Source organism: Ursus arctos, unplaced genomic scaffold (assembly GCF_023065955.2).
Source record: "Ursus arctos isolate Adak ecotype North America unplaced genomic scaffold, UrsArc2.0 scaffold_4, whole genome shotgun sequence".
Classification (NCBI taxonomy): Eukaryota; Metazoa; Chordata; class Mammalia; order Carnivora; family Ursidae; genus Ursus; species Ursus arctos.
This window is the reverse complement of record NW_026623056.1, coordinates 92,843,375-92,911,614: the sequence shown is the minus strand read 5'-3', so window position 1 is coordinate 92,911,614 and position 68,240 is coordinate 92,843,375. Positions and strand designations below refer to the sequence as shown.

The 68,240-nt window shown below is 57.1% G+C and overlaps 3 protein-coding genes across 5 annotated transcripts in view; 2 read left to right on the top strand and 1 right to left on the bottom strand.

Moving 5' to 3' along the window:
* The window catches only part of AIRE (autoimmune regulator), a 10,056-nt gene extending 8,941 nt beyond the window's left edge, over positions 1 to 1,115 (bottom strand). Inside the window, exons 1-3 of the mRNA XM_026500636.3 lie at positions 966 to 1,115; positions 385 to 559; positions 26 to 181 (exon numbers count right to left, since the gene is read on the bottom strand). Of these exons, the coding sequence (XP_026356421.1) occupies positions 26 to 181; positions 385 to 559; positions 966 to 1,115 (481 nt within the window). The remainder of the gene's footprint in view (positions 1 to 25; positions 182 to 384; positions 560 to 965) is intronic.
* A 15,374-nt stretch (positions 1,116 to 16,489) lies between these two features.
* On the top strand, positions 16,490 to 43,473 carry DNMT3L (DNA methyltransferase 3 like). The gene is made up of 17 exons (XM_044384776.3): positions 16,490 to 16,581; positions 16,665 to 16,786; positions 17,019 to 17,158; positions 20,935 to 21,074; positions 22,085 to 22,247; positions 24,621 to 24,764; positions 26,234 to 26,411; positions 26,633 to 26,674; positions 27,575 to 27,654; positions 27,734 to 27,846; positions 28,683 to 28,854; positions 32,141 to 32,228; positions 33,320 to 33,408; positions 35,798 to 35,873; positions 36,482 to 36,621; positions 40,652 to 40,737; positions 42,994 to 43,473. Exons 1-17 carry the CDS (start codon positions 16,490 to 16,492, stop codon positions 43,157 to 43,159), a joined length of 2,031 nt encoding a protein of 676 aa, XP_044240711.2. The 3' UTR covers positions 43,160 to 43,473.
* A 5,177-nt stretch (positions 43,474 to 48,650) lies between these two features.
* ICOSLG (inducible T cell costimulator ligand) lies at positions 48,651 to 58,934 on the top strand. Of its 3 annotated transcripts, none has more exons than XM_057306764.1 (7): positions 48,651 to 49,083; positions 51,184 to 51,224; positions 52,161 to 52,517; positions 53,062 to 53,436; positions 55,281 to 55,443; positions 56,223 to 56,257; positions 57,190 to 58,934. In XM_057306764.1, the coding sequence occupies exons 1-7, from the start codon at positions 49,070 to 49,072 to the stop codon at positions 57,198 to 57,200; spliced, it is 996 nt and encodes a 331-aa protein (XP_057162747.1). In that variant the 5' UTR covers positions 48,651 to 49,069; the 3' UTR covers positions 57,201 to 58,934. The 3 variants fall into 3 exon arrangements, with proteins under 3 accessions (XP_057162747.1, XP_057162746.1, XP_026350595.1); XM_057306763.1 differs by having other exon boundaries at positions 52,158 to 52,517; XM_026494810.4 differs by having other exon boundaries at positions 48,652 to 49,083; positions 52,158 to 52,517; positions 53,062 to 53,355.
* Positions 58,935 to 68,240: the final 9,306 nt, after the last annotated feature.

Sequence of the window (68,240 nt, the reverse complement as noted above, 5' to 3'; positions counted from 1 at the left end):
CCAGCTAGCTCCTCAAACTAGGTACCTGGGCTGGAGGTGGCCCGTGGAGACAGTGCGGCCGGCGGGGTGGCCCTTGGCTCCTCCAGGGCCTTCCTCTTGGTGGGGGGTCTGGGCAGCAGCACGGGGGCCTTGGGGCCCGTCGGGGGCTTCCTCCCCTTCCGGGGCTGGCTGAGGTCCATATCTGCAGGGTGCAAGTGGGCGCCAAGCCTCAGGACCCTGGCAAGATGGGCAAGACCTCGGCCCTCTGGACTCCGAAGCCAGGATGGTCCTAGCGATGTCCAGGGGCTCCCTGACCACACCGCAACGTCCCTCTTCTGTCCAGCTGGGCTGAGCCCTGTGGGACCCCAGGCCCCCCCCCGCCCCCCACCGCAGTGCCCGCCCCACCTTTGGGGAAGCCATCTAGGATGGGCTGCAGCCGGGCGTATCTCTCCAGGTTGTAGTCCTTAAAGAGAACCCTCCAGAAGTCCAGGATGGCAGCTGCGTCTTGGGTCAGGAGCCAGGAGAGGAGCGCGTGGAAGGCCTGCGGGCAGCCTTCCCTCTCCTTCAGACGCAGAGTCTCCTGAAGCAAGAGTGGGGAGTGGAAGCCCTGCCTCCTGCCTCCCCAGTACCCCCACTTCTTGCCACCCCCACAAAGGGTGCTGCAGGAAACCTGGGCACCGTGTCCACGCCCTTGGGTTGAGGTGGGTCTGGGGGTGCCGGGGGTGCTGGGGGTGAGGGAGGCCTACCTGGAGCTCATCTTAGGGGACCGCACCCCTGGCTTGCAGGGCAGCTTCAGGAGGGCTGGGAGGGGGCGTTGGGGAGGCACAGGAACTTGTCCCGGACCCCAGGCCCCCATCCAGCCCTCCTGACCCCCACTTGTGGGGGGGCAGAGTCCATCAGGAGCTCGTCTTCCCAGACATGGCCCCTGACTCGATGGCAGGGCTTGGGGAAGGCTGGGGGGCATCAGGAGCCTGGTCGGGGCCCACCTGGAACTTGTCCTCGGGGACCACGTCATGGTCAGCCAGCGCATGCAGCAGCGGGAAGGCGCTGTCCACAGCCATGGCGATCTCCGTGCGGTACATCCTCAGGAGGCGGCGCAGAACCGCGTCCCCAGCTGCCCGGGCCTCGCCCGCCATCGCGGGGGCTGGGGGCACAGGGCTGGGGGCCCCCTCTCCCCGCCTGGGGTCCCGCGGCCTTGGGGTGCCACTGGACTTGTGGAGCGTCTGGGCCATCTCTGCCTCCTGGCCCTTGCGCAGCCCCTGCCCTGCCGGGCACCTGGGCGGGGGCACACCTGGCCGGCGCACCTGGGCGGGCACCTCCACGGACTGAGCCCAGCCAGTGCCCAGTCTCTATTATAGCCGACTCCCCCCCCACCGAAAGAGCAAAGGCTGTGCTTCCCCAGAGCCAATCAGGGCCGGAGGGAGGGGCAGGGATGGAATCGTCCCTGTAATCCAGTAAAGACAAGGCCCCAGCCACCCCACTTCCACACCTGCCAGGAGGCTGTTGGAAGCTTCTGGACCAGGGCCCGACCCCTCTGTGAGGGGGCTAGGGGGGGCCTCTCAATTCCTGAACTGTGGTTCTGTTCAGATGGGCAACAGCCAACGCAGGTGCCCTTGACCTCCCCTGAGGCCCACGGGGCTGCCCAGGGGCTCCGGCACTCAGGCAGGGACCGTCGGGCCGATTGGGGCAGGGTCCCTGGTGGGGAGTGCGCAGGGCCCTGGGCCTGGGCTGCAGAAGGGTCCAAGGGAGGAGTGCCTGTCTGATGGAGGACAGTGTGTGCCCGTGGCACAGCACGGGGCATTGCCTGGAAGCTGTGTGATGCTGGGCCAGTCGCTTTCCCTCTCAGAGACTCAACCCCCTCATCTTTCACATGAGCACATCCCCCTGGGGGACCCAGCCGCAATCTACCCTCCCTTTCCTCCAGCTCGGAGAAGGCAGCTGACCCTGGGACTGATGCACCTGAGTATGGCCCCAGGAGCCCCTGCTCACAGCCCCGGGGGGGGGGGGCGCCCCCAGAGCCTTCCTAGGGCTGGTGACAGAGGCTGGAGGATGATGTGGGGAAGCCGGCCCAGGGGAGTTGCAGCAGAGGGGGGCTCCGCATCCCAGGCTATGGTGGGCGAGTGCAGGGGACCCATAGTGGCCCATCGTGGCCTGGGGCAGAGGGACAAGGGCCACAGAGGAGACACCTGCCCAGGCGGCCAAGCTTCAGAGCCACGGGAGGCTTTTTGGAAGAAGAACCTAGTCAGGGCTGGAGGTGAGGGCAGGGGCCAGGAAGCCTGGGGTCAGAGCAGTGCTGGGCTGGGAGGGGTCATCTGGGCAAGGGGGGGCAGACAAATGCCATGGTGTCACCAAGATTTCTCATGAGATTAGGTCGCTCTGTTCTCTACGGAGGTGGGAGTTCTGGGGGGCTGTGGAGAGCAGTGAGGGTCAGAACGGACAGGTGTGGCTGTGGAATGTTCTGGGCCGCTGACCTGGGAGCAGAGCCCTCGTGCTGCCCACCTCTGGGGCTCCGAGCCCACCAGCTGCAGTGCTGTGGGTGGTAGCCATGGAGGTATGGGACTTGGGGCAGTGCCAACCTGTCCCGCCCTGTGCCATCCACAGACGCCCAGAGGGAACACGCCCTCGGCCCCCACCAACGCCATACCGGGCTGCCCTCTCAGAGAAGCACGTCCTCGCCCCAGCCCGGGCCTGGCAGCCACCTCCTGGCCTTTCCCGCCCCCTCTGTGCGTGTGTATCCACTGTGGCATCTGAAAGAGAGCAGAAGTCAAAGTCATTCCTGAACCTAGCGTCCACCGGAGTCCCCCGAGTCCCCCCACTCATGTGCGTCGGGGCTCATGGAGCGGAGCCACTTTGTGTCACATCTAAGGGCACTTGCTGGGCCAGCAAGCTGCAGGCTCCAGGAGTGTTGGGGAACCATGCTCGTGGCGTTAGGGTGACCAGCAGCCACCTCTCCAGCAGCTCAGGGTTCCTCTCCTTTGGGCCAAGCTGTCTTCCAACACCCTCTACACTTGGCAGAGTTTTCCCCAGTGGCCAACTCATCAAGGGACACTTCAACCACAAGACAACTGTCCAGGGGATTAAAAATAGCCAAAGAGAGCATGTCTTCACTCGACTTTTCTCAAGCTACAAAAGCCTTGTGGGGGCACCTGGGTCAGCATCCGGGCCTGGTCTGCAGGTGCCCCCCAGCTTCTCGCTTAGAGATCAGCAACGAGGCTCCTTGGAGAATTTTGGACTTTCCACCACATGGGGGGTTTCCCTGGCAGCCCCTTCCTGCAGGTGACCCAGGCAGCCAGGGACGGTGCGGGAGGCATGTAAGACCTGGAGAGGATCCAGGGCCAGCGGCCCAGCCCTGCCTTCAGCCGCCCACTGCCTTGGTAGGGCTAAGCCTTACTCAGTTCCTCCTCGAGGCACCAGGCACAGCGACAAGCCTGCTGCTTGGTCGGCCATCTCCAAGTCTCTGTCCTCACCTGCAAGGGATCTCTTCCTCCAGCATGGTTATTTTATGTATCGGACACATCTAGCCCACCACGCACCAGGCTCTGTTCTGAGTACTTTGCAATTACACTCAATCTCAGAACTGCCCCACTAGGTCAGCATTATTACTATCCCATTCTACAGATGAGGAGACTGAGGCACAGCGAGGCTAAGGAACATGACCAAAGTCACACTGCGAGTCAATGGCCTTGGATGGATAGTGTCTGGGTCCACTCTCTCAGCACACGGACACTGCTCACGTGCCCAGGCCATGTCAGGTACAAAAAGGGGAGAATGCTTCCTATGTGATGTGCCCAGAAATTGGGGCAGGGTAGGGCAGGGACCGGAGAGGTCCTGCTCCTTGGCTGCTTGGCCTTGGCTCCCTCAAACAGGCCTGGACTCTGCGATCTTCTGCCCTGCCACAGATGGAGGCTTCAGAATGTGTGGCTTCCGGAGAGGGCTAGGCTCCCAACAGTAAGGAGGTAAGGAGCGCTTCAGGGGACTTGGAATGCCAGCCCAGGCCTCAGCTCGGGGACCAGGGCAGGAAGGGCTGGGCCCTGCCCCCTGGGGCCTTCCCAGCTGGTAGAGCACCAGGGGAGGCTTGGTCTCCTGGTAACGCTTTAGCGCCCTATTGGCCACCAGCTAGCTCAGTGACCCTTTCCGAGCCTCAGTTTGCCCTTGAAAGATGCTCAGCATCACTGATTATTAGAGAAATGCAAATTAAAGCCAAATGAGGGGCGCCTGGGTGGCACAGCGGTTAAGCGTCTGTCTTCGGCTCAGGGCGTGATCCCGGCGTTATGGGATCGAGCCCCACATCGGGCTCCTCCGCTGGGAGCCTGCTTCTTCCTCTCCCACTCCCCCTGCTTGTGTTCCCTCTCTCGCTGGCTGTCTCTGTCGAATAAATAAATAAAATCTTTAAAAAAAAAAAAATAAAGCCAAATGAAATTCCACCTCGCACTCACCAGGATGCCTATTATAAAAAAATAGAAAGTAACGTGTTGGCGAAGTTACGGAGAAACCAGAACACTCATACATTGTTGGGGGAATGCAAAATGGCGCACCCACTGAGGAAAATGTTTGGTGACTCCTCAGTAAGTTCCTTCTTAAGTTAAAGTCTTTTTTTTTTTTTTAAGATTTTATCTTTAAGTAGTCTCCATACCCAACATGGGGCTCGAACCCACAAACCCGAGATCAAGTTACATGCCCCACCAGCTGAGTCAGCCAGGTACCCCAATATGCTGAATTCTTCAATAAGAATTACCATATTACCCAGCCATTCCACTCCCAGGTACACCCCCAAAAGAACAGAAGAGAGCTGTTCAAACAAACACTTGTCCACAAATGTTCATAGCAGCACTCTTCAGCAACAGCTAAAGGGTGGAAACAACCCAAATGTTCATCTGCAGAAGAACGGATAAATCAAATGTGGCCTATCCACACAACAGAATTACTCAGCCATGAGCAAAGATGAAATACGGACACTCACTATGACGTGGATACACCTCAAAAACACGATGATAACTGAAATAAGCCAGAAGTAAAAGGCCACCTATTGTCCAGTGAAATACGCCGAAGAGGCGAATCTGTAGAGACAGAAAGCAGATTAGTGGTTTGCAGGAGCTGGGGAAGGGGAGAGGGGGTGACTGCTAATGGGTATGGTGTGTCCATCTGGGGTGATGAGAAAGTTCTGGAAATTGACAGATTTCAGATGGTGGCACATTACGATGTACCAATTACTACTGCATTTTGAGCTTTCAAATGGTAAAAATTGTAAATTTTATGATATGTGTATCTTACTGCAAATAAAAATCCGTTCTAAAAACCAGGTGGGCATATTTGTGTGGCTCTATTTGTGGGCTGTCTATTCTGTTCCATTGATCTGTGTGTCTGTCCATTGACCAGTGCCGCAAAGTCTTGACTACTGTAACTATATAGTAAATCTTGAGATCTGGTAGACCACCTCCTCCCATTTTATTCTTCTTTTTCAAAATTGTTTCTGTTACTCTAGTTCCTTTGATTTTCCATATAAGTTTTAGAATAATTCTATTTATAAAAAATCTTGCCAGGATTTTGATAGGAATTACATTAAACCTATATATCAATTTGAGGGAAATTAACCTCTTTATTATGTTGAGTATTGTAATCCATGAACATGGTATATTTCTCCGTTTATTTAGAGCTTCACTGATTTCTTTCATCAGTGTTTTGTAGTTTTCAGCATACGAGTCCCATACATGTTTTGTCAGACTTACACCTAAGCAGTTAATTTTTGGAGAAAGTGTAAATAGTTTTATGATTCTACCTTTGATGTCCACGTGTTTGTGCTTTGTTGGTATATAGAAATACAAATGACTTTGCATGTTCATAGAATCTTTGGGATTTTCTACAGGCACAATCGTATCATCTGTAAATAGAAACAGTTTGATCTCTTCCTTCCCAATCTATATGCCTGTTAATTTCCTCATCTTGCCTATTGCACTGCCTAGAACTTCCAGCAATAGAAGTAATGAGAGTGGACATCCTTGCCTTGTTCCTGATCTCAGGGGGAAAGCATCCATCTCGCACATGAAGTATAATGTTAGCTGCAGGTTTTTTGTAAGTTTTCTTTATCAATTTTAGAAAGCCCCTTTCTATTCCTATATCAATGAGAGTTTTTATTATGAACATGTGTTGAATTTTGTCCGATGCTTTTTCTGCTTTAATTAATATGATCGTGTGATTTTTCTTCTTTAGTCTGTTAACATGGTAGATTACATAGATTGATTTTTGAGTAGCGAACCAGTCTTGCATCCCTCAAATAAACTCTGCTTGGTCACGGTATATAATTACTTACATATATTGTTGAATTTGATTTGTTAATATTTTTTAAAGAGTTTTTATTTATTTGATGTAGATAGAGACAGCCAGCGAGAGAGGGAACACAAGCAGGGGGAGTGGGAGAGGAAGAAGCAGGCTTCCAGCGGAGGAGCCTGATGTGGGGCTCGATCCCAGAACACTGGGATCACGCCCTGAGCCGAAGGCAGACGCTTAACCGCTGTGCCACCCAGGCGCCCCTGATTTGTTAATATTTTCTTAATGTTTTCTTAATTTTCTTAATTTTCTTAATTTTCTCATGATGTACATTGGCCTATAGTTTTTCACTGGTTTGTTTGGTTTTGTTTTTATGCGTTTTGTATGGTTTTGGTATCAGTATTATATTAGCTTCATAAAATGAAGGCATAGCCTCTCCTCTTTTATTTTCTGGAAGAGATTGTGTGGAAATAACGTTAATTCTTCTTTAAACGTTTGATAGAATTCCCCAGTGAAACCATCTGAGCCAGGAGAATTCCTTTTGGGGAGTTTAAAAATTAAGAATTCAATTTCCTTGGGGCCTTGGGTGGCACAGTCTGTTAAGCATCCGACTCTTGGTTTCAGCTCAGGTCATGACCTTAGGATCTTGAGATCAAGCCCCACATTGGGCTCTGAGCTTAGCAAGGAGTCTGCTAAAGTTCCTCTCTCCCTCTCCCTTCCCCCACCCCACTCTCTTTCTTTCTCTGCCTCTCTCTTTTTCAAATAAATAAATAAACCTTTTAATAAAATAAAATAAAATTAAGAATTCAATTCCTTAAATAGTCATAGGCTATTCATATTACCTATTTTATAGATTATGGCATTTTGTGGTTTTCAAGGAATTGATCCATTTCAACTAAATTGTCAAATTTATGAGTGTAGAGTTGTTCATAGCATTCCCTTATTATCCTTTTGATGTCTTCAACCTGTAGTGATGTCCACTGTATCAGTTTCAATATTGGTACTTTGTCTCCTCTCTTTTTCTTTGTCAGTCTTCCTAGATATGTATTGATTTTTCTTTTTCTTTTCTTTTTTTTTTGAAGATTTATTTATTTAATTTGAGAGTGAAAGAGAGCTGGAGCAGGGGCAGAGGGAGAGGGAGAGAGAATCTCAGCAGACTCCCCACTGAGCAGAGAGCGTGGAGCCCGCCTTGGGGCTCAATCTCAGGACGCTGGGATCATGACCTGAGCCAAAACCAAGAGTTGGATATTCACCCAGCTGCGCTAACCAGGTGCCCCAATATGTGTTAATTTTTTTAAAAAATTCTTTAAGAACCAGCTCTGTTTCATTGATGTTCTGTATTATTTTTCTGTTTTCACTTACGTTAATTTTTGCTCTTATTTTTATTATTTCTTTTCTTCTGCTTGCTTTGGGCTTATTTTGTTCTTTTTCTTCTAGTTTCTTTTTTTAAATTAAATTTAATTTAATTTAAATTTAGTGAATTAACATATAGTGTATTATTGGCCTCAGGGGTAAAGGTCAGTGATTCATCAGTTGCATACAACACCCAGTGCTCATGCCATCACGTGCCCTCCTTAATGCCCATCACCCAGTTACCCCTTCCCCCCGCCCTCTCCCCTCTAGCAACCCTCAGTTTATTTCCCGTGATTAAGAGTGTCTTATGTTTGTCTCCCTCTCTGATTTCATCTTGGTTTATTTTTCCTTCCCTTCCTCTATGCTCCTTTGTTTTGCTTCTTAAATTTCACATACGAGTGAAATCATATGGTATCTGTCTTTCTCTGATTGACTTATTTTGCTTAACATAATATCCTCCAGTTCCATCCATGTCATTGCAAACGGCAAGATTTCGTTCTTTCTGATGACCGAGTAATATTCCATTGTGTATATGAACCACATCTTCTTTATCCATTCATCTGTTGGACAGCTGGGCTCTTTCCATAGTTTGGCTACTGTGGACATTGCTGCTATAAACATTGGGGTACAGGTGCCCCTTCGGATCACTAGGTTTGTATCTTTGGAGTAAATACCCAGTAGTGCAATTGCTGGGTCATAGGGTAGCTCTGTTTTCAAGTTTTTAGGAACCTTCACACTGTTTTCCAGAGTGGCTGCACCAGCTGGCGTTCCTACCAGCAGTATAGAAGGTTCGCCTTTCTCCGCATCCTTGCTAACATCTGTTGTTTCCTGACTTGTTTATTTAAGCCATTCTGACTGGTGTGAGGTGGTATGTCATTGTGGTTTTGATTTGTATTTCCCTGATGACAAGTGATGTTGAGCATTTTTCATGTGTCTGTTAGCCATTTGTACATCTTCTTTAGAGAAATGTCTGTTCATGTTTTCTGCCCATTTCTTGACTGGATTATTTGTTCTTTGGGTGTTGAGTTTGATAAGTTCTTTATAGATTTGGGGTACTAAGCATTTATCTGATAAAACATTTGAAAATATCTTCTCCCATTCTGTAGGTTGTCTTTTGGTTTTGTCGACTGTTTCCTTTGCTGTGCAAAAGTCATCTTTATGAAGTCCCAATAGTTCATTTTTGCCTCTGTTTCCCTTGCCTTTGGAGACATGTCTAGCCAGAAGTTGCTGCAGCCGAGGTCGAAGAGGTTGCTGCCTGTGTTCTCCTTTGGGATTTTGATGTATTCCTGTCTCACATTTAGGTCTTTCATCCATTTTGAGTCTATTCTTGTGTATGGTGTAAGAAAATGCTCTGGTTTCATTCTTCTACATGTGGCTGTCCAATTTTCCCAACACCATTTGTTGAAGAGACTGTCTTTTTTTCCATCGGATATTATTTCCTGTTTTGTCAAAGATTAGCTGACCATAGAGTTGAGGATCCATTTCTGGGTTCTCTATTCTGTTCTATTGATCTATGTGTCTGTTTTGTGCCAGAATCATACTGTCTTGATTACAGCTTTGTAATATAGCTTGAAGTCTGGGATTGTGATGCCACCAGTTTTGGTTTTCTTTCCAACTTTCCTTTGGCTATTCAGGGTCTTTTCTGATTCCATACAAATTTTAGGATTATTTGTTTCAGCTCTGTGAAAAATGTTGATGATATTTTGATAGGGATTGCATTGAATGTATAGATTGTTCTGGGTAGCATAGACATTTTAATAATATTTGTCTTTCCAATCTATGAGCATGGAACATTTTCCATTTCTTTGTGTCTGCCTCAATTTCTTTCATGTGTTCTGTAGTTTTCTGAGAACAGATCCTTTGCCTCTTTGGTTAGGTTTATTCTTAGGTGTCTTATGGGTTTTGGTGCAATTGCAAATGGGATCGATTCCCTGATTTCTCTTTCTCTTGTTTCATTGTTACTGTGTATAAATGCAACTGACTTTTGTGCATTGATTTTATATCCTGCCACTTTGCTGAATTCCTGTATGAGTTCTAGCAATTTTGCGGTGGAGTCTTTTGCGTTTTCCACATAAAGTGTCATGTCATCTGTGAAGAGCAGGAGTTTGACTTCTTTGTTATTTGGATGGCTTTTATTTCTTTTTGTTGTCTGATTGTTGAGGCTCGGACTTCTAGTACTATGTTGAACAACAGTGGTGAGAGTGGACATCCCTGTCGTGTTCCGGACCTTAGGGGAAAAGCTCTCTGTTTTTCCCCATTGAGAATGATATTTGCTGTGGGCTTTTTGTAGATGGCTCTTATAATATTGAGGTATGTTCCCTCTATCTTTACACTGTGAAGAGTTTTGATCAAGAAAGGATGCTGTACTTTGTCATATGCTTTTCTGCATCTATTGAGAGGATCATATGGTTCTTGTCCTTTCTGTTTTTAATGTGGTGTATCACATTGATTGATTTGCAGATTTTGAACCACACTTGCAGCCCAGGAATAAATCCCACTTGGTCGTGGTGAATAACCCTTTTAATGTACTGTTGGATCCTATTGGCTAGTATCTCAGTGAGAATTTTTGCATCCATGTTCATCAGGGATACTGATCTGTAATTATCCTTTTTGGTGGGGTCTTTGTCTGGTTTTGGGATCAAGGTAATGCAGGCCTCATAGAAAGAGTTTGGAAGTTTTCCTTCCATTTTGATTTTTTGGAACATCTCCAGAAGAACGGGTATTAATTCTTCTTTAAAGGTTTGGTAGAATTCCCCTGGGAAGCCATCTGGCCCTGGACTCTTGTTTGTTGGGAGATTGTTGATTACTGTTTCAATTTCCTTTTTGGTTATGGGTCTGTTCAGGTTTTCTATTTCTTCCTGTTTCAGTTTTGGTAGTTTATGTGTTTCTAGGGATGGATCCATAAATTAGACATATAGTTGCTCATAATATGTTCTTGTAATTTTATGTTTGTGTTTCTTTGGGGTTGGTTGTGATCTTTCCTCTTTCATTTATGATTTTATTAATTTGGATCCTTTCTCTCTCCCTCTCTCCTTCTCTCTCTCTTTTGATAAGCCTGGCTAGGGTTTTGTCAATCTTATTAATTATTTCAAAGAACCAGCTCCTAGTTTCATTGATCTGTTCTACTGTTCTTTTGGTTTCTATTTCATTGATTTCTGCTTTAATCTTTATTAATTCTCTCCTGCTGGGTTTAGGCTTTATTTGCTGTTCTTTCTTCAGCTCCTTTAGATGTAAGGTTAGGTAGTGTCTTTGAGACTTTTCTTGTTTCTTGAGAAAGGCTTGTATTGCCATGTATTTCCCTCTTAGACAGCCTTTGCAGCATCCCAAAGGTTTTGAACAGTTGTGCTTTCATTTTCATTTGTTTCTATGATTTTTTCTAAATCTTCTTTAATTTTCTGGTTGGCCCAGTCATCCTTTAATAGGATGCTCTTTAACCTCCATGTATTTGTTTTCATTCCAAATTTCCTCTTGTGATTATGTTCAAGTTTTAAAGCATTGTGGTCTGACAATATGCAGGGAATAATTCCAATCTTTTGGTACCAGTTGAGACTTGATTTGTGACCCTCTTCTAGGTTCTCAGTGTGGGTGCATAGGTTATTGCTTTGAGGTGTTTCCTCTTTTCTAATGTCTGCATTAGCACTATAGCATTCTCTTGGATTGTTTTAGATGCAACCCACAATGTTGGGTATGTTGCTTTATTCATTTTCATTCAATTCAATGTGGGTTTTTTTGAGATTCTCTTTAACCTTTGGATTATTTAGAAGTACGATGTTTAGTTTTCCCATGGTTGTAGACTTTTCTGTTATCTTTCTGCTATTTATTTCTAGTTTGACTCCAATGTGATCAGAAAACCCATGTTTTCTTCACTTCTTTTAAGTTTGTTGGCGTTTGTTTCATGGCCCAGGATGTGCTCTATCTTAGTATACAACTGTGCACACTTGAAAAGAAGGTATATGTGCTGCTGTTGGGTGGAATGTTCTGTAAATGTTGATTAGATGTTGGCTGTTGGCTGACGGTGATGTAGGGTCCCTCTATGTGTTTGCTGATTGTTTTGTCTATTGCTGAGAGGGGGATCCTGATGTCTCCAGTTGCCTTGTGGATTTGTCTGCTCCTCCTTTCAGTTTTATTAGGTTTGCTGCACATGGTTTTCAGTTCCATTGTTTGTTGTGTACATGTCTAGGCTTTCGTTTCTTCTTGGCAGATTAACCATTTCATCACTATGTGATGATAAAAGGGTTGATTTTCATTGTTCTGGTCATTTTCTTTGCTTTGAACTGTACTTTATCTGGTATTAAGATAGCCATGCTTTCTTTTCAGCAATGATACATCTTTTCCCATCCATCCTGTTACTTCCCATCTACCTACATTGTTATAGTTGAAGTAAATTTCTTGTACACAGCATATAGTTGGTTGTTTTTAAAAATCTACTCTGTGCAACCAGGCTTTTAATGGGTATACTTAGAAAAATCTACATTTAATGTAACTATTGATGTGTTAGGGCTTAAATCCACCATTTTACTTTTGTTTTCTGTTCATTATCTCTGTTTTCTTTTTCCTGCCTTCCTATGGGTTACTTGAACACCTTACAGAATCCCATTGTGATTTGTCTATAGTATATCTTCGTACAGATTTTTAGTGGTTGCTCTGGTATGATATTATCTATACATAACTCATCACAATCTGTTGATGTCAACATTTTACCGGTTTTCGCGAAAGTACAAAAACCTCACCTTACTTCACATCCTTTTAGCTTCCTCATTTATAATATAATTTCCTTAAATGTTTATTCTAAGTGCATTTAGAACTACATCAGACAGTGTTATAATTTTTGCTTCCACTGTCAAACATAAATCTATAAAACTCAAGAGAAGAAAGGAATTGTATTCACCCACATTTTTACTTTTTTCATTGTTCCTCTCTTCTTGTTGCTGTTCCAGAACTCCTTCTTTAATCATTTCCTTTCTGTTCGGGTATTTTAGGGTAGGTCTGCTGGTGACAAATTCTTTTAGCTTCTTCTATCAGAGAATTTTTGGTTCTTCCTTCATTCCTGAAGGACGTTGTCACTGGACACAGAATTCTGGGTTAGCAGTTCTCCTTATTCAAAACCTAAAAAATGTTTCTGACCTCCATAATTTCTGAAATTTGGTGTCATTTGAACTGTTTTTCCTATTATAGGTATGATGTCAGATGTCTCTCACTGATTTCAAGACTTTCTTCTCCTTGGTTTTCAGAAGTTTTACTATGATGTGTCTCAGTGTGAATTTCTTTGGGTTTATCCTATTTGGAATTTGTTCAGTTTACTGAATCTATAGGGTTTTATGACTTCTGCCAAAATTTGAGAATTTTTCGGTCATCATTTCATGCACTTTTTAGCCCCATGATCTTTCTCTTCTCCTTCTGGGACTCTGATGACAAATCCTGTGTTGTAGTCACCCAGGGTCCTTCCTTGGGCTCTGTTCACTTTTCTCAGTATATTATGTCTGTGTTGCTCAGACTGGGCACCTCTGGTGTGGTTTTGGGTTTTGTTTTTTTGTGTGTAGGGTTTTTGTTTTGGGTTTTTTTTTTTGCTTTTTTTTGTTGTTGTTGTTGTTGTTTGCTTGTTTTTTAAGTAGGCTCCACACCCACTGTGGAGACCAACACAGGGTTTAAACTCACAACTCTGAGATCAAGACCTGAGCTGAGATCAAGAGCCAGATGCTTAATTGCCTGAGCCACCCAAGTGCCCCTGGGTACCTCTGTTCTTTTCTTTCTTTTTTTTTTTTTTTAAAGATTTTATTTATTTATTTGACAGAGAGAGAGACAGCCAGCGAGAGAGGGAACACAACCAGGGGGAATGGGAGAGAAAGAAGCAGGCTCCTAGCGGAGGAGCCCGATGTGGGGCTCAATCCCAGGACTCCAGGATTGCGCCCTGAGCTGAAGGCAGACACTTAACGACTGAGCCACCCAAGCGTCCCATGGGTACCTCTGTTCTATCTTCCAGTTCACTGATTCTTTCCTCTGATCCCTCCATGAAGTTTTGTTTTGTTTTAGTTATTTAATTGTTGTTTATTTAACTATTGTTTGCATTGGGTTCTTCCTTTCGTCCTCTATTTCTTTGCTGAGACTTTTTCTTGACCAGGACTTGCTATTTTTCCACTTGTTTCTAATATGTTCATAATTGCTCATTGAAGCATTTCTAAAATAGCTGCCATATTACTCAGAGATCTCCAGAGAAACATAACCAGTAGAATGTATATATATTATTAAAAATTTGGCTCACAGGATTATGGAGGCTGAGAGGTTCCAAGATCTACAGCCAGCAAGCTGGAGACCCAGCAGAGCTGATGGTGTATGTTCCAGTCTGAAAGCAGGCAGGTTTGAGACCCAAGAAGAGCTAAGGTTTCAGTCCAGTCTGAAGGCCAGAAAAGACCAATGCCCCAGTTCAGGGTGGTCAGGGAGGAAGAGTGCCCTCTTGCTTGCGGGAGGGTCAGCCTTTTTATTCTTCTCAGGCCTTCCACTGATTGGATAGTGTTTTTATTTTGTCTGTGCCTGTTGGTGTTTCTGGGCTGCTGGCTTCTTCAGTAGCAGCCCTGGGATATGAGGCAAAGATTAAAAACAAATCAAACCAGGAAAGTAATCACCATGTTATTCCTCGGGTTCCAAGTTCCCTTGGAAGGTTGGTCTGCCTTCTCTCCACCTTTCAGAGTCTTCTTATATCCATTTTGTGTATAACGCCCAGGGGTTTTCATTAGACTTGGCAGGAGGAGTAGGGAAAGCATGCCTACCCACCCCTCTTCCCACACTGACATCGCCATTTTAAACGCTGGTACTAATATTGCACACTTTCCAGCTGGTGCGTGGCTGCCCAGGTGGTCTTTGCTTTGATAGAAGGTTCTAGGGTTTCTGCACTTCTGTTTTTGAGTACCAGGCATCAGTGGGAGGACACCAGACACGCGCCCTCCTCCAAGATCCTAGCAGTGCCAGCTGTGTACACAGGGCGAAGCGTGGAAGCATTTATTTAGCACCTATTCTGTGCCAGGCAGTGTTCTAGGAGAACAAAACTGACCACACTCGCTGCCCAAGAGGAGGAGACTCACAGTGCATAGAATGGATAAGTGACCATGATGCACCTAGCGGCCGTGAGCACAGAAGAGGAAACCAAAGCAGGAAGGATGAGAGAAATGGGCTTGGGGCAGGAGGGGTCAGGGTTTGCAGATATGAGAGGGGGGGCCGCCTGAGAAGACAACGCTGAATCAAGACCTGAGCAGCAGAAGTCTCTGGAGAGCAGCACTGCAGGCAAGGGCAGCAGCGGGTGCAGAGGCCGGGGGAGCACCTGTCCGGCGGGGAGGCGGTGGCTTGGAGCAGCAGCATTGGTGTCCCCGGGGGGGAAGGCTGCACATGCAGGTGTGCGGAGCACAACACTCTGGGGAGGACCCGGCAGCCAGTGCTTTTATGACCCTGGTGGTGAGAAGGGGAGGAGCGTCTGCCGGAATCGCTGGCTTCATAAAATGGACCTTTATTTTAGATGGGAATTCTGGAGAACTACAGTAATGACAAAACTGAGCCTGCAGACTCCTCGCGTGGATTTTCCCCCATTTTGATACAATGTATACGCAGGGAACCGCACAGACCTTGAGCAATCGTCTAAGTTGACAGATGCACTCACCCGAGCAGCTCCCACTCCCATTATGATATTGAACGCTTGCCCCCCCCCCCCGAAGGTTCCCTTGACCCCCTTCCTGGAAGTCACCACCGACCGGCTTCCATCACTGTAGATCCGTTTTGCCTGTTCTGGGTTTTTACATAAAGGGAACCATCTCGCTTGACTTTTCACTCAGGTTATGTCTGAGGCTGGGCCACGTGTCTGCACGCATCGCGACTGTAGTCCCTTTGGTGCTGGACACACCGAGTTTGCTTCCCCAGTAGCCTGTTGGAAGACATTCAGGCTACCGTGAGCAAAGCCGATGGAAGCTTTTGTCCAAGTCCTTGGGTTTTCTTTTGGGCAAGTAAATTCCCAGGAGTGAAGTCCTGGGCCGTAGCATAAATACAAATGTAAGGAATGACACCGTTTTCCACAGCGGCCGCACCATTTTACATTCCCGCCGGCGACGCAGGAGGAGCCCCGTTTCTCCCCGTTCTCAAACACTGGTGTTGTCCGGTTACGGCCATTGTGGCAGGTGCGAGGTGCTCACCGTCCTGATTTGCGTTTCCCTGACGGGGATGCTGTTGACCTCCGAGCTCTCCTTGGCCGCTGCGTGTCTTTGCAGGGGCTGCCTCTTCAAGTCTCCGGGCTGTTTTTAAAAATTGGCTTGTTTGCATTATTGATTTGTAAGAGTTCTTTACATATTGCAGACACAGGTTTTTGTCAGATAGTATGAGAATTCCATGCATATTTTGTCTAGTCTGGGGGTGGCCGTCCCGGTCTCTTAATGGCATCTCTTGATGAGAAGTTTTTACTTCTCATAACTGCAGTATACCGATTTTCCTTTCAAGCTTACTGCTTTCTGCACCCTCACACATCCGCGCTTATCTCCAGTTCACTCAGAGATGATTTTCTGTTCTCTTCTAGAAGCTGTATCATTTACTTTTTAAAAATAGATGTTATTGAAGTCTTTTTTGAAAAGGCTGTTTTTTCGAGCAGTTTCAGTTTCCCGGCAAAACGGAGAAGAGCGTTCAGAGCTCCCATCGGCCCTGCCCCCGTTCACGCTCAGGCTCCCGCACCGTGACGCCCGCGCCTGTCATCATCACCCAGAGGCTACAGTGCACGTCGGGGTTCTTTCTGGGTGTCGCACATTCTAGGGGTTTTTGACAAATGTGTGATGACATGTGGCCACCATTGCAGGACCGCACAGAGTGGCTTCACTGCCCTAGAAACACCGTGTGCTCCGTCCGCGCGCCCCCCGCCCGCCGTGCGATGGGAAGCAGGCGGGCACTGAGTTTGGGTTTCGGCTGTGTGAATGTCCAGCCATCCCAGCACCGTGTCTTGGAAAGGCGGTGCTTTCTCTGGTGCGTGGCTTTTGTTCCTTTGTTAGAGACCAGCTGTCCTCAGGCAGGAGGGCCTGTCTCTGGCTGTCCCCTCTGTTCCCCAGGTCCGCCTATCTGCCCCCGCACCCGAGCCTCACCGTCCAGATGACTGCGGCGTATTATTCCTACATCGGGCTGTGGGTGCCCTCTGCACACGTGTGCATCCCGCCAAATGCTGCACCTTCCGGTGGGGAGGGGACCTCCCTGTGGCTCCCCACCACCTCAGCCCCTCCCTGGCATTCCACACCCGGGACCAAGGTCAAGGTTGGGCCTCTGTCAGGAGAAGGAGCCAGGAGATCTGAGGGCCCCCACCTTTACGGGCTCCGACTACCTCCGCTCAGTCGCCGGCGTGCGTGTGGGTTTCTGGGGGCTTAGAGAGCAGGGCCCCTCACGTCCCCTCTGCATCTTCCCTCTGCCAGGCCAGCATCCAGTGCAGGACCTTCCCGTCCCACCACGGCCCTCGGTGGCCTCTGCGAGGCCTTCTACCCAGAGCCGAGGGGTTGGTGGTGGGGCACCAGGACAGCACCCCCTCTGGACCTCGGCCCTGGACGTGGACCTGGTCAGCAGCAGGGCACTAGCGGAGCTCCCACGACTGAGGGGTTAAAGCAAGCCACAGAAGCACGGAAGGAGAAACACTGCACACCGAACAAAGAGGGGAGAGCACCTGGGGCTGCTGGGGTCTTGGGAGGGGCTTCCCATGGAGAGCCCCACTCGGCGAGGAGGTGACAGACAGCAGGGATGGCAGGACCGGGAGTGCCTGAGCTTTGGGGGCAGAGAGACCTGACCACCAGGCAGGAACCAATGGAGCTGGCGCAGGAGGCCCCGGAAACACGTGTCACCCCGGGACACAGGGTTCTCAGGGCTGCACTGCCTTCCTGACATCGTCCCTCAGGGGCAGACTCTCCTTCCCCTCTGGTGGCCAGTGGGCAGCTCCAGGTACCAGAAGGGAGCCTCAGTGTCCTTGGTCACCCTTCCTCTGAACCCCAGCTCAACCATCGGCCCCCTGTCCTCGGGCCCTGAAGAACCAGCCCCCGGCCCACCTGACCGCAGGCTGCAGCCCCGCCCAGCCTCTGCCAGGGCCCGCCCCGGAGCCGGGTCGAGCCACGTTTATTGAGTGGACAAGAGGAGGAGCGTCCCCGCTGGCCAGGGACAGGGGGCGGGGTGCCAGCCTGGGAAATGCTGATGGCCCAGCACTGGGGGGAGCGAGACCCTTGGTGAGGGAGGGGACAGGACACTTGACAGCATGAGTGTGGAAAACACACCGAGAGTTTTTCTGCCCTGAACCAGCATCCCCAGCCTCCTCCTGCCAGCCCTGCACCCCCCCGGGCAGACCCTGGCCCCTTGCTGGTCCTGCCGGCTGTGTGGTGGCGGCGGAGACCCTGAGCCACGACAGGTTGGGGAAGCATGCACTGAGACCAGTGTTCTCTGGGGACACGGCTCCTAGAGCGCATGGTGGGGCTGACTTGTCCCTACCCGCCCCTGTCCTGGGAGCCTGAAGAGAACCGAAGATAGATGTGACCTGCTTCGTGGTTGGAGGGGGGAGGGGCGGCCCCTGCCGAGGCTGCGTGAGGACCAAGGAATGGAAACCACCCAAGTGTCCCTCGAGGGAAGCAGGTTAGAGGCCAGATAGAGCATCGCAAGGGCGACAGAAAGGCCAGCAGGGGAGCCGGGGCTGTGAGCGGGGACCTGCCCTGAGAGTATTAACCGCTATAGCTGGCCACGCGGTGTGTGTGGGGTGACTCAGTTATTGTGGAGAAAAACAAGAGAAGAAGAAAGAAAGCCTGGACATCCGGAAGGGCCCACAGGCCCCGTGAGCCCCAAGCCAGGGCAGGGTTTTCTGTACCATCAATACGCTTCAATACGGCTGGGGCTTTGTAATATGCACTTACATTCTGAAATAAAATATATTTTGTTTCATCAGCAAAAAAATAAAAAACAAAACAAAATAAAATAAAAATAGAAAATACTGAAAAATTTTTTTTAGATTTTTTTAAAAATAAAAAATAAAAGGTAGTGGAAAATACAACACCAAACAAAACATCAAATAATTAGAAACAAAGGTAAGAAATCTCCGGCACCCATTTTTTTATAAAGAAGAAAGAAACAGGGGCACCCGGGTGGCTCAGTCAGCTAAGTGTCTGCCTTTGGCTCAGGTCATGATCTCAGGGTCCTGGGATCCAGTCCTTCATTGGGCTCCCTGCTCAGCGGGGAGTCTGCTTCTCCCTCTGCCTGCTGCTCCCCCTGCTGTGCCCACACGTGCTCTCTCTGTCAAATAAATCAGTAAAATCTTTTTTTTTTAAAGAAGAAAGAAGCAGAAAGATACACCCTGTTCCTAGACTTCATTTCTTAATTGTATTTTAAAAAGTCCATTCTTCCTTAATCGGGGAGGCTTCAATCCAGTTGCTGCAGGGGTTTTAGAACTTGACTCCGACATTCTTGGGAACGATGACGGCACCAGCACGAGACCCTCTTGAAGACTGCGGTGCCTCATGTATGGAACATAAGAAATCGCAGGAAGATGGTAGGAGAAGGAAGGGAAGAAGGAATCGGGGGTACACAGAAGGGGGAATGAACCATGAGAGACAATGGACTCTGGGAAACAAACAGGTCCTCAGAGGGGAGGGGGTGGGGGGACGGGCTAGGCCGGTGATGGGTAGTAAGGAGGGCACGTATTGCACGGAGCCCTGGGTGTTATACGCAAGTAATGAATCATGGAACACTACCTCAAAAACTACAGATGTGCTGTACGGTGACTAACATAACATAATAAGAAAGAAAAAAAAGACTGTGGCGCGACCTGGACACCTGCACGGTTATAAAGCCACCAGGAGCTCGGGGGCTGGTGCCACCTTAGTCGCTCGTGGGCTGGGATGCAAGCCCGCAGCGCGACCCTCACACATCTGAGGACTGATGACGCAGCATCACTCATTCACTCATTCATTTGTGCAACTGAATGGATGGATTCCTCATAGCCGGTCTTGAGACAAAGGGCAAATCATTTGCAAAAATCATGCCAAACACCAAAACATTCTGATTAAAGATGTAAGTTGAAAAAATGAAACACAGCAGAGATAGAGATGAATGTCTTTATCCTGTTGGGGGGAACAGGAAATTTTAAAGTACGATAGGAAAAGTGGAAATCCTGAAGGAAAGGCCACGAGATCTGACTTAACATGCAGGGCGGTCACAAATAGCGCAGAACGAAGATGCTCGTAGCCCCCAGGAGAACGTTTGCCGCGTCCGTAGGAGGATGGTGGAAGAGTCGGCATCTTCCGTATAGAGGGCGCTCTCAAATCAGTAAGAACAGGACAAACAGTCAAGAGTGAAAAGACAGAGCAGAGGGGCTGGTTTTCCCGGCGGGTGTCCCCAGCCCAGCGGGTGGGGACTTGAGCGCCACGCCCTGGGCACCGTGCACTGGGGCCTTCTGAACACCCGACGCGCACACGCACCGGGCGCGGATCGCAGAGCAGCTGCCTCCCGCCGGGCGCCCGTAGACGAGCGCTAAGGGGAGTGTGTCTGTATGGTGCAGGCTGGCAGAGCGTTGGCAGAGCGCGTCCAGCACAGGCGGCCCGCAGCCCCATGCCCCGAGGCTCCCCTGCCGCAGCTCTGGGTGGGGTGCTGTTGGGAAAGGACGCCCTTCTGGGGCTGGTGTCTCGGAATCCATCCAGAGGCGGGGAGCAGGCGGCAGTCCCCCATCCCAGCCAGGAGAGGGGGTTGTCTGGCCATGCTTGTGGGCGGCATGTGCTTACCGGCTTGGATGGGCATCTTGTCCTTTCCAGGCAGGTCACAGAGTGGCCTTGTCTGGGCTCTTCGGCGTCCAGCAGGAGCACAGGCAACCCAGCTGTGAGGCCTGGACGGCTCTCAGGAGTCAGGGACCTCCTCCTCTCTCCTCTCTGCTTCTGTCGCTGAAAGTCTGCGCCCAGCGTTGCTTGTCCCCGGCCCCCGGCGAGCCAGCAGTTTCACCCCATCTTCGGGAGCCCGGTCACAGGGAGCCTTGGGAGGGTCTGGTGGTCAGATTGGCCGAGGACATGCTGTGTGCCCGTCCTCTGCTTGGGGCTTCATGATGCATTTTAGTCTCTGGGAAGTCCTACAGGAAGTGTGCCTGGCCCTTAACATGCTTAGCAAGGAACGTCCTCCTCCCAGCACGTTTTTAGACACTGCACGTGAAAGCGTGCTCGCGGAGCCTCGGTTTGGGAAACCAGGCCCAGACCCGGCAGAAGACGGATTACAGCCTCTCTCCCCACGACCCTGTCATCCAGGGAGGGCACCAAGGTGTGAAGGCCATGAGCTCCCGTGGCCTGGGCGCTGTCTCCGTCTCTTCTGACTGATCTACAGGCGGCCAGGAGCCCCCACCTGATATCTGGAGACAAGGAAAAAGGACCCGAACCCCAGCCCCCAGATGGACACTCGTGCTTGGTCACTTCCCGAATGTGTGGTGGTACCTGGTGTCTGCCCCTGGCCAACATGCTCTCCAGGTGGGGCCCATCACGGCCCCGGCTGCCAGGCCCCCTCTCTGCTTCGTTTGCCTGAGAACCCTCTCCAGTTGCCTGGCGTGGGACCCCCAGCCTCTCCTGCTCTTCCTGGGGCCACTGCAGAAACACAGGAGAGCAGGAGGGCTGACGTGGGGTGGGGTGTCTCTCCCCAGTCCCAGGACACTAGCATCCAACCTGTTTGGCACCCTGGCTCCCAGGGTGGGATCCCCTCAGCTACACATGACCACCCCCCAATCCCAGCTGGGCTGAGGGCCACCCAGAATCTGGAGGACGCCCTCGGGCCCAAAGCACCTGAACCCCCACCCCCAGATCGAGCTGTGGGTGACCCTGTCAGGCCGGAAGAGGGAGTTAGCAGCCACCTGAGAGCGACCTCCAGGCCAGGTGGGACTTATCCCATGCCCACTGTGGCTCTGAGGCTGTGGGGACTCCTGCAAAGGCTGTCATGTTTGAACTGTGCACAATCCCACCCTGCGGATGTCCTGGCCACGGGAGGGCAGGGGATCAGGCGGCCTGGTCTGGGGTGGGCAGGGCTGGGGTTCAGGCAGGGATGAGGCTGGGTGCATGGTCGGGGCTCAGCGAGTAATTCCCGTGGAGGAGGAGAAAGCCTATTTTAGGCCCTGCCCTTTGCTCCCACAAGGGACTCTCCATGAGTGTGATCTTAGGCTTCCTGGGGTTTCCGTGGGTGAGAACAGGTGTCCAGAGATCCCCACAGGCCCAGCACCCACAACCAGCAGAGCCAGCCTGCGTATCTCAGGGTCTGATCTTGGGGGTGGCCTTAGACTGAGCTGGTCACCAAGAGGCCAGCTCCTCTGAGGCCTGTCTCCAGACCACCAGGGCACCCCCTCTCTGTGCCCCTCTCCAGATAGCTGCAGCAGGGTGCCAGGGACCCCAAGACTGACAGCAAGGCCCCCACATGGGAGCATCCTGTGGTCACACCACTGCTTGTCCACTCACCCTGTGCAGAACCTTCTGTGAGCCTCTGCCCCACACAGTGAGGACCGACTGCTCCTGCCCCCCAGGCTGCTCTTCCCACTGTATGGGCCCAACAGTGAGAATACCGTGCCTTCCGTGGAGCTGGAACGGCCCCTGGAGCCCCACAAGGAGTCTGGCGTCCTCCAGACTCCAGGAAGAACGTGGATGGGCCAGGGGGCTCAGGTGTGACACAGGGGTCAGGCGGCCCCAGTTGCTCCTGGTCCCTGTGATGATTTTCACGCTGGCACCCTTGCTAAAAACAAAACCAAACTAAATAAGAAGAGGGGAAACCAGCAAAGACAGTTTTCACTACAAAAAAATGAAATTTGAAATTAAAAAAATTGGGGGCACTTGGCTGGCTCAGTTGGTTAAGGGTCTGACTCTTGGTTTCAGCTCAGGTCGTGATCTCAGGGTCGTGGGATCGAGCCCCGCGTCAGGCGTGCCTCAGCCAGAAGTCTGCTTGAGGTTCCCTCTCTCCCTGTCCCTCTGCCCCTCCTGCTTGTGCTCTCGCACGCTCTCTCTAAAATAAACAAATCTTTAAAAAAATTTAAAAATTAAAAATAAACTATTTTAGAATAAATATTTAGAAGTCTATCTTAAATACCCTGTGCCCATGTAAATAGTATTCTTATAATGTCCGTGTTACCAGAACGATCTACAGGCTTGGTGCAATCCCTGGCAAAGCTCCGATGGCATTTTTCACGGAAATAGAACAAACCGTCCCAAAACCTGTATGGAACCACGAAGGACCCCAAAGGGCCAAAGCAATCTGCAGGAAGAAGAGCAAAGATGGAGATGTCAAACTTCCCGATTTCAAACTGCATCACAGCTGTAATACTTAGAATGGCGTGGTTGCTGCATAAAGACAGACACAGGTCAGCAGACAGACAGACAACGGAGAGCCCAGCAATAAACCCACGCGTGCAGGGCCAAGTAATTTATGACAAAGGAGCCAAGAATATAAAATGGGAAAAGGATGGTCTCTTCTATCAACGGTGCTGGGAAAGCTGGACAGCCGCATGCAAAGAACTAAACCAGACGGCTTTCTTACACCACACACACAAATAAACTCAAAATGGCTTTAAGACTTGAACGTTAAGACCTGAAACCATAAAACTCCAAATTTGTCAATTCTATATCGGATAAGGTGTCAATATTCAAAATACATGAAGGACACGTACGACTCAATAGCAATAAAACAAGCGATCCTAGTAAAAGACGGGCAGCAGGTCTGAATAGAACCTTTTCCAAAGAGGACCTGCAGCTGTCCGACAGACACATGAAAAGATGGTCAATATCAGTAATCAGGGAGATGCAGAACCAAACCGCAGTGAGGTCACCTCACGCCTGCCAGCACGGCTAGACTCAAAACCGGAAATGCCATGTTGGCGAGGATGCGGAGAAAGGGGAGCCCTCGTGCCCTGCTGGCGGGACTGCAAGCTGGTGCAGCCACTCTGGAAAACATAGGAAGGCACCTTGAGACGTTAAACGTAGAGCTCCCCGAGGACCCAGCAATCCCACTTCTGGGCATTTATCCAAAGAAAACGAAATCACTGATTCAAGAATCTTTCTGCACCCCCACCCCATTCAGTGCAGCACCACGCGCAACAGGCAAGACATGGGAACAACCTAAGTGTCCGTGGACGCATGGACAGAGAAAGCATTGTCTGTGTGCACAGTGGACGATTGGTCACCGTAGGGAATCTTGCCGTTTGCAACAACATGGATGGACCTGGAGGACATCATGCTAAGTGAAATCAGTCAAACAGAGAAAGACAAACACCACATGACCTCTCTTCTTTTTATTTTATCTTTATTTAAATTCAATTAATTAACAGATAGTGTATTATGAGTTTCAGAGGCAGAGCTCAGTGATTCATCAGTTGCATATAACACCCAGTGCTCATCACATCACGTGCCCTCCTTCGTGCCCATCCCCCAGCTACCCTGTCCCCCCCCCAGCAGTCCTCAGTTTCCTATGATTAAGAGTGTCTTATGGTTTGTCTCCCTCTCTGATTTCATCTTGTTTTATTTTCCCTCCCTTCCCCTGTGTTCCTCTGTTTTGTTTCTTAAATTCCACATAGGAGTGAGATCATATGATAACTGTCTTCCCCATATGACCTCTCTTATACGTGACCCCACCCCCCCGCACTCAGAGCTACAGAGAGCAGCGTGGCAGTTGCCACAGGTAGAAAGTGAGGGGTGAGGGGTGACAAAATGGGGGGAGGTCGTCTAAAGACACGAACTTCCAGTTACAAAATAAGCAAGTCGTGAGAACGTACGCACAGCATGGGACTGTAGTTAATAATACTGCATTATTAAAAAATCATAGTTTCGGAACAGGTTTGTGTTTACAGGCAATTTGCAGAGCTGGGAGGACCGGATGCCTGTAAACCCCACAGCTTCCCCGTTCTCAGCATCTTGTTGTTGATGTCCACCCCGCCGGTGGCAGCTTTGTTACAAGGGATGGAGCACCTCTGACATGTAGTTTCCCAAACAAGCCACAGCGAACTCACATGCCCTTCGTTTTCCCTAACGCCCCTTTCGTGTCCCAAGATCCCACGGGACACTTCACTGGCAGGCCTCCTTGGGCTCATCTTGGCTGTGACCGTGTCCTGGACTTTCTTAGCCTTTGACGACCTTGGCAACTTTGAGAACTCCGGGCAGGATCTGGCAGAGTCCCCCTACTGGAATCTTCCGGTGATTTTCTCATGGGTCGAGAGGTAGGGCTCATGGGTTGTGGGGAGGAAGACCGCAGAGGGGGAGTGCCCTCCTTGTCACTGTTGAAGTCAGCCTTGTTCGCCCAGCAGAGGCGGGGGCCTGTCAGGTTTCCCATGGCAGAATCACTCCCCCCCACTCTGCACTTTTCGCAGGGAAGTCACAGGCCCCCACCCAAGCTGGGAGAAAGGGAGTTATGACCCCCTCCCCTGCTATCTCCCCAACATCTCCCAGCCCTATAACTGTCTTGAGGCTGGGTCCCGGCAAGTGGTCCTCTGCCTCCTACTCAAGCCCTCTCGGAGTCCCCAGCAGGGCCCAGATGGGCCCCCCTCCAACCATGGCCCCCCGCCAGCTGCCCCTGGGCCCATCCCACCAGCAGTAAATGCCCCCTGGCTCCTTTTTCCTCACCCCCACTCTGGAAGCCACCCCCAGCTACCTAAGCCCGCACAGAACTCCCGCACCCTGACCTCCTGCCCTCCCTGCTGGAGCCCCGCCCCGTCTCCACCCCACCCAGAGCACTGAGCTCCTAAGCCCCGCCCCCAGCACCCCTCCCCGCCCAGCTCCCTATCTCCTCATCCTGCCCTAGTCCCCCCAACTCCGCCTCCAACTCACCGCCCCCTTACTGAATCCTCCTCACCCCACACCCTAAACCCCCTCATAGAAGTGGGCTCTTAATCCCACCCACCCTGAGGGCTCTCCCCCCTCCCCCACTGAACTCCCTAATGCCCCACCCAGCATGAGCCCCCCCCAGCCCTTCACCCTTCCACCCAACACCCCCCGGCAGTGAGGGCTTCCTCGCCCCTCCCCCTCCCCTTCCCGCCCCCGCACGTCACGCGGGAACCCTGCGCACCCCCTGCGCACCCCCCACCCCAGTGCTCTTCTGCGGGTCTACACTTTTGGCCCCCAGTTCTTCCACCCCACGCATCTCCTACTGGTTTCTGGGAAGCCCCTTGTCCGGGTTTCATGGCCCTCTCACCCACGGGGACCCTGAGTGTGGAGACCCTGGACCGCTCAGACCCTGACCCGCTGGACGAGGGGCCCTGGCAGGCCACCTGTGAAATCCGTGAGCCCTTTCTACTTCTCCCGGCCTCCTGCACTTGCAGTGTCATCTGGGGACAGCACAGGCTGGGGTCTGGGGGACACTGTGGGAGGAGAGAGCATGGGGGTGTCGGAGGGACTCACAGCCATGGGTGGACCTGGGCCCCTCCACCCCACCTAAGGTCTCTTGCCCTCCCCTTTGTGGAAAGAAGCCCACCGACCCGGCACTGTGGCAGAGGCCCTGGGCGGGGAGGGACATGCCACAGGGAACACACCGAGCCTCCTGGCGAGACTGGCACTCAGCACAGGTTGTCCTGGCCCTGGATGCTGGGTCAGGAGGGGCAGGGGTCACCATACGAGGTGGGTGGGGCCCAAGCTGGGTGGTCGGGTGCATTCCCCGTGCTGGGAGCCAGGGTTCCCAGGCAGAGGCTCACTGGCCATTGTCTCCCTCTGTTCATACCCATCCTATCTCCTGGTGGGGTCTCTGTGTGGTTGTCCCAGTCCTGGAGCCGGACGAAGAGCACAGCACGGATGTCATCCTGGTGGGCTCCAGCGACCTGTCAGCACCGGCCTCCCCCGGGCCCCGCAGAGGTGAGGGCTCATTCGAGTACTGGGTCCATCACTTAGGATGCCAGCCCCAGGCCTGGGCCATGTCTAAGGTCCCAGGCCTCTGGAATATTCACACTCCTCGGCAAGGGCATGAAGCCCCCCCCCCAGCTCCTGTGACGTCAGGTCACCCTGTGACGCTTGGCCATGTTTACATGAGAGGAAGGCAGGAGAGGGAAGAGTCCCCTTCTTGTTTCCTTTTCCAGATCTTGCCTATGAAGTCAAGGTTAACCAGAGAGACATAGAAGGTGAGCCCTGGCCCGGGAAGGGGGGGTCAGCCGCTCTCACCAGCCCTGCTCGGCCTTACGCAGCCTCCTGGCCCCGGAGAAGGCCCCGGAGAAGGCTGCTGTGGGGTCCCTGCTTGTCTCCCCGCACCCACCCCAGTGTCCCCGAGGCTTCACTTTAGTATCTCCCAGGACAGTCACAGAGTTACACAACCTTCACCACAGTCTAATTTTAGGACCTTTTCATCACCCAAAAAGAAACCCGGGCCCCACCCCGGCCACCGCCTCCCCTTTTCAGCATTAAGCAACCTGCTGTTTTTCTGTGGATTTGTCTGTTCTCCATCCCTTGCGTTTCCATATGCATTTTTTAAGGATTCATTTATTTGAGAGAGAGAGAATGAGTGCAGGGAGGGGTGAGGGGGGCGGGGGGAGGGGCGGAGAGAAGGAGAGAGACTCTGAAGTGGACTCCGCCCCCCCAGCACAGAGCCCGAGGTGGAGCTCGGCCCAGGACTCTGAGACCGTGACCCGACCCAAGTCAAAATCAAGAGTCGGTCACTTACCCAAAAGAGCCACCCAGGCACCCCTCATCTGCCCCAGTTTATCAATGTTTGCAAAAAAACCCAAAAAACCCTAAACCTGAAAAGCCGTCTGGGATTTTGAGGGGGGTCTGTAGACCAGCCGGGGAGCCCTGGCGCTGTCACCAGGCTCAGTCTTCTGACCCGGGAACAGGAGATCCCGAGATACCTTCCCCTTTGCTTTGATCCTTCGTGTTTCCCCGCCACGTTCTGTCACGCTCCGTTCTGTCGCGCTCCGTTCTGTCGCGCTCCGTTCTGTCGCGGGTCTTGCCCTTCTGCTGTTGCGTCCCTGGCTGAGTCTGCGTCTGTTTGCGGCGGCCCGACTCCTGGTGCGCGTGGGACACGTCAGACGTGTGCATCTGCTGCGGGAGCCTCCGGGTGCACACGCAGCACCCTCTGTTTGAGGGGGGCATGTGCGCTCCGTGCAAGGTGAGCAGGGCGCTGAGGGGTGGCTAGCTGGAGGCCTCGGGGCAGAGGGGGTGCCAGCCTGGCTCTGCCCCTCGCCAAGGACAAGTTTCTGGACTGTCTCTTCCTGTATGACGACGACGGGTACCAGTCCTACTGCTCCATCTGCTGTGCGGGAGAGACGCTGCTCATCTGCGAAAACCCCGACTGCACCCGGTGGGACCAGGGGCGCTGGCCCGGCCCGGCGGGGGGGGGGGGGGCACCGCGGGGGAGGGCTCTGTGGGGGGGGGCCATGGGGGGGGCTGGGGGCTGGGGGTCAGTACAGGCAAAGGAGCCCCTGCCCACCATCTAGGGCTCCCCCAGCCTCTGGGTGCCTCAGCCCACAGTGTGGGGGGATTTCCCCCCAAAGATGATTTCTATTTCCACCCCCAGTATTTTGGTTGGTGTGGAGCCTTGACATGGGGGAGGTGGGCCGTCAGAAGATTTGCGTTCCTGATTTTTCTCTGTATTATTGTCGGGGCCAAAGCATGTGGCTGTCTCAGTCATGAGCGGGGGAAGTGACGCAAAGCCCGCTCCCCGGGGGCTGGCGGTCAGGGCCGGGCCACACAGGGCAGCCTGAACTCCAGCTGTGGTCCTCTCCCTCCGTCTCTCTGGGCCATCATTGTACTTCCGTCTCCCTCCTCTCCAGACCTGCTCCCCTGCTGGTCTCCTTGCACTGGAGCTTGGCGGGACACCCTAATGCCCACAGGCTCCGCAGGTGGGGGAAGACCGGAGGCTTAGCGGATTCTTTGGAATCTGTCTTTGCCTGCAAATCTCCCCCCACCTCGCTGCCTTCTGCAAATGCTCCTTCCTGTCGCTCTAGGTCCCTAAGAGGGACTAGCATCCCGCTTCCCAGGTGACAGCTCACCCTCACCCCTGCCCCAGGCGGGGTGAGTCTTTTCCCCGCGAGCTTGAGAGTGGCTTCCATCTCTCACTACGAACGGAGCAGTCTCTCCGCTGCCTGGTGGCCGACGGAACGCCACCGCGGTGACTGTGACTCTGTTTGACTCTAGATGCTACTGCTTCGAGTGTGTGGACACCCTGGTCGGCCCCGGAACCTCGGGGAAAGCTCAGGCCCTGAGTAACTGGGTGTGCTTCCTGTGCCTGCCCTTCCCCCGCAGCGGGCTCCTGCAGAGACGGAGGAAGTGGCGCGGCTGCCTGAAGGCCTTCTGTGACCGGGAGTCGGTGAGGGGCGGGGGAGGGCGGGGGAGGGCGGCTGGGCTTCCAGGACCCAGGATGGGCGGGCGAGGCACTGGGGCGCTGACTGTCCGCTTCCTCTGCTACCGGTTGCAGACCAGCCTGATGCTCTGATAGCTGATGATGCAACTAAGGCTTTTCCGCAAATGCGCTTGCCTCATTTTCCCCTCTGAGGGCACGCTCCTCCAGACGGTCTGGTTCTGGAAAATGACCGTGGTCTGGCAGCCAGGCCTGAGGCATTTGCCGCAGGTGGGAGCGGGGCTCAGCAGAGGTGTGCCCCCACGTCCAGCAAAGGGGAGGCAGTGGGCACAGATGGGGCACGGCCGCGGGACCTCTGCAGGGTAGAGGCCAGGAGCGTGAGCTAGGCAGGAGCCACGGGTTCATCACGGGGCTGAGCTACGCCCTCCAAGTCCTAACCCGGGGAACCTGTGAATGCGGCCCAGGTGGGAGCTGGGGTCTTTGCCCCGAGGTTTAGCTTTGGAGAGTGGGAGCACCTGTAAGGCAATGACAGGTGTCAGAGGAGCGAGGAGAGGGATGGAGACGCCCAGAGGGCAGCCGGCAACACGACCGCTGGAGAGAGGTCGGCCGGCTGTCTGCAAGCCAAGGAGCCCCAGGACTGCAGGCAGGCACAGGGACGCTGGGCAAGGCAGGAACACCCTCCCTCAGAGTCCCAGAGGGAGCCCGGCCGCCGCGTCTGCACTGGGGACTTCTGGCCTCCAGAGTAACCCTCCAGAGGGGTTGTCAGCCGCAGTTTCTGTCCGGTGTGGCGGCGGGCCCAGGAAGCGAAGACAGAGTGGTCGCCCTGGCTGAGCAAACAGGGACAGCAAGGGACCTGTACCCTGGCAGAACCCGGAGCCCCCTCCGCCTCTCAGGCTCCCCTCCCTCTCAGCCTCCCACTCCCCCTCAGCCTCCAGCTCCCCCCAGCCCCCAACTCCCCTCAGCCTCCAGCTCCCCTCAGCCTCCCTCTCCCCCTCAGCCTCCAACTCCCCTCAGCCTCCAGCTCCCCCCAGCCTCCCTCTCCCCCTCAGCCTCCAACTCCCCCCAGCCTCCCTCTCCCCCTCAGCCTCCAACTCCCCCCAGCCTCTCTCTCCCCCTCAGCCTCCAACTCCCCTCAGCCTCCAGCTCCCCCAGCCTCCCGCTCCCCTCAGCCTCCAGCTACCCTCAGCCTCCAGCTCCCCCAGCCTCCCACTCCCCTCAGCCTCCCACTCTGCCCAGCCTCCAATTCCCCCCAGCCTCCCTCTCCCCCTCAGCCTCCCACTCCCCTCAGCCTCCAGCTCCCCTCAGCCTCCCGCTCCCCTCAGCCTCCAGCTCCCCTCAGCCTCCCGCTCCCCTCAGCCTCCAGCTCCCCCAGCCTCCAGCTCCCCTCAGCCTCCCACTCTGCCCAGCCTCCAATTCCCCTCAGCCTCCCTCTTCCCCTCAGCCTCCCTCTTCCCCTCAGCCTCCAACTCCCCTCAGCCTCCAGCTCCCCTCAGCCTCCAGCTCCCCTCAGCCTCCAGCTCCCCTCAGCCTCCAGCTCCCCCTCAGCCTCCCGCTCCCCTTCAGCCTCCCGCTCCCCTCAGCCTCCCGCTCCCCCCAGCCTCCAACTCCCCCCAGCCTCCCTCTCCCCCTCAGCCTCCAGCTCCCCTCAGCCTCCAGCTCCCCCAGCCTCCCTCTCCCCCTCAGCCTCCCGCTCCCCTCAGCCTCCCGCTCCCCTCAGCCTCCAGCTCCCCTCAGCCTCCAGCTCCCCTCAGCCTCCAGCTCCCCCTCAGCCTCCCGCTCCCCTTCAGCCTCCCGCTCCCCTCAGCCTCCCTCTCCCCCTCAGCCTCCAGCTCCCCTCAGCCTCCAGCTCCCCCAGCCTCCCTCTCCCCCTCAGCCTCCAGCTCCCCCAGCCTCCCTCTCCCCCTCAGCCTCCCGCTCCCCTCAGCCTCCAGCTCCCCTCAGCCTCCAGCTCCCCTCAGCCTCCAGCTTCCCTCAGCCTCCCGCTCCCCCTCAGCCTCCTGCTCCCCCCAGCCTCCTGCTCCTTCTGGAGCTTAAGCAGAGTCTTCCCCTCACCCAGCAAGATTGGGGGGGGGGCTGCTGTGTGGTGGAGGCAGGTGGGGTGAGAGGGCTGCCCGCTGCCCTCCCAGCATCTCACTGGCGGGGCTGGGGTGCCAGCAGGTGTGCTGACCCTGGGGTGCCTCCCCACCTCCACGTGCTTGCCTCTCTCTGGGGCGTGCTGGGCTGTCCACACTGCACGGCCTTGCTGGCCACCTGGGCACAGGCGTGGGCCCGGCTTCTGCCTGGCAGGGGCCGGGAGCCTGGACAGCTTCTGCCCTGTGGCCGATGTGCCTTTATGGTGCATTTTGGAAAAGGAGGTGCATGGGATCCTCAGAGAACTTTTTCCAGCTCCACCTGTGGACGCCATCCCAGTGTAGACAGACGCCCTGCTCACCAGCTGCAGGAAGTTTCCCTCAGAAAGGAAATGAAGTTGCTGTTCGGAAGTGCTGTTCATGCCCAGTGCTGGGTGGGGGGCAGATAGAAGGCGCTCTCCACCACCACCACCACCCCACCCCCCACCCCCCGCTGCTGCAGCACGGACCTAGACGTGCCATGCCTGCCCCCAGGGTCCATCAGAGTGGCACCTGTGCTGGGCCCGCTGCCCTCCTCACGCCCACCTCCGAACTCGCCAGCTCCCCAGCCATCGGCTCCAGCCATAGGCAGACTCTTCCCCACGTGGCTCGGGGTCTCTTGCTCAGGCCTGGTCTCTGCCCAGCGGTGGCTCGATGCCCTGTTTGTGGGAGGCCAGGCACCCCCATGTGCATCCTCCTGGGGGCAGGAGCTCTGCGGTGCTTGGTTCATAAGCGGGCATCCTAGAAGGTGGTGGAAGTCCTCCACGGTCTCTCCGGTCCTTTGTCCTCAGCTGGGAGCTCTCAGGGCTGCCAGGCGGCTCAGACCACACCGAGAGCCCACATGGGGAAGGCCAGGAGTCGGGGAATCCCATTGCTATACCTATTCAAGTTCCCCCGAGAAATCCAGAGGAAATGCTTCCTCTCGGGATAGAATTTTCTTCCTCTGCAATCAGGAAAAGCCCCTTGCACCTGCCTTTCCGGTGCTCGGTGCTCGAGATGACCCGGTGGCGGTCAGGGCTGGAGGCCTCAGCCTGGGGGGTCGCGTGGGCAGGGCAGCCAGCCTGCTGTGAAGACGCGTTCAGGGGGGTCTCCCTCGTCCGGAAATGCCTCTGCTGGACCAGAAAGAATTTTCCTGGTGCCTCACGGGCTCTGCAACCAAGTCACGGTGAGAACTGTGTTTTTCATAGGAGAATCCCCTGGAGACATATAAAACGGTGCCCGTGTGGAAGAGAGAGCCAGTCCGGGTGCTGTCCCTCTTTGGGGACATCAGGAGAGGTGAGTGTAGTGAGGACTGGGGGTCTTGCCCTGTGGACAAGTCCCTGAGGGCCACAGCGGCAGGCAGGCAGGAAGGAAGGGTGAGGGCAGGAGCAGCTGGAGCTCACTCCTTTGGAAGAGCCGCCTTGGAGAGAACATGCAGGAAGCAAGTGTGGGTGTGAAATGCCATCAAGTGAGGCCATGGGGCCGGGCCTTCCTCCTCCAGCGGCAGACCAGGCCCGCGGCCACCAAACACCAAAGTCCACTCCGGACACGGCCACACGCCTGACTGCCGCACAGGGCTCCCCAACCCGTCTTCTATCCAGACCTCCCAGCTTGCCCAGGCCAGCGGGTGATGGTGATGCGCTCCAGCCTCGCCTGGGTGTCCTGCCCCTGCCCCCCCGGGTGTCCTGCCCCTGCCCACCGGCCCTGCACTGACCCCCGCCTGCTGGTGCCTTTGGAAATCCTATGGATTCTTCAGGGCCCAGCAGACATAAGAAGAATCCGTGAGAACACGTCTTAGTCTCTGGCCAAACGGAATCAGGGGATGTCTCCATTTCTGGCCTTGCGCAGTGTGGTCACGGCAGCCTCACGGACACCTGTGCTGTGGACCAGGCGCCTGCGACACGCAGAGCGGCCTGCCTCCCAGCAAAGGAGCCAGGAGTCACGGCCCCAGGCCATCCCGCCCGGACGGTGCAGCCCTTGGTCTAATTTGTAATAAGATCCTTTCTGGACTCATCTTCCACCGCAGGCCAGGCCGAGGGCTCTGTGAGGCTGTGCCCAGGGCTCCTGCAGCCATGCCCACGTGTCCCACAGCCTGGCTGGGTGACATCAGCCTCCACCCCACGGCCTGGCGCATTTCCTAACCCAGAGCCTGACACCACGGCCCCAGAAGGCCTGGTTTTGCAACAAATTCCTTGACTTTCTTAAATCAATACGCGGTGGAGTTGGCTTGCTTGGTGTGTAACCTCACAAATCGCTTCATCCTTGGGCCCTGTCACCTGGTTAAACGGAGGGAGTTTGCTCATGTTTTCTGGTCAGTCGTTGGCCGTTTCATTCTGCGGGGGTCAAACGTGGGCCCTTCTGTGCCCTCCTCCTGTCTCCCCATGCAGAGCTCGTGAGTTTGGGCTTCTTGGAGAATGGTTCTGCCCCGGGACGACTGAAGCACTTGGACGATGTCACAGATGTCGTGCGGAGGGACGTAAGTATTGCCCTGTGCCTCCAGGAGCGCGGGTGTGCTGAAGACCCCGGGGGCCCAGGAGCCAGGGCACCCGGGGGCGGGGAGCCTTGCAGGGATGCACCCCGCAGGCAGTGGGAGAGAGGGGAGGGCTGTTTTTGTGTCCCGCACGTTGGCAGCGCAGAGCAGAGCCGTGGGCCCAACTTCCCGGCTGAGGGGTTGAAATCCAAGGGGCCACTCCCAACACTGGGGACAGTGCTGCCCAGACAGCGGGCTTAACTCCCGCCCTCCCTCCCAAAGAACGTCTTGAACCGAACAGCCAGTCACTGTTTGGGGGCATCCTCCGAACACAGCGACGGAATGTTCCCGGTCCCTCAAAGGCTGTTTCCTGCTGGCCCAGACAGTGGCCTTGGAGGAAGTACCTCAAGATGACTCAGCAGGACCCAGCTGGGCCAGGAGCCCCTTGCAGCCGACAGGAAGGGCTGGGAAGCTGCCTCCGCTGGCCCTGGGGCAGGAGGACCTGGTCTGTGGGTCTGTGCCAGCAGGAGAGGGGATGGGAGCCCATCGTCCATGGGCAGAGGGTCTGGGGCCGGGAGAGCTGGCCGTTGAAGGGGGCGGCTGGCCACAGGAGGGGCCCATGGGGGGGTTCTGCTCCACCCTGCCTCACCGCTCTGCTCCCCGTCAGGCCAGGGAGCCCATGGTCCGAGGGGCTAACTGTCCTCTCTGGCCGTGCCTGGGGAAGCCCCTCAGCCTCGTCCCGCCCCGGGCCCCCCTGTGCTGAAGCCAGCACACATCTCTTCCTGGGATGGGGCACACCCGAACCCCACACCCTTCGACTTCATTACCATGGGCCTCATCCAAGACCCCACATCTGCCCTCACCCCGGCCCTTTAGACAAGCCACCGTGGGGCATTCTGGAGGCTGCCCCTCTGTGATTCTCATCCCAGACCCCCAGGGCCAAGTCCTCGCTCACAGGCTAAGACAGGGTGTGGAACAGGACGGGGGCGTCTCCCTGCCCGTTAGCCGTGGCTCCCAGATGCCTGCCTTCCCTAGTGAAGCCTGCGGTCAGTAGCAAGGCGCCTGCCTTCTATGGCAAGCCTGTGGCCTCTGGCATCGAGTCACGGGACACCCAGGACCAACAGCGATGTGAGGCATCATTTTTGGTAGTAATTCCTGTTTGATAGTAATACCTGTTACAGCAACGCGGCTCGCGTGTGCGTGGCGTCACTCAGCCCCCACACCGCCCTCCGACCTCGCTTCCTTTCACGAGGCCTGTGACTGGCTGTACGGTTCAGTTCGCAGCCCCTCCTGGAGATGGGGAGCTGCTGTCCCCACCTGCTCCCGCCTGTGGGTTCCCAGGCGAGTTAAAGTGAACTCCTGTGGGTTTCTGTTCCAGGCTGGAGGGGAGGGGCCGGCAGGAGGCTGGGGGGGGGGGACTGGGAGTTCTCGCTTAGACTCGGTCTTTCTCCGTGCGCGGCTTCGCTGTACCGGGTTCCGGGGGGTCAGCGGCTGACCGTTGCATTGCTCGTCTGGGACTGTCAGCCCGCACTCGGAGCCTGGCGCCCCTTATCCCCTCTCCTCTGTCCGACACCCCTGCCATCCCTGGCTCCAGTCAGTCAGCCAGGCCAGCACCCAGCACCCAGACGCCCCCAGGGGCACCCTTGGCGTTATTAGCCCTCGGGGACACGGGGACCGGCTGGAGGAGGCGCGCGGGCCCTTGTTCGGGGGACGGCCCAGGAGGCAGGCGCTGTCCGAAAACCAGGGTCCAGTATCTGGGTCTCTCCTTAATTTCTTTTTTTCTTTAGTAGAATGACAGGGGCTAGAACTGTCATGAGCGGGATCCCTCAGGCCCCGGAGAGGGGCTCGTGGGTCCCTTTGTGTTGAAGTGCATCCTTCTGTTGTCCCCTCAGGCGTGAGCGGTGGGGGTGGATTTTGTCTTTTTCCATGGGCCTGCAGTGACCGGCTTACTGCTGCTGATGGCCGGCAGGGAGGGGGGTGGCCCAGCGGTTGCTTCTGGCTGCCCGCTGTCACGTCAGGGGCACACACAAAATCCATGTGAGTCCCAGAGGGTCACTGTGCCGACCTTCCCAGGGGCGGTTCTGTAAGGCACGGAGGGGTCAGCTCAGACCCCAAGCGCCCTATGGAGGGCCAGCCTCCCCTCAGAGACAGATGACAGAGGCTGGCCTCCGCATGTCCCGAGGCCAGTGGCAAGAGAGAACTACAGCAGTGGGTCTGACCTGACGGACCTCACTGCCCTGCTGGGGCCCTGGGGGGGGGGGAGTTCAGCCTCATCATGAGCCACCTGCTGGACACACCAGGTACCCGCTGCTGTGGGGACACGTGGCCCCTGTGAGCCTGTGGCAGGACAGGGCTGTCCCCGTGCTGCCATCGGCAGTGTGTCTGTCTCCTGCAGGTGGAAGGATGGGGCCCGTTCGACCTCGTGTACGGCTCCACACCCCCCATCGGCCATGCCTGTGACCACCCTCCGGGTAAGAGACTGCAGCCTGCCCACCTTCCCGGGCCCTCTCGTCCCCACACCCTCGTGCATCCTGAGGGACAGTGGCACTCGCCAGCTGTCTGCATTCTTAGAAACAGCTGTCCTCAGGCCTCGCTGGCACGAGTAGCCTGTCTGCTCGGTGAGTACGGTTTGGCGGGTTTGACCCACGGGAAGCCACGCCGCCTCCAGGAGCAGGGGGATCCGTCACCCTGGAAGCTGCCTGGCCCCCCACCTGCTGTGCTCCGTGTTCTTGTCGCAGGTGCTCTGCATGGACAGATGCGTGGGAGGACACGCACAGGCACGTTGCCCGTGGGCTTCTCTCGCCCTGCGTTGTTTTAAGTGCCTCTGTCCCTTCCTAATGCGGGGCGTTGGGTGAGGCTGGGGACTGTGCTCGGGGCCACACTGACCCTGGGGCCTTGAGGCTCAGTCGCTCTGGCGGGGACAGGCCTGCCCTGGGGAGCAGGTGGGGGCCCAGGGCCAGGCCAGCCACACCAGAGTGGCCCTCCCGCAGGCACCCCTGCCCCCCCAGCCCCTCAGGCTCCCCCCTCCGCCGTGTCCCCTCACCGGGCACCTCCCAGACACACCTGCCCCCCCCCCCAGTGTGGTACCTGTTCCAGTTCCACCGCATCCTGCAGTACGCGAGGCCCAGGCCAGGCAGCCGGCAGCCCTTCTTCTGGATGTTCGTGGACAATCTGCTGCTGAGCCAAGACGACCAGACGGCAGCCACCCGCTTCCTGGAGGTACGTGCAGCGCCGCGCTCTGGGCGCCCATCGGTGGCCTCCCCGGGACAAGCCAGCGGCTCTTGGCCCCACCCCGGAGCCCCCTCTTCTCGGGCTCACAAGGGACCGCTGTACTCCTGAGGCACAGACCCTGTAGGTGGCCTTGGAGGGCGTCCCCTGCACATGGTTCCTGCACTTCAGACATGCCACCGTGGCGCTCCCGTTTGTGCAGGGGAACGTCTCCGTACACAGCGCACGCGGGCACACACCACACACATGTGCACACGGCACACACAAGCGCATAATCTCACGTGACTCACATGCACTCACCCTCTGGCTCACCGACAGCCGTGGGTTTTCTCTCCACCCTCCTGAATGCTGACCCTAGAGCAGCGTCCCGGGGCCTGGTGCCCCCCTCTCAGGACGTCTCCCCCACGCTCACAGCAGAAAGACTCCTGGCGGCTGGACCCTGTCCCCCTCGCCCAGTTACCTGGTTACCTCGGGGAGGCTTTATGCAAAGACGAGCAAATCTGGCGAGGCCGCTGGGCTGTGCAGCTGGCTTTCTCCGCAGAGCCCTCGCCTCCGAAACCCTGCCGCTGCAGGACCTCCGGGCGTGCTCGGTGAGGTTTTACTGTGTATGGCCGCAAACACCGTGTTCCATGTGTTCCCCGTTGATGGGTTTTGGGGTGTTGTAGTCTTGCAGTGGGACAAACAGGACGGCGACACAGGGCGTGTGTGGGGACATCTGCGGGTTGGGCCCCAGGAGGGACATTGCTGGGCCAAATTCTGTCATCCTCGTAGCCGCGTCCACCTCCCCTGTGGGGGTGGGCTGTCCTGGCCCCCAACCCCCTGCAGGGGACACGGGCCTGCGGGGTACACACTCTCCCGTGCAGTGCTGCCACACTGGGGCCTGGGTCCCAGCGAGGTTTCTCCAGCTGTGGCATTGGGACCTTCCGTTTTGCCCTCTGACTGGTTTGGGTGTGGACACGACACACTGTGGGTTTCTGTGCTGCCTCACTGAGTCACCCTGCAGATTAGAGTAGTTTCCAGTCGATTCGATTCGATTTTCTCGGTATTTGAGCTGGCCCCCTGCGAAGAGCGGTCGTCTTCTCTTCCAGTCTTACTCCTGAGATACCCAGCTCTTGGCTCGTGGTGCAGGCACCTGTCAGACAGTGTCAGATCACAGCGTTGACAGGACACCCCGTCCCTGTCTGCCTGTCACAGAAATGTGGCCAGTGCCTCCCTGCACAGCTAATGGTGGCTCTTAGGCTGGGGGTGATCGATTTCACTATGCTAAGGAACTTTCCAGAAGTTTCCAGGATTTCCATGTTCTCGAGTAATCTCGTCAAGAATAGTTGTTGGCTTCTGTCAAACGTTCTTTTTTAAGTCTGTGGAAATAATTAGGGTATTTTCCTCTTTAGATCTACGAAGAGGTTACGATATGCTGCCAGGGTTCCTAATAAGGAAGCAACCCCAGGTTCCTGGGGAAAATCCACTCAGCTGGGTGCATGGTTCTTTTCACGTCTTTCCAAATTCTGGTGAACGACGTTTCCTTTGGGATGCGCGGTGCGAGCAGCACGAGACAGCTGCTCCGTCCAGGTGTCCATGTGTAGGAGCCGGTATCAGTACACCCGCCTGGAGGGAATCGTGTGTAGTGATATTAACATCGCCCTGTCCACCGGGAACACAGACTGTTTCATCTGTGCTACTGTGGACGCCGGCGGAGTGGCCGGGGGTCTGCTGGCTTGCCTACAGTGATCGACGTCAGTTTACGTCGGAATGCCCGTGTTCCAGGTTGATACGTACCGTCGATTAAAGCGGTTCGAGACCCTTGAGACTATTGATGCCGGTTAGGTATTGAGGAATGGGCACCTGCTTTACGTCGTAATCTCTCTTCCGTAACTGCGCTATTTTTAAAGGAAGTGTTGTCAGCACTGCCCGTGTCACCCGGCCCCCCCGCCGGGTCGAGTAGTGGCAGTTAATAATCGTCAGAACTTGCTGGGGTTTCCATTTACCAAGCGGGCCTCTGCTCTGGGGTCCACAAGGGCCTGGACGGTAGTGGTTGATCTGTTTTTCCAACAGATAGTCCCGGGCACATGGGGTCGTTCATCCTCACGAGTGAATCCGACGTCCTTGCTTGCGCTGGGGCTTGGCCTCTCCGAGAGGTCGGAGCTGGATGCCGGCAGCGTCCAGACCATACAGGCGCACTGGCCACGACATTAGGGCCTCTGCTGACCGTTGGGCGGCCCCCTGCTGCTCCGGGCGGCGCCGTCCGAAAGGCCGAGGCCGAACGGGGCGAGCTTGCCTCTCACCATCGCTCCAGTCGGTCCCCGTCTCATCACCATCCCAGACGTCGCCATCCCGGGGTCGGGGTCCCACTCAGGCCCAGCAGAAGCCATAGCTGGGTGCACTTCCTTAGTGTCCCCCTTCCCTCTCTGCTGCTTATATTTCTATTCAGCCATCTCTATGGCTGCTTTTTCCGCCACATGCTGGTAGGTGTGGACTTGGTCAGAAAGAACATCAGTGACATGGGGCAGAGCTTCCGAGACCGCTGACCGGCCCACTGGGACCGTTCCTTTGCAGTGAGCAAAACCGTGGCTCTTCCCACCCAGGAACACCAACGTCAGGGTGAGGGTTTCCTCCTCGAAACAGAAAAGCTGTGTCCTGAATCCTGCCGGTGACGCCAATTATGTTCTGCCCGGAAGATTTACAACCGCCCGGTTTCAGCTTCCAAAAGGAAAGAAAACTTTATTGTAGAAACCCCATAGAAACAGAAGACGAAAGGCGTCTGCACGGAGATGAAAGTAACCAGAGGCAATAAACGAGAACAAGGCAAAGTCCCATCAGACCAGGAGCTTACAACACCCAACCTTATCAGCTGGGGAAGCCCCGCGGAGACACCCGGGGCCTTCCTGCGGCCGAGCCCTCCCACTGACCATCCCCATAAAGGCCGTATTTATGGGGCCAGTGACGGGGCCTGAGGTTAAACATTTGTTCACCTACATGCAGTTTGGAGGGAGCTGCGTTTCCACGTGCTCGCGTTTCTCTCTCGTCAAGGAGCCTGGGCTCTGTGTGTCTGCCTCCCCTCGGGGATTCCATCCTGGGGGGCCAGCCCCGCCTGGAGAAGGAGGGGACCTGACACAAGATTCGTAGCCCTTGGCGTCCGGAACAGAAGGGCCAGTTCTGACCTGGAGGCCAGGTCCTGTATTGTAAAGAACCAGGCTCCGGAGGTTATTCACGCAGCACGAGCCTCACCACCACCATTCCTCAGCCCGCGCATGCAGGTCCCGGTGGTGGGCTCTGCGGGACAGTCACAGAAACATCTGTCCATATAGAACGAGTGGCCATCGGGTGTCTCTCCCAGCCAGACGTCTGGATACAGGAGGAGGCTGGTGTGTCCACGGCGGTGGGACTCAAGAACGGTCCACATGGGACCCTTTCAGCCCCCTGAGTCCACGCAGGTGGAGTCAGCCTGTCTCCTCCTGGGTGTCAGGGACCAGATGGCTTCTTGCCTCGGTTTCTCCTTGATGCCCCCTTCCTTCCGTGGCTCCCCCTCCCCCCATTGGTGGAAAGTCTGTCTCCCTCCCACCCCCTCCCCATCTTTCCAGGTCCTTCTAGGGAGACTGAGACTCCAGGATCCAGGCACCAGGCAGCCCCCTTGTCTCCTGAGGCCCCGGTCCTTCAGAAAACTTGCTGTCTGCCAGCAAAGCCTCTTATCTTCCCGAAGCAAAACAATCTTGGCTCAAAGACCAAGGACGTCGTTATCCTTGAAGGGAATCCACATCTGAGCTGGAAGGGGTGGGGAATCCCTGCCCCTGTGACCCATGGGAATGAAAAAATGGAAAATCTGCTGGTTAAAAGTTTTACAATAAGATCTTAGCCTCTTTTCCTCATAAGGTCATGAAGGGAAACAGATGTGACACATTGGCACGGTTGCCCGAGACGCAGTCTGGGAAGACCGGAACCGGTGCCCACGGTGGCTGAGGCCCGCGGGCACCGTGGGGGGCACAGGTCGTCAGCCTGACCCCCAGCTGACGTTCCCATCCCTTAGGCCGACCCTGTGACCATCCAGGACGTCTGTGGCCGGGCCGTCCGGAACGCAGTGCACGTGTGGAGCAACATCCCAGCTGTGAGAAGGTGCCCGTGTGTTCCAGGACCCGGGAGCTGGGGCGGGGTGGCGGGGGGACGCTGGCCTAGCATCGGGCTCGCCAAAGGAACGCAAGTCTGAGAACACAGAGCCGTGCCCGGGCAGCCTCCGTGCCCAGCTCAGGGCCTTGTCTGGTGGCCTTTGGTCCAGCCCCCAAACCCGGCGTTCTCAAGGTCAGGAACGCCCGCTCCCACTTTGGGGACCTCTCCCCAGCTTCTCGTAGTAAGGCCGTTGGGGGTGCTCCCCTCGGGACTTGCAGCGCTTCCCCGAGTCCTGGGAAGAAAGTCCACACCCCAGACAGGTGTCACCTGGCCACCCCCAGCCTCCTGGAGCTCTGCCCTGCCCTACACACCCCCACACCTGTGCACTCACACTCACGCCCACCTGCTCACACTCACACCCACCCACTCACACTCACACCCACCTCACATTCATCCACACCCCCACACCTGCTCACACATTCATGCTTATCTGCTCACACTCACACCTGCTCACAGTCACACCCACCTGCTCACACACACCTGCTCACACATACATACGTACTCACACAACCAACCTGCTCACACGCATCCACACACTCACACCTGTGCACACGCAACTGCTCATCCTCACACACAACTCACAGTCCTCTGTTCACACTCATTCACACACCTGCTCATATGCTCACACTCACCTGTTCACACTCATTCTCACACACACTGTCACACTAACACGAGTTCACCCCCGATGCATTTCTGGGCTGTGCTGAACAACAGTCACTCAAACACGCCACGCCTTGGGCCGCCACACGTACCCCATCCCTGCTGCTGGAACATTCTTGGGACTGCTCCTTCTCACGAACGTCCCATCTGCCTCCCACCCCCCCACCACCCACAGCCCCTGCTCCCCCCAGGCCCACTCCTCTGGACAGCTTTCAGCTCCCAGGACACCCGCCCTCACTCTTCTGTCCTTACCCGCACACCGTGCCCCAGAGCGCCTGAGGACGCGGCCATCTCCCTCCCCACACCCCATGCCATGTGGAACCGACATTGATAGGATCTAAGCTAATTCATGCCTTCTCCTCCTGACAGCGAGTTTCTGGGACCTTCTACCCACCCAATTCCAGCACACCCCTAGCTTGTAGTGTGGCCGGTGCTCATGGCGGAGCCTGCCGAGGCTTGGCGCTCCAGGCCCCCACGCTGGCTCTGTGTTTGGGTGCAGCCAAAGAGAAGCCGCTTTCCAAATGTTGTTTTTGGAAGCCTTGAGCGTCAGGCCGCCTCTTCTCCCCTGCTCGCTCTCTCGCTGCCCTTCGCGCACTTCACCCACCCTGGGGGCGGCAGGCGTGGGCCTGGGGAGGTGGGCAGGTGCCCAGGGAAGCAGGGAGGCGCCTGGTTCCCAGAGATAAAGCTGGAAGCAGCATCTTCACATGGGCGTTTTCCCTCAGGTTCATGTTGTCTCAACGGAGAGGACAGCCTCGCACTCCCTGAAAGTGGGAGCACTTGGCCAAGACTGTGGGAAGTTGCCTCTGGACAGACAGCCACAGTCATCCCTCAGGCAGTAGGGCTGCCCCAGGGAAGCATTTGGGGAGGGGGCTCGGATGGGCACTGCGTGTTTCTGGCTTCCCGTTCATGGCTTTAATCCCCAAAGTAAACCCAGAAGTGCTCCCCGACTCCAGTGGGGTGCCTGGGAGCCCGAGATGGGGGGTGGATGCCAGCTGCCATGTTGGAAGCCGTGAGTCCCACCAGTTGCTTCAGATTGCAAGCCAGGTGGCCTGTGTCCTCCCCACCGGCAGACCCCACACAGGGCACCCAGCACAGGCAGCCGCAGGACCCTCGGGGGACGTGCTTGGTACCGTTCGGGTCTTGGGTACGGGAATTCTGTGGGAATGATATGCAGTGCAGCATAGCCCACCTTGCCCACTGAGTCCTGCCCTTTCTTCTGTGTGGGGTCCCTCTGCACTGGCTTCTTCACACGGGAAGCGGACCTGCCGAGCTGGGCCAGGGTCCCGGCTTCTCCCTGGGGGAAGCAGAAGGTATGGGCGCCATCTCTCCCCCTTCTGCCCAGGACTGCTTACCATCTACCACCCGCTGGAAGACTCGCAGATGGCTGAGGGCTTCTAAAGGTGCTCATCTCAGAGACCTCGGGGTTATCTGGTGGGCCTGGCACCACGACTGCCCGATGAGCCAGCCCCCCTATGCGCCCCACGCCGGCTCCCAGGGGCCCGTGTGGAGCTCGGGTGGTAATGCCCCTCCTTCTCTCCTTGGCAGCAGGCACGCCGCCCTGGCTTCCTGCGAGGAACTGTCGCTGCTGGCTCAGGACAGGCAGAGAACAAAGCCCCCCGCCCAGGGCCCAGCCCAGCTGGTGAAGAATTGTTTTCTCCCCCTGCGAGAATATTTCAAGTATTTTTCAACAGAACTCACTTCCTCTCTATAAATGATTTATTTTACTATGAAGATGAAAGACTTTTCCTAGAACCAGGCAACTTTCCTTACATTGTTTCTTTTTTCCTTTCTAAATTATTATTTTATTTGCTTGACTTTGGATTTCCCAAGGTTGCCACAGACGCGTCTTCCCTTTGGGTGTGGTGATGCAGGGTTCCGGCCCTACGGTGCCCTTTCTGGGGGGGGAGGGGGGTGAAGTTCCCAGCCCCTGACCGTGGACGCCACCCTAATGTTATGAAACATATTTGCTGCTGAAAATGTTTCTGTGTGCCGGTTGAGAAGTTAACAATATATTTATTGTAGTCGTTATGGGTCACATTCTCGCGTTTCTGTGTGTGAGGACAGCCTTTATCGTACCCTGTGTGACGTGGGAGTGTGTGGGAGGGAGATGAACAGGTCACATCGTCATAAGCGGGTGTGGCCCGTGCTCCCTGTGCGCACATGGCCACGCTGGCACGTGACCGCTGTTGGCCGTGAGAGAGACTGTAGCTGCACGAAATCACAGAACACCATACTTGGCAAGCAAGGGGAGCGCGGACTGAGCCGCCGCCAGACGCCAGATCCACTCGCGAGGCACGAGCCCGCCGGTGCCCCTTCTGCCGCAGGGACTTGCTTGCAGGAGGCAAGATTCCCGCTCACCCCGGGGCCCACCGCAGAGCTGGCTTCAAGTCACATGTAATGAATCCTAAAGGGATCTTTCCCAATGGGCCAGGGAACCCCCCGAGGGACGTGGATTCGACAGCTGACAGACACAGCTTGTCCTGGGCGTCCCAGCAGGGGCAAGGAGCCCCCAGGGCCCGTGCTGGCGCTGGTGGCAGTGTGCCCGCTTTGCAGAAGAAAAGTGGGGCTAAAATTGGACCTTCTGAAGATCTTTTTAAAAAATATCTTGAAGTAGAATATTCTTTGTAATGGTTAATTTTATGTTCTGACTTGGCTGGGCCATGGGGCCCAGACATTTGTTCAAATGTTATTCTGGATGTTTCCGTGAAGGTGTTTTTTGGGATGAGATTGATGTTTAAAGTGGCGGACTTTGAGTAGAGCAGATGACCTTCCCTCATGTGGGTGGGTGCTGTGGTCTGAAGGCCTGTGTTCCCCTCCCCCAAAGTTATATGTTGAAATCCTAACCCCCGGGATGGTGGTGTTAGGACATGGGACCTTTGGGAGGTGACTCCGGAATGGCACGAGTGCGCTTATCAAAGAGGCCCAGAGAGCCCCCTTGCCCCTTGTGCCACGTGAGGGTGCCACGTGCGGACGCACACAGCTGCGGCCCCAGACCTAGGACTTGCAGGAGCCGTGGGCGGTACATTTCCATTGTCCAGAAGCCATTGGTATGTGGGACATTGTTACAGCGGCCCCATCGGACTGAGACCAAGGGCCTCTGCCCATCCACGGAAGGCCCCGGTGGAACAGGCTGACCTCTGAGCATGGAGCTCTTCAGCAAACCGCCTGTGGACTCCGGTGACCCCTTCTCCCTGGGTCTCTGGCCAGCCAGGGCACCTGCGCATTTTGGATTTATCGAGCCTCTGGAATCCCGTGAGCCCACTCCTAGCAATCGGTTCCTCTCTGTGTATCTATGCACCCCTGCTGGTTCTGTGTCTCTAGAGAAGCCTAATACAGAAGTCTTCACTGAGTCCATAGGAACCTTCTCTCATGGGTGGATGGGAGGACAGTCCTGGGCTTTGATGTCACAGGTCTGGGGGCCAGGAGCTAATTTAGCAAGATCTGTAATGAAATTGAGGCCACGGGGCACCTGGGTGGCTCAGACAGTAAAGCATCTGCCTTTGGCTCAGGTCAAGATCCCAGGGTCCTGGGATCAAGCCCTGCACCGGTCTCCCCACTCAGCGGGGAGCCTGCTTCTTCCTCTCCTTCTGACATATGGAGAAAATGACATACAAGCCAGTTAAGACCTTCCTTGGACGCCAAGCTGACTGCTGGGATACGTGCTCTGGACAGCAACTGCGAGGACAGGGCGTGGGGACCCTCAGCACTGCTGGGCTGACTCCAGGCTGCTTCTGCCCAAGGGACCCAACCTGTTCGTGTCCACTTCCTGTCACACCGTGCCCCAGGAGGGAACCAGAGCTGCCCAAACAGGTTCACACTTGCAGTTCTCAAATGCCTCGAAATTCTCCAAGTATTTAATCCCATCCACAGACCCCAAAAGATGTCCCTGTCCTAATCCCTGGAGCTTGTGAATGTCACCTTCTTTGGCCAAAAAGGATGCAGCTGCTATGGTGAAATCAGATGGGGAGATTGCCCGGGATTACCCTGGGGAGGCCCTAAATGTGATCACGAAGGTCCTTATCAGGGAAGGCAGAAGGAGACCGGACCTCATATAGGTGATGACCTGGAGACAGAGAAGCAGCGGCAAGCCAAGAGAGCCTGGGGCCACCGGGAGTGGAAGACACGGGAAGGATCCTCACCCAGAGCTTCTGGAGGAGATCTGATTCCAGACCTCCAGCCTCCAGAACTTAGAGTACATTTCTGTTGCTTTAAGATGCCAAGCTTGCAATGATGACTTATGGCTCCCCCAAGAAACGGACACACCTGCTAGGAGAAAAGATGGGCTCCCTAGGACCAGGGATCAGTGGAACACTGAGGGCTGCCCACATGTCCACAGCTTGGGGCTGCTCAGGACAGCTGAGGGGGAAGCCTCAGGGTCTCCAGCATCAGAGCACATGCTGCTCCCCTCCACTTCTCCCTTCGGGGTCTGCAGTCCAGCATGAATACCATCCCTGCTTGGGGCCCCGGGCCACCCAGATGTTCTTCCAGCCGGCTTCTCCCGCCACACCCTCTGACTGCCTGAGAAAGTGGTCATGGTCAAGGGGGAGAAAGGAAAACCTCCCAACTGCAGGGAGCCGCCGAGGGCTGTTCTGTTTCTCCATTTGTCTGAGACTCTGTTTGTGACCCCCCCCCTGCCGTATTGGTGTGAACGTTTTAGATGCATCAGCTCGCAATAACTCAGCTGCTTTTGGAGGAAGGTGTTACAACTATTCCCACTTCACAAATGGGAAAACGCAGGCACAGAGGAGTTAAGTAACTTGCCCCAGGTCACACAGCTCCTGAGAAGCAGAGCTGGGATTTCAATCCAACATGCCCTTATCAGGGGGAGGCTCCTGGGGCTAGTCTTGAGGGTGCCCCTTCCCCCACGGCCCCAGTCCTGGCTAGAAGCCCCCTTCCAGTCACCTGCACTCCCTGCCCCTTCTCCATCTGCTCAACAAACAGCACGTTTCCTCGGTCGGGGTCCCCCTTCTCGGCTGGGCCTGGTAGCCGCACCTGGCCTGGGGCCTGGCTCGAGGGAGTGCTGCCGAGGAAGCAGAGCCGGGCGCCTCGCCACCAGGCCCGGCACCCCTCAGCTCTGCGGGTTAGCCCCTTCGCGCCCCTCTCTCCCTCCCTTCTGGGGCAGTGCCTGGCTGCATCACGGGGTAGAGCTTCCGGACCCACCCGACTGGGCACCTTCCCTTCCTCTCGCCTACAACTCCTGCGACGGCACTTGGGGCCCACCCCTCCTCGCTCCCCAAACCCACTGGCCCCGGGGGGCTCCTCGCGGGGGCTTCCGGAGGTGGAGCGCAACCCAGGCGTCGGCCAATCAATGCAGCGTAGCCGTCCCCCCCCCCCCGTCCCCCCGTCCAATCAGAGGGTGTCCCGGGATTTGCGGGCGGGGCTGGACCCTGGAAGGTTGGGAGGTGGAGGTGTTCCCAGCCTGCCCGACCCCTCTCACCTGCGGGTTTTGCCCGGGGTTGGCCCTCCCCAAACGGGTTCTCGGCTGCCAGCTGGCGCCAACCCGAGGGGCAGCAAAGCCACCGACATCGTGTCCCCTTCCAGACCCTCGGGGCTGAGCCGGTGCTCTCCCCCAAGTGTACCCGGCTACATTTGTTCTAGCTGAGGCTTTGGATGGCAATGGTTTTCCGGTTCCGGGAATAGGAAGCGTCCTGAGACCTCTGTATGCCGTGATTTATGTCCCGCCCTGCTCTCCTAGCCAAATCTTACCTTTCCTCTGGGCCCCCCTCTCCCGCCCCCTTCACGGCGTCCCAACTGGGCACGTGAACGGAGTTCCGACCTGGCCCCCTGGCCGTGCCCTCCCCCGCTAAAGGGGAGGGTGGCCCCGCTTGGCCTGTTCAAATCCTCCACCCTCATTTCCTAGCCTGCCCGGAGGGGTCAAGCCCCAGAGCTCTAGGACTGCACTCCCAGTCCCTCCCCGGCCCCCGTTTCACCTGCAGGCTCCGCCCCTGCCTGCGCGTCCTCCTCAGTGGCCCGCCCAGCCCGGCCCCTGCTTCCTCTCCCGTTTCCACAGGAATGCTGACTTCCACGGAGCAGAGGTTCTGTTTTCAGAGTTTGTCCTTCGCGCTCACAGGGCACCTGGCTGCAGCAGGTGCTCACGACATCTTTGTGGAGTGGACGGCAGGCTGCTGGAGGTGGCTGGGGTCAGGGGAGTCCCCCTGGCTTTGCCCTCACCTTACACCCTGCCTTCTCCTGCACCCCCTCCCCAAAGGCCGGCCTCCCTCCCCATCAGCCCGGGCAGCGGACCTGGAGAGGGTCGGGGATAGTGAGAGAGCACACAGCACCTGCAGCTCCCCGACCCCAGAGAGGGGGTGTCTGGGATCCCAGGCCCTTCCAGGGGCAGCCTCAGCGGGAAGGGCACCCTGTTCCCTTGTGCCCCACCTACCTCACCTCACTGACTCGTACCTGGCCTGCAGTGGAACAGTGACTCAACTGGGGAGCGCAGAGGAGGCCAAGGGCGCTGGGCGGGGTGGGGGAAGGGAGCAAACGGCGCTTTTAACCCGCGCTCCGCGGCTTCGCGCACTTTCCCAGACCAGAAAACAGGAGCGCCAAGTCCCACAGCCTTGGAGGAACGGACATGAACCGGTTTCCATGCAGTGCCCCTCAGAACCTTTAATAGCCACACAAGCTGTGGTGCGTGGCACAAGATCCCCCAAAGAATAGGGGGCGAAGCTGGGGCGGGCCTCGGGGACCTGGCGCCTGCCTGGAGAGTAGAGCCCGCCTGCCTCCCTCCTTCCTTCTAGTCATTCACTCCTTCCTAAAGGGCCGCAGGGCTCTTACTTCACCTAAGACCTGGAGGTCCTGGCTCCCATCCGAGGGAGGGAGGGGAAGAGAGAGGTCGGCGGGCACTCAGCTCAGCCCAGCCTCGGGCGGGGAAGCGCGGGCTCCGGGGGCCGGGCGCGCGGTAGGCGCCGCCGCGGCACGGGCGCTTGGGGGCGCGAACGGTCTGCGAGACACTGGGGGACAGCACTTAGCCTCCCACGGCCCCTCCAGCCCGGCATGCCTCCCGCAGAGCCCTCGGCCGTCCTCCTCCCTGGTACCACGCACCACCACCCCACTCCCCCCAACTTCCCGGGACACCTTCAGCGGCCACGTCCCTGCCCGGCGTCCCTTGGCTAGGAAGGGCTAACTTGTGGGGCCTGCGACAGAGCTTCCGTTCCGCTAGCCCCGCCCACGGCCACGGCGTGGGAGGGACTGGCAAGGGGTGGGATCAGAGGCGAGGCCCGGGCGGGGGCCAGGGAAAGCGCTCAGTCGGTTGACTTGCTTCGCGCTCAGAGCTTCGGAGGTGCGCGGACGCGCAGTAACAGCTGGGCTCCGGAGCTCCGAGGGCTCCCGCGGCCTGAGGTCTCTCGCGCTCCAAGGTCTCCGGCTCCCGAGGGCTCCCGCTCTCCGAGGTCTCCCGCTCTCCGAGGGCTCCCGCGCCCGAGGGCTCCCGTGGCCTGAGGTCTCTCGCGCTCCAAGGTCTCCCGCGCCCGAGGGCTCCCGCGGCCCGAGGTCTCCCGCGCTCCGAGGTCTCCCGCGCCTGAGGGCTCCCGAGGCCTGAGGTCTCTCGCGCTCCGAGGTCTCCCGCTCCTGAGGTCTCCCGCGCCCGAAGTCTCCCGAGGCCCGAGGTCCCGCCCCCACCATGTGGCTGAGAAGGTGAGTGTGCGGGTGCCAGGGAAGAAGCGCGGCGCCGCAGGAGCAGGGAGCAGGATGCTGAGGTGGCCGGATAGGACACCCACTCACCTGGTGGCCCAGGCGGAATCCGCGGGAAGGTCGGCCCCTGGGAGCCAGGCGGCATCCGGAGCCCCTACCTGCAGGCGGATGGCATCCGCCCAGGGGTGGGGCGGGTCGTGGGGGACCGACAGCAGCGCGTGGGTGTACTTGGAGGCGGGTCCCCGCGAAGGAAGGGCAAGAGCGAAAGCTGGAAGGAGAGCAGCGGGGCCCTGGACTAGGGGACAAGCACCCCAGGCCCTGCCCCCTGGGTCCCCAGCGGATTGCCCAGAGGCAGGCCATGACCTCAGAGTGCCAGGCTCACTCTCCAAGGCCAGCTGGTGCCCACCGCCTGGTGCCCTGTCCTCCCCCCACACACCTAGGATCCCCCTCCCCCATCAGCGGAGTCTCCCGGGAGGATGGGCTCAGGCCAGCCCCTCGCTCCTGGTCCCTGCTAGCAGGAAGGTATGGATGACTCTTTGCTCCCAGCTTTTTGCCAGAATACCCCCTTCATGTCATGTTGTGGGGTCAACAGGCTGTGCCCCCCTTGATAAGCCAGTGTGGCAGCGACACCTGGGTCCTGCCACCCAGTCTCCCCAGTTATAAATGTAGGTCTTTGAATGTCACAGCCACCCTTACCGCAGAGCCTCTGGGGTTGGCCTGGGGGCCAGGTGGGACAGCAGGGGCCCAGGAGGGCCCCAGAAGAAGGCCCAGGGAGCACCCAGGGAGAAGGCAAACCTGTCTCCCTCGCCAGAACCCAGAGCATGTGTTCACGCCCCCAGGGAGCCCCCAGCTAACCTGATGAGGCCCTGGCAGGTGTATGTCCCCGGGGCCCTCAGCCCAGAAGGGGGCATCTGATGGGAACCATGGGAGACCAGTGGGAGGTCACCAAGGGGTTTTCACAGCCTTGTGTTCTAGAAGGGTGCTCTGGCTCCAGGGAGGGGGCTGGGCACGGAGGTCATGGAAGTTGTCCCCGAAAGCAAGAATGGTGGCCCCAACATGGACAGTGAGAGAGGACAGGCCTCCTGCAGGCTGCAACTTCTGTAGGGTGTGGGGGAGCCCCTGGTGGCCCAGGGTCTGGCTTGGCAGGACAGCAGTGCATGCCTGAATGTACCCGCGAGGGACGTGCGACCGTGCCCACTCAGATGACAGCTCTTGGGGGCAGGGCGGGGCAGGGGTTCCTATGGGTCCAGAACTCACTCAGCAGACACGGGATCCTGGGAGGTCTGCAGGAGGGGGTGGCTGGGCTGAGGCATGCAGGGTGTGGAGTCTCCCAGGTCAAAGGTCTGCTTCCAGGCGCCTGGGAAGTCCCTAGAGGGATTTGCTGGCCCCTGGCGGCCGAGCGGCCTGTCAGCTCTGGAAGAGCCACCTGATTTGGTTTCTGGTTTCAGAATAATCCTGCTCCTTCAGAGGGCGGCCCAGCACTCAGCAGCCGCTGCCCTTACGCACGTTAGGTCCTCTCTGTCGCCCAAAACATTTTTTTAAAATTAAGATTTATTTATTTATTTCAGAGAGAGCAAGCCTGAGTGGGAGGGGCAGAGGGAGAGGGAGAGCCCTCGAGCAGACTCTCCCCTGAGCAGGGAGCCAGACCCGGGACTTGATCCCGCAACCCTGGGATCACGGCCTGAGCCAAAACCAAGAGTCGGGTGCTTAACCGGCTGAGGCACCCAGGAGTCCCTTGGTCTCCCAAAACTTAAATGTGGCTCTGACTGCAAAGACCTTCTAAGTATATTTTTCTGATTTCATACCATTTCTTGGAATCCATCGGCAGCAAAGGCCCGGCCAGCGCTGGGCTGAAGACTGTGACCTTGAGGGTGGCTCCACCAGCCTTCGGGACCACACCGTCAGCCTCGGGGAGCTGGCTGGTGGCTCCGGACTGGTGGCGCTGTGGGGGTGGCCCTGACCCCCCCGGAACTGCCCGACGGGCAGAGGCTGTGGATGCAGTCGCATTTCTCTGTGGGCACGACCAGTCCCGCCCGCCAGGAGCGGTCTGCCCTGTTTGGAAGGAGCGGGAACTCACGGGCCTTTCTGGTTGTTTCTCCCCAGTCCCGGAGCGCTCCTGCTGCTGCTCGGCACCCTGCATGCCGGTAAGTCCATGGGGGCTCCTGCGGGCGCCTCCTAGCAGCCCTTCGGGGCCGAGCAGTGAGGCTGGGGATGCGGGCATCAGCAGGGTCCTCACCATGGCCCTTCTTGCTTATCTGGGGGCCCCTGAGAGAAAGTGGGATCACGGGGCTCGGTACCGGGCAGATTGAAGGCCACAAAGGGGGCCGCTTGTGCAGACCCCATAGTTCTTGTGTGAGTTCGTGTTTTGCGGAGGGTAGAAGGCAGCTCACCCCACGTGTTTCAGTCCATCCGCCCCCGATGAGCTGGGGCCCCCTGTTTCTCCTGACCCCTTCGCCCCTGTCAGCCCCGTGGAACCCGCAGAGCCACCACCTTGCAGAAGAGCGAGGAATGGGGATTGGGCACCGCAGCCCAGGGCTCCCGAGCCTTCCGGCCCAGAGCGTGGCGGCCCGGGGACAGGATGCTTTCCCTGCAGGCACTTCCGTGGTTGCAGACGGCAAACCCGCGCTGGGTGCAGCGCGCCAGCCTTCCCGCCGCAGTGCGAGCATCATGAGAACACTGTTGCTGAGAAACTGTGTTCTTGTAAATGTCTGAATTAAAAAAAAAAAACACTTTCATTTTGAATTAATTATAAATACCCAAGAAGTACCCGAAACAGTGCAGCGGGCTCCTGGGTGCCCACCTATGCCCCGCCTCTCCCCGTGCTAGCCGCTCATGTAGGGATGGACATCCGTGTCGGACAATACCGTGCCTGCCAAAAATGTCTGAATTTGAAGCATGCTATCACATTCCTACGTCTGTCTGATTAATACGTTACATTTCTGCTGAAATGAGTCAGAAGTGGTGTTTGAGTCTTGGGACCAAATCCTCCCCCCCTCCGCCCCCCGCCACCGTGTAGAGTAACTTTGCGGGCAGGGAATCAATTGCAGAAAATCAGTTTCAAATTTTTCAAATCACAGCAGATGGTCACGAGCAAGAAGTCAGAGCGCTGGTGGGCAGCGACGTCGAGCTCGGCTGCGTTTTCCCCGAAAGTCACACTTTTGATTTAGATGACCTTTACGTGTATTGGCAAATCAGCGTCATGGGCCACCCGACGACCGTGACGTACTACCTGTCCGGGAACGCCTCGGCCGGCCTCGAGGACAACCGCTACAGGGACAGGGCCTGGCTCTCGCTGGAGAGCATGAAACGCGGCGACTTCTCCCTGCATCTCTACAACATCACCCCCCAAGACGAGCAGAAGTTCAACTGCCTGGTGTTTAGGAAATCCTTGCAGTTAAAAAAGATTTTGGACGTGGTGGTGACAATGCACGTGGCAGGTAAGACCATCGCAGCCGGCGGGACCCAGGCACCCCAGCCTTACAGCCCAGAGCGCGTGTGGACAAGGCACAGCCCAGGCTCGTTCACGTGCTCCTTCCCTAAAGCACCTCCTTGTCTCCGCCGGCGGGTTTCCGTCCGACTGGGTGTGGGGCGGAGCTGGCAGAAAACTCATCCAACTCGTAAGAAGTTTTCTTAGCCTGAGTTGACCTGGTCTCATGGAAGAACTCCTAATCTTGCTGTCTGTGCCAAATTCTCCAACTGAAGTCCAGCTAGATGTTCTGAATGGAATTAGGAGAGAGCGCCATAAAGCAGTAGGTGAGATCAGAATGTAGCAAGATGCTCGGCTCAGCAGAGAGACGGGCTGTGTCATCTGGAGCAGGGCCACTGTGGGCAGAACAGTGTGGGGGGCCGCCCAGGCCACAGTGCGCCGGGGTCAGGGGCACGATGGGCCGCCTGCTCTCTAACCTGGCCCTTAATGCCGTGTGCCCCTCTTTCTGGCCTTCCGCACCTGCCTCCCTCACCACCCATCCCCCTCTCCTGCAGCAAACTACAGCATGCCCGTGGTCAGCGCCCTGAGCGGCCCCTCCGAGGACAAGCTGCTCACGTTCACGTGCACATCCGTGAACGGCTATCCGAAGCCAAACGTGTACTGGATCAACAAGACAGACAACAGCATGCTGCCTGAGGACTTGCAGAACAGCACGGTCTCCTTGAACGCACGGGGCTTGTACGATGTGGTCAGCGTCCTGCGAATCAGGCAGACCCCCAGCGTGAATGTCGGCTGCTGCATAGAGAATGTCCTTCTGCACCAAAACCTGACTGGCATCGGCCAGGCAGGTAAGGTCCCCCGGGGTCTGCGCGCTGAGGCCAACCCAAGACTGTGGGCCTCCGGTGACTCGGAGCACAGGCCCCTGCAAGGTGACTTGGCCGTGGCTTCCGAAAGCTGGTTGGAAGGGGAGGAGGGACAGGCAGCCCTTGAAGGGCAGGAACAGGCGCTCAGTGCACGTTCCTTGACTTAATGTTCATGCTCAGGCTCAGCTTTGCTGACCCATTTTACAGACGAGGGACTGAGGACGAACGTTGTATAGGACCAGACAGTGATGGCATCAGGATTGAAGGACGTGCTTGCACAGTCTTTGAGCTCATGCCCCATCGGACAACCAGAGCCCTCTCCTCCCAGGGTTCCAGCTGCTGGAACGGGGCTTCCCCATGGGAGGGGTACAGGCAGGTGGCTCCTTCATAGAAGCCTCAGGCTCTCAATCTGCATGTCCCTGTCACGTTGAGATGACAGGTTCCCAGCAGGTGGAGGTGGGGTCCGTGGGCCCCGCCTGCTGCAGGAAAGTGGTGCTGCCTGCAGGACCCCCCTTCCCCCAGCAATCACCTGCAGGGCCCCCTGCAAAATGGAGAGAAATGCCAGGCTCCTTGCTCAGGAATTGTAAGAATCCAAGACGGCAGCCGCAGAGCGAGATACCGCGTACAAGCCTTCTGAGTGTGGGCCTGTGAGCCGGCTCGGGTCGCATGCCGTGAAGCTGGCCATGATCCCCAGGAACTTTGGCAGGTCCGACATCTTCCTTCTGGAAATCAGGGCACAGCCTTGTGACTCAGTGGTCATGGTCTCTGAGCCCAAACAGACCAGGACAAGGGCTGCCCCAGACAGTCTGCCTCTGACCACGGCCTCAGCCAGCCTTCTCCCTGGCCAAGCAGCCCAGGCACCTGTCAGCCTCTCTCAGGATGATTCTAACGTACATTCAAGGCCGAGCCTTGGAGAAACACGGGGCATCTGTAACAAGCTTCCCAGAGGTGCTGTTGCTGGTGTGCCCGTGAGAACCACTTTCCCAGGGCGTCAGCAATGGGACGTTGCGACGGGAGGGATTAGCCCCTCGTGCAAGACGGTGCACCCACGGCGGAGAACAGTCCGCAGCTCCTCTGGAGGCCGTCGTCGAGTTTCCGCCCGGCCCAGCAATTCCACTCCCAGGTGTTGGCCCGGCAGAACTAGAAATGAGACTCGCATCCTTGTCCGGGAGCGTTCACAGCAGCGTTATTCCCACGAACTGGATAATGAGCGGATTAATGTAGCCGTCCACGTGGTGGAGTGTCGCTCATCCGTGAAAAGGACCCAAACAGTGCCACGTGGATGGGCCTTGAGGACCTCACAGGCAGTGAGAGACGCCAGGCAGCAAAGGCCCCACGCCCCATGATCCCACGTATATGAAATGCCCAGGATAGGCAAATCCAGAGACAGACGGCCGAGGCGTGGGTGCCGGGGCTGGGGGAGGGAGGCGGGCACTGCTGACGGGGTCAGGGATCCCCTTTGGAGTGAAGGAAAGGCTCTGGAGCCAGATCTTGACAATGGCCGTGCCACGCTGTGGACGGGCGACATGCTTGCCAAATCGGTCACGGCAAAATGGTAACATTGACGTCATGTGAATTTCACCTCGGTGTTTGTTTTTTTAAAGCCAGCAATAAAGCTGAAAAAAATCAATCCCATTAAAAATTGTTAGAAAGCCAGGAGGAATGTGTGCTTCCGGCCATGCCCGGCCCAGGTGCTGGCGGCCCTGGTGGGGGTGCAGCCAGGAAGAGGGGGAGGCTCACCTGAGGGAGAGAACCTCTCCCCCACCGGCCTCAGGTTTTAAACATCCCAAAACAGTGCCAGGGAGGAGCTGTGGCGTCAGCGCCTCCCTCGGGCCTCTCTTGCTCCGTCGGAAGACCCTTCCTTTCCTCCGTAGCGTTAAAGTCTTAGGTTCCTTTCCTCTTTCTCATAGAAACAGCAACCGAATCTGGCAACACAGGCAGCCACACCGATGACCACAGGAAGGACCACGGAACGGTGCTGAGCACCCTGGCCGTGCTGGGCGTGGTTGTGGTCGTGGCTGCAGCCACCGGCTGGGTGTGCAGAAGCAGGTGTCCCCACGGGATCCTCACCAGGTATCAGACCAGGCACCAGTGGGCAGGGCTGACCGTTTCTGTGGTTGGCGTGAGCTGGTTGCCTTTTTCAAGATGTGGGCGCTGCGCAAGGCCGTCTCCCAGCTTGGGGTGGGAATGGCAGCTTCTGAATTTAGAGGTCAGGACGGAGCACATTTCTATGGAAGCTAGGCTGCCTTCAGTCCTGAATTCTGGCCAAACTCAAGGACAGATCTAGAAAGTCTGGGTGTTAACCCTCTAAAACAAAGCAGAACTCACAGAAAAGCCCAGAACACAAACAGGGTCACACCCCAAGGGTCAATCAAGAAGGGTCCTGGGAGGCAAGGGACGTCTCCCTAGGTCAGCCTGGTGGTAGAGGTCGGCAGGCATCCCCTAAGATACTGACAAAGTTGGGAACCTTCCAGGTCTTTCGGAAGGGGGGGGTCTGGGTCGCAGCTGGATTAACAAGTTGGCTCCAAGCTGAGCCCTTCCCCAACGGAAGTTTCCATATGCCCGCCTGGAGCCTCCAGGGTGTTGCCAATTCCAGCATCCCAGAGAGACTTCCCCTGGCCCGAAGCCCCACTGCCAGCCCAGCCAGGCCCTGGGGAGGTGCTCAGAGCACCTGCCAGTGCCCCGAACTTAACTCTGACAAAGCGTCTTCCTGGGAAGTGGGGGGGGGGGGAGCTGAGGACTCTCCCCTGTGGGCTCCTCCCTGCCCAGCACCCAGACCCACTGGGGGTGTAGAGCAGCCTCTCCCCCACCCTTGGCGGCCCACGCTGAGTGTTTCTGGTTCCTTCCCACAGGCGCTGGGCTGCAAGGCCGGAGCAGGCATTCTCTGGTGAGTTGGCCGAGAGGGAAGGGGGCCCGTGGAGAGCGCATGCAGGTTACGGGAGCGGGCTGCTGGGTGGTGGCTCTCTCGGGGTCTGCCTTTGGGCGAGCTATACTTGATGGCCAGGGGATAGATGTTTCCATTTTCAGAGACACAGTGAACCCCTAGGGAAGGCGCTTCCCGCTTGCCCCCTTTGGCATGTAATCCAATCCTTGCTGATGTGGGGTTACGGAATTTTCCAGACATACATGCAAGCAGAGAGCCTGGGATAATGACCCCCAGGCTTGTCCCCACACGTCACCCTTTTCTCCCTCGGCCCCACCCTCCCCGCCCCCCCCCCAGCAGGGGCTCAAGGGAGTCCAGACCCCGAGCCCTTTGTCAGAGAACAGCTACCGCGGCAAGCACCCCGGGGTCCCGGGAGCCAAGGTCGATGTGATTCCCACCCAGTTTGGGAAACATATCCACACACAGAGCTTCCATTACCCACATGGCAGGGGCCTCGGGCTGCAAGGGGCCACTGGCCGGCATGCCCTTGACCCCTGAGGCAAGTGAGCACCCGCTCTGAGCCCCGTCAGCCCCGTGGGGGAGGTCGGCCCAGGCTGCGCAGGAAAGGCCACGCCCACCACGAGGGGCCCGGCTGCTGATCCCGGGGAGCCTGGCTGCTGATCCCGGGAGCCCGGTCCCAGCGGCGGCGGGCTTGCTGCCCGGGACGTGCCCCTGAGGCCGTACAAGCCCGTTTCAGACAACATGAGAAGAGCAACTTGCCAAACCATTAGTCCGGCCTGGCTTTAGGGTCAAATGAAGCGCACCGCCCGTGGGCTCTCCTAGCTTTCGGCCCTTTGTTCCCACCTTTCTAAGCCCTGAGCAAAGCCAGCCGTCTGTCTCCCACGGAAGGAGGCAGGCACCGTGCTCTGTGACACCCCCTTCTTTTTCTTTCTAAGAATGTGTTTGACGAGAACTCATCGCCCAGAAGGTGGACAGGGCTTCTGTGAGATGCCACCAGGAGGGACGGCGGACGGCAGCTTGAGAATTGACTCGGGCAGGCCTAGTGGCCAAGGGGGACCGTCTGCCCCCATCGGCGCCATTAACAAGGGGGCTTCGTGGACACGGAGCCTCTCTGGCCTGGAAGGGACACGCAGGACCACGCCTCACCCCAGGGAGAATGTTCCAGGTGCTGCCCTGATCCTGGAATGAGGACCTTTTGAAAGAGTCGGCAGAACACACGTGCCCCCACGTGAGCAGGCGCCCCACCCCTGGCGCTTCACGATGGCTCCCTCCCCCACCCCACCCTGCAGCCCGCGGGGTCCTTCTCAATACCCAAAACCCGTAGGGGTTTAGGGGATGGGGTTTTTCTGAGACCAGACAGGGCGTCTCATTGAGGAAGAAGAGAGGGTGCGGGCTCTTCCGCAACTACCCTGCTGGGTGAAGGTCACTCAAGGGTGTTTGAGGGACACGTAGGTGCAGGGCTTCCACCCCACCTGCACCCCAAGATGTAGGACCTGTGTGTCTGCACGTGTGTGTGTGTCCAGAATGCAGGAAGTGGTCACCACTGCAAAACCCCTGAAAGACTCCTGGGAGTTTGTGTTCTTCAGGGATCTTCAGTGGGAAGAAAACCCGACCTTGTTTGTTTTGGTCAAAAGCTGGATTTCCCTTCTAAAAAGGCAGTGGAAATTTTTGAGAAGAGAGTCTGCTGCTGGGGCCGCCTTGACGGGAGCTGTGGCCTCCGGGCGCCTGCAGGGAACATGCAGAAACCCAGAAACTCGCTCAGGCAGGATTGGGAACGCGCGTCTCCAGTGGACACGGGCCTCGCCAGGTGGCCATCCAGGGCCCTCAAAATGGCGCCGTGACCTGCACGGCCAGTCGAGTGTGGCGCTAATTCCACGCCCCCCTCTGCAACTGTCACCCCTGGCCCCCCGAGAACCGACATAAGCACCAGGCTCCTCAGAGCCCCCCCGCCCCAGGCCCAGCAGCGGACGGCAGAGGTGTGAGGCCCACGGCTCTGATGGTTTCCACATTGTTGCCCCAAATGAATCTAGCAACTCGTGTTTCCAGAAGATTCCGTGAAGGGGGCTGCCGGGTCACGCTGGTGTGCGTGCCCCCTGGGAAAGGCGGCCTGTCGTCCTGCCTGCTGTCACTCAGCACTGATGGACAGGCGTCAGAAGCCTGCACGCCTCAGACCCAGACGGGGACAAACACGAGGACCAGGCTGGGCGAAGCTGAGCCCCGTACTTGTTATAAGAAATTGTTCGTTGTCTATCTCTGTGCCGGGAACTCCTCATGCGGCTCTGAGACGAGTGTGGCGAGACGCATGAAGCATCAGGGTACGTGAAGCATTAGAAGGCGCGTGTCCCTGCAGAGGGACAGGGTCACTGCATCCAGAGTGGGAGCGCAAGTGGCCGCTGGGGAGTGGGAAGGGGGTGCGGAGCCTGCCTGCAGCCTCAGGCGCCTTCCCCGGGGGCGGCCCCACAGCCCGCCCGCAGACCCTGCTCGCGGGGCGCCCACCCCGGCGGGACCCAGTGTGGTCTGCTTCCAGCTGCCTCGGGTCTGGGAAGATGTCCAGTGACCCCTCGCCCTTCAGCCGGATGTCACCATGCGCTCCTCCTGCTGTGCTTCGGATAGGCTGGAGGCCAGTGTTCTCATGTCTGCTTCTGGAACCTTGATTTACCAGAATACAAGATGGAAGCAGTGTCTGTGTCTAGTGGCTTTGGTCGGTGCGGTGGGCGCCTGCGTGGCTCGTCCTTCCTGCTGGCCTAGGGCCCCCGCCCCATCGGTGTTCACCCCCAGGGGACACTGGGCAAGGTCTGCTGGCATGTTTGGTTGTCACACGTGGGGATGCCACTGGCCTTTAATGGGTAGAGGCACACAGGACGGCCCGCCACAGAGAAGTACTCCCCCAAGGGTCAGTGTCCGAGAGCAAGAATCCCTGCCCTCCACAGTCATCTGTCCCCCGGAGGCAGGGTGAGTGGGGCCCCCTGTCCCCTGCCGCACGGGGGCTCCCGGTCCACGGCTGTCTGTGGCATAGGAGAAGGGATTCATGGTTCACGGGTCCAGGCTGAGGACCGTCCCCCATCAGGCTCCTTCCCGCTCAGCCCAGCTCCATCCAGAGCCTGGAGCCATCTCATTGCGCTCAGCACCTGGCTGGGGGTGCCCGGCCTTGCCGGGGGCAGAGGCCCTGCCCAGACACCTGCACCCTTGGGAATCCGGGCCTCAGGGGACCCGTGGCTCCCGCCATAGCCGCCCACCCTGCACATGGTAGGTGCAGTAAGACCGCCAGGGAGGAGGAGCCCGGGCGAGCACACAGGATGGCTCATTGCAAGGGCAGGGGACGGCAGGGTCAGCTGCTCCCTGCCGTAGGGTGAGGGGGCTGGAGCCAGCTGCTGCCCACGGGCCCTGCTGCTCAGAGGCTTTCCACAGCCCTGGCCAGTGTGCTCGGCCCCCACCCTGGGGAGGGCAGCTGCGGCTTTCGAATGGCCGTTCAGGCCGGGCCACCTCAAGAGAAGACCCCAGGAGCTGGTCAGGGGCCAGGGGCTCTGGGCAGTGGGGAAGGTCCCCCAGCCCCACATCTGGTCCCTACCCCCCCAAACCCATTCCCAGCTTTCCAGAAACAGAAGGCAGCCACTCTGATTAGATCTGAGATAATTCTGTCCTTAGAGATGGACTGCACTCCAACACCCCAACAGTGTTAGAACCCCCTCCCCAGATACTCCTGAGGGTTCTCCAGCCCTGACGCAGGCGCCCTGGCCCCCTCCTTCACCCCTGCATCCGGCCTCCTCATTCCCACCCTCCCAGGGCTTGTGGGGCGTTAATGTCAAGAATCCAGGGGCCTTCTTTGTGGGCAGTGTGCCTTCAGGGGCCAGGAGCTGAGCCCCGGGGAGGGGGTTCCTCCTGCCATAGTCCCCTGTTGGGAGGTCCTGGGAAGGACCCTTGGGCCCCTCACAGCACGAACAGAGAAAAGCTATAATGCCCAGGTGCTGTGCCGGATCCTGGCCAGCCAGCTCCTGGTAGGACGCAGTTGGCCTCTGGGAGCAAAGGCTCCTACAGACCTTGATCAGGGCCTTGGGGGAGGGGTAACATGGGGTGTCCAAGCCAAGAACTGTCCTGGATCTTCGCTTCCTCCCACTTTCCACTGCCCCCCTCTGTCCTCCCTCTCCCACTGTCCTTCCTTCCCCACCCCCACTGCCCTCCCCTCCCCCCCGTCCTCCCCTCCCCCACTGTCTTCCTCCCCCATCCTCCCACCCCCACCGTTCTCCCCTCCCCCACTGTCTTTCCTCCCCCACTATCCTTCCTCCCCCACTGTCCTCCCTCCCCCCCTCCCCTCTCACTGGGTCTTGGCCTGAGCACGGGGCTCCACCATTCCTCTGGGAGAGTGTGATTCATCTCCCTGAGTCCCTGGCCATGACCTCAGGTCTGCCCGGGGCAGGTGCCAGGGCTACTGTGAGCAGACGGTGGGAAGTGGGAGGGCACCTGTCACATCCGAGGGGTGGCTCCCAGGCTGTGAGGGGGAGTGGTCACCCGACTGCCCTGGTGATCTGCACTCTGAGAGCCCAGAAGGCACCGTGTCTCAGGGAGTGCAGATGCCACGTGTGATCCAAAATAGCCCTACGAACTGACCATGGTGGAGACAAGGGGACAGTGAAGACGCCTGCTTTAGGTCCAGGCTGAGTGCCCCTGTCATGCTCTCCTTGAGTCCAGGGAATGGCCAGGAGGTAACAGGAGTGAGCAGGATTTGGCAAAATACAGCCCCGGGGCAACAGTTGGGTCCAGGCCCCCGGGATCCCTGGGTGGTGAGGGCCAGCTGGAGCTTGTGAGCTCCGTGAGGGTCCTGGTGGCTTAGAGACTTCTTTCCCCGTCTGGCGGCTGGAGTCCAAGATCGAGGTGTAGGCAGGCCAGGTCCTGTGGCGGCTCAGGGGGAGGACCCTTCCGTGCGTCCTCCAGCTGCCAGGGGCTCTCGGCCATCCTGCGTGAGCCACGCCCCTTCTCTGCTTCTCCCTGTGTCTGTCTCCCCCTCGTCCAGAGCACGCCAGCTGTTGGATTTAGGGCCCACCCTGACCCAGGCCGACTTGATCTTAACTAAAATTTAGGGGGTAGGGGGACACTGACCCTCTCCAGCACCCAAGAGGAGAAGAGAAAGAGGGAGAACACAGGGAGTGGCTAGGGAGAGGGCGAGAGCAGGGAAGAGGGCTCCGGGGTGGGGGCCCACAGCCTGGCTGGGGTCCAGATGCACACACGGGCACGCTGGCAGCACACTGACCCCAGCCTGGACCTTGGTCCCTTGTGATGGCCCGCGTGGACACAGCCCTTATTCACTCCCCCAAGGCGCGCCTCCCACTGGCCAGGCCCGGTGGGTGAGTCCCAGCCCTGACCCTGCGCTGGCCAAGGTCCTGCCCTGCTGGCCCACGATTCCCACTGCACAGGCCCCAGCCCTGGCACCTGCGTCACCCTTCCCGCGGGCCCATTTTCAGCCATCTCTGACGGTGCCGACGTGGGTCCGGCTGCAGTCCGCATCAGAGCCTGCAAGGGAGGCTGACTGGGGAAGGGTCAGCCCAGCTACCCCAGACCCCCGCCTTCCTCTGGGCCTGCCTGAGGGCCTGTCCCCCTCTGCGCACAGGCAGCCCCACCCAAGGACGAACAGTTAGATCCCAGCCTCCCTTCAATGAAACAGAGTCTTCATTCTCCAGGAGGCTGGATGCGGGCTGGGCTGAGGCCGGAGGAAGTCGTGGGTGGGGGACGAGGCTGGTTGGGGAGTCCTTAGAAAGAGAAGCGGCCAATGCCAGAGGTGACGGGGAGATATGGCACGTGGCCGAGGCTGCCTGGGAGGGGCTGGGGAGTGACGAGTTTCAGGCTCAGGACTCGCCAGGCTCCAGAGGACTGAGATCTAGCAAATCCTGTTTCACCGCAAGAGTCGGACTCCGTCCTCCGTGGCCCCAGCCCTGCAAGGCCCAGTGCCCACCGCCGAAGGGCAGCAATCCACGGAGCCCCGGCGCCACCCGGCCCAGACGAGGCCCGCGGCCCATGGTGGCCCAGGCGGAGAAGTCGCTGATTCGATGTCACAGACTCTGACATCACGTGGCGTTGGGCCACACTGTAGCTTTTAGGGGGCAGAAAAGTTACATAAAAGAAATCACTTCCTAAAAATCAAGGGTGGGGAATAAATTGAAGAGCCTTGAATGGAACAGATTTCTGTGTCTTAGCGGCCAGCAAGGCCCAGCGGTCACGCAGAGCCACAGCCACGTCACCCGTCTCCGGGAACTGGCCTGACCACGAAGAATGCATTGAAGGCCTGGTGTGTCCAGACTTTGAAACTAGAGCGGCTCCTTCCCTAAAAGGGGTGCCGTCCGTGTACCCCGCAGATGCCTTCTCCGTAGGGCGCCAGGCCTGCCGTGTGCACCAGGGGGAGGGGCGGGCTCTCCCGTTCGGCTCAGCGGCTGCCTGGGAGCCTGGCCCCCCGAGCTCGCTGTGGACTTGGTGCGTTGCCCTCGGCCACGGACAGGCTGCGGCTGGGGCTGTTTGCACAAAGGGGGTCAGCATCTTGGACTCTCGGCCACGTTTCCCGTTTACCCCCATGTGTGTGTTCTGACTGATTGGGTTCTCCGTTCATCTTCCAACAAAACCTCCATATTTGAAAAAGAAAATCACTTCCTGAGAGTCTAAGCAGACCTGTTTGGGAAAGAAGAGAGCTCACGTCACCATCTAAATTTGGTTTGTCCCCTCCGGGCCAGGTGGGAATGAGATGGTAGAGGGGCCGGGCTGGGGGGCCCCGTGTGGGGGACCAGGGACGGACAGGGGAGACCTGCACGGTGAGCTCCGGTGGACAGGGACTCCCACCCGCTAGGGACCGTGGCTTATAAAACATACTCAAGGTGGAACAAACTCAGGAGTCATCTTCCCTCTTTATCAGAATAAAGCATCAAGCCAAGGCCGGTAGTAACATATGACAATAAAGGCACCTTGAGGGTCCGGATCTGGGAAAGGCTGCTGGCCACAGACAGGAGACCCACGGTCAGAGGGGATCCACTGTCAGAGGGGGGCCCACGGTCAGAGGGGGGCCCACAGTCCAAGGGGGGCCCACAGTCCAAGGGGGACCCACTGTCAGAGGGGGGCCCACGGTCAGAGGGGGGCCCACAGTCCAAGGGGGACCCACTGTCAGAGGGGTTCCACGGTCAGAGGGGTTCCACGGTCAGAGGGGGGCCCACGGTCACAGGGGATCCACGGTCACAGGGGACCCGCCATGCCCCGAGGAAGGGATTGTCCTGGATTGTTTTCATCGTGCAGAATCGTGACATGAGATCAGAATTAGCGAGTAGGTCCTCGACGGAGCTGCTGTCCTGGCCTGAAATCCTTCTTGCGGGCAGCGGGGCCGCTGCACACGGGACTGAGTGCTGTGTGAGCACCGGTTTCTAGGCCGGGGTGCTGGGCTTCGGGGAGCGGCACCCCGAGCAGCCAGAGCACGCATGGTGGGCTGCGGGGCTTGAACCAGTGGGCACATCCCTACTGGGCCAGAAGCGTCCTTGACGAAGGTTAGCGAATAGCCACAGGGAAAATCGCAATAAAACCTAACCCGGGTAGAGGAAAGAGCAACAGACTTTTAGTTAAAATTACCTCGCTGAACTTCCTGTCTGCTTTTTGGGCCTGAAAGAGGAAGTGACACTTCATGGCCCAAGAAGCCAATTCGGAAAGGGTCCCCTTGAACATGTAGGATTTCCCAAAGCCAGCCCTGGCATTCCTTCCAGAACAGGGTTCCTATGGGAGCAGGAGGGCATCGGGGCAGCCACAGCTGGGCCCCGGGGCCAGGGCCGGGGGTGCCAGCCAGTCCCATCCACCCCGCCGAGCGCCCTGCCGAGGGACTCAGCCCCACTGTGCAGAGCGCGGGCGTCCACAGGACCTCTGTTCCCGCAGCCTCTAGACTGAGCTCCCGGAGCTTCCCAGAGAGGCTGCAGGGGTCCCGTATGAAAGTGAGGCCAATAAGGTCTGGGGAGGGGGCCCCACCGCCGTCCTGCACCCCCTGCAGAAGTGTGCCTGGGGTTGCCCAGGGCGCTGGACCCAAGAGAGGGCCTGTCCGGGGCCACCCACCGGTCACAATGTGCAGCCACACTCCAGGGTCGGTCCCCGCCAGACCGCGGGGTCTCCCTGAGCCCTGCGGACGTCAGTGGGTGAGGTTCCCGGCACCACTCGGAGCCACGAGCCCCACAGCAGGTAGACCAGGGAGGCCCGTGCAGAGGTGAAGCCACCATGGAGGGCAAGGTTGAGACAGGAAATCGTGGGGGGCCAAAGAATAGGATTAGATAAATATACAAACTGATTTTTAAATTGTTTGCATCAAATTCCACAACGCCCGCAATTTTTTTCTGAAAAAACAAAAAATTCCAGAACAGCTGGATTCACTCCTCTAACCATCACTCCCACCCCTGTTCTTACTCCATAAAAAAAGAGATTGGGCTTGTTCATTCAGACAAACACTGCTAGGGGGCTTCGGGACCACTCCCCTTGGGGTTCTGCTGGTGGAGGGGCAGATGGAGGGAGAGAGAGGGTGGGCATCGCCCCCAGCGCCCTCCAGAGAGGTCGTCAGGCTGTGCCCTCCCTGCTCCAGACCTGCTCCAGGCAGGACCGGTCTGCAGGTGCTTACCCACGGCGCGGAGCGGTCATGCTCTGTGGCTCGTGGGCCTGTGTCGCAGGCGGGTGCTGACGCCCCCGGACTTGAAAACAAGCCTCTTGCGTTTTGCCGCATTGTATCTTCCTATACGGCTTCACATGAATGGTGAGCATTTGCATGGCACATTGTTAGAAGTCACAGCTCATCGGATCTTCATAATAACACTGTCGTGCAGGTAGGACAAGCAAGAATGCCCCTTCCTAGTGGCGAGGACGCTGTGCAAAATCGCCCGCCCAGCACACCGCTAATGGCAGAATCTTCCAATTCCATATGATGGCCTCTTTCCACTGTGCTGGTGTCCCTGCTGGACCCGCTGAGCTCTGGGGTGTCCCCCCACATGGACTTCCTGGGAGCTTTTAACAAAGTCCCATTCCAGGCCAATTATGTCACAGGGTCTAGAGTGGGTCCCAGGCATCCGGTTTTTAAAGCTCCCCAGGCGAGTGTTTCAGGAGCCAACACAGCCAGGCTCTGGGGATTGGGGCAGTCATGACAGTTACCACCGAAGGGAGTCCCACCTCCTGATTTTACTGAAGGAGGAGCAGGCCCCAGGGGTCCGTGACCCAAGGCCGTCTCTGAGTGGGGCCCAATTCCAGCAAGGGCATCCCGGGCGAAAGTCTAAGGCAGCGTTCACCCACAGGGGCCTGCACGTGCTTGAACCTGCCAGCACGCTCCCCCTGCCCCGTGGTGCCCGTTCTGGCCCTGCGGACCCCAGGCCGTGGGAAACAGTGGCTGGGTGTTCAGAAGCTTCGCAGCCAGTTGCGAAGGTGCTGGAGCAGGCCGCTGGCTGCAGGAGCGTAAGGCGTGCTCACGCTGCAGAAACCGGCATGCGTCGCCGCTGGCGTAGGGCGGGGCTCCAGCCTGGAAAGCCACCTTGCCAGCACACACTGTTCCCTGGCCTCTGAGCCCAGAACCCTCCCCAAATTATTGATCTGGATCTTTGCGTTTCCTGTCCAAATGTCCTAGCTGGTGAAATGCTGTTTATCTAAAGAACCCTTGGCACAAATCAGCCAAGAGCATTTTCTCTAAGTAACGATGCTCTACGTGGGCCCTATGGTTTATTTGCAAAACCCAGGAATGAATTGTTGGTGTCTTATTTTTTAAATGTTGAATGGCTGCTTTCCACAGGACCACCCCCCAACCCAATGGACTGCTGGTCATCCAAAGCACTCCCCAGCATCTGTGGCCTCTCAGCCTCTGCCTAGGGAAACCCCCAGAGATTGCGTTGTTTGCTCAAGAAATAGTCCTCAGCTCCAGGACACATCACTTCTGTGGCTTGATTTACAAGTAGCTCCTTTTGATAAGGGGAATTTCCATCAGGTGGTTAAAAATGTTTTTAACGGCTTCTATTTTTAACACTTTCAGCTGAGGCCCCCTTTGACTCTGTAAGTCCAAGATCCAAGTACTTTCTCTTCTCAGGAAACTGTCTTGTTATAGTGGTCTTGGTGCAGCACATGTGATGGTTTTTTGGTCATCCATCCATCCATCCATCCACCCACCCATCCACTCATCCATCCATCCACCCTCCCAGCATCCATCCATCCTCCCAGCATTTACTCACTTGACATTCACCCTGCCCCCCCCCAAAAGGGTTCAAATGTTCCCTGAGTGCTGGGTCTGGTGCAGGAACTGTTCTAGGCATTGGGGATGTGGGTGTGCTACAGAGAGATCAGGTGAACAGAAGATTGTTGGCATGATCAGGGCTCTGGAAGAGACTAAAGAGGGTGACCTTTCTTTGTGTTCTTCAGAGGGTTCTGAGGAGGTGCTGTGTATGCAGACCTACCCCCTGCATCCCTGCATTCATTCTGGGTGGTGAGGAGCAGTGACCTGCGGGAGTGATGACACATGTTCAGCCATCAACCCTCTCTCAGGAGTGGACCCGAGCCAGCACCTGCTGACGGAAACACCAGGAAGAAATCAGGAATGCTCCTCCCGCAGTGGTGAGGGAGGCCCGTGAAGGAGGGGCACTTCCCCACCAGGGCTGGGCTTGCCCAGTGGTGAGCAGGGACTCAGGGCCCCGCAGACCCACTCCTCAAGATGGAGGATGGCTAGGTTTATTTATTTTGAAGTTGGTGGGTTTATTTTGAAGAGTCTGAAAATACGGTAAGTGGATAAAGATGTTCCCTCACCAAGACAATGAATGCTCCTGTTCCCTCTCCTCTCCCCAGTTCCAGCGGTGAGTTGTTTTGCCCGAATCCTCAGCCCACTGAGCTGGGAGGGTTCTTCCTGTCCCCGGGGCCCAGGTCATCCGGGCATCGGGCTGGGTGTGTCCCAAGTGCCTGACAATTGCGTGGGCTCCCACAGAATGACCTGTCTGCACAGGCTCTAGACCCCTGGAGTGCTCCGGCACTGGTGGGGGTGGCAGAGGGCGGGCGTGCTTGTCCGGAAGGGCGCTGCCTGGGTGAGCAGGGTGGGAGCTGCCCTCCCTCTCCTGAAACCACCACCACCAGCTGCTGGAAAGGCCCCAAATCTCAGGTTCCCAGCATTGGAAGGACCCACGCACTGAGAGCTGGAGCGCACAGCTGTTGGCAGAGAAGGGGAGGGGACACAGTCCTGACACAGACCCTGAGGCAACTGTCCACCTTTCCTAAGTGGGCGGAGGAAGGAGGGGGCCTGAGCCTCTCTCTCGTGTTGGACAGAAACCTGGTGAACCTTGTTCCAGAATCAGTTCCCAGACAACTTCTGACATTATCTGACACGGCTAATTCCCTGTGCTTCAGCCACAGAAAAAACTAGAAATGACCCATCAGTGCCCTTGGCTTTCAGAGGTCCCAGTGGCCTGTTAGATGCCCACATGCAAGTGCTGGGACCTTGCTCTGTGGTTCCGACCCCCACGGGGACCATCCCCCCCATGGGGCCCATCTCTGTGGTCCCGACCCCCCCACGGGGCCACACTCCATGGTAATGGAACACGCTATACATTTCTCTTCTGACCTGAAAACATGCAAAAATCAGGACTTAGAATGACATGCCCAGGATAATCCCTTAGGAACAACTCTGCTTGTGGACCCAGGGGATTTGCCTCTCTGTGAGCAGGAGAAGGGTCAGGGAGGGACACGCAGATGGACACCTATGAGGGGACGTCCTCCGGGTCAACATCCCAAGGGTGAGCCTCCATACCTCCCTCCCTGGACCAGCCTCACGGCTGTGTTACGAGCCTCAACCCAACTCACAGGGCTCACACGACCAGCCAGACAAGACTGCCTCAGGTCTGTGTGGTGGGTCCGTGCCGCCTGCCCCCTCACCCCCGGCCCCCGGGGCTCAGGCCGTGCCTGGCCTTCCAAGAGTCCTTGTTCTCACCACGGTGTCCCCCACCTGCCCTGCCTCTCTCCCCCTCCTGCATCC

Coding starts and splice junctions, on each gene's coding strand:
- ICOSLG (XM_057306763.1), top strand. Junction 53,437..55,280: donor GGAGCACAGGCCCCTGCAAG/GTGACTTGGCCG, acceptor TCTTTCTCATAG/AAACAGCAACCGAATCTGGC. Junction 55,444..56,222: donor CCCCACGGGATCCTCACCAG/GTATCAGACCAG, acceptor TCCTTCCCACAG/GCGCTGGGCTGCAAGGCCGG.
- DNMT3L (XM_044384776.3), top strand. CDS start 16,490: ATGGGAAGCAGGCGGGCACTGAGTTTGGGTTTCGGCTGTGTGAATGTC. Junction 27,655..27,733: donor GCATGTGCGCTCCGTGCAAG/GTGAGCAGGGCG, acceptor CCCCTCGCCAAG/GACAAGTTTCTGGACTGTCT. Junction 32,229..33,319: donor CTTTGGGGACATCAGGAGAG/GTGAGTGTAGTG, acceptor CTCCCCATGCAG/AGCTCGTGAGTTTGGGCTTC.